General features: G+C 34.1%; 1 long non-coding RNA gene across 1 annotated transcript; it reads left to right on the top strand.

The window, feature by feature from the left end:
* The first annotated feature begins 25,015 nt into the window (after nucleotides 1-25,015).
* LOC123382771 lies at nucleotides 25,016-49,882 on the top strand. The gene is made up of 4 exons (XR_006591674.1): nucleotides 25,016-25,382; nucleotides 33,612-33,694; nucleotides 35,965-36,069; nucleotides 49,687-49,882. It is a non-coding gene; the product is annotated as an uncharacterized LOC123382771 (long non-coding RNA).
* The last annotated feature ends 22,207 nt before the right edge of the window (nucleotides 49,883-72,089 follow it).

Genomic DNA, 72,089 nt, shown 5'->3' with positions numbered 1-72,089 from the left:
ATTTATTATACTTTATGAGTTATGCCCTAAACTTTTGATACAAAGTTTTTAGAAATATTTGAAGGAAATTTTTCTTTGATAGAATCTAGATCACAAAGAATCTAATCTACCCGTAATGTGGCTTCATCTTTAGGTTTAGATAATTAGGAGTAATTTCAATATAATACAAATTAAATAAAGCCATTTATATCATATTTAAGTGTCAAAGTAGTAAATATTCCACTTTGATTAATTTTCTGACAAGTAATACAGTATTTCCCACAAATAGATATTATTCATGGATCTTACTTTATTAAACTTCATTCTGGGGAAGTAAGTTTTGAAATAGAGAATTGATTTTAAAAATTAGGCAGTGGAGGGGTGCCTGGGTGGCTCAGTCAGTTAAGCATCAGACTCCTGGCTTCAGCTCAGGTCTTGACCTCATCGTTGGTGAGATGGAGCCCCTCCCAATATGGGTCTCTGCGCTGACAGCACAGAGCCTGCTTGGGATTCTCTCTCTCCCTCTGTGTCTGCCCCTCCCTCTCTCTCTCTCAAAATAAATAAACATTTTTTAAAAAATCATGCAGTGGAAATAATTGTTATGAAAGTAATGTATTCCCAAATGTACTAGATAATTCTTTATAAAAAAATTCTGTTAGCTTTCATCAATTTTCCTTAATGTAGTGGATTAAAACTTAAGAAATTGATTTGATGTAATTATAGATATTATCTGGCATGTTATTAACACTCACATAAGACTTTATAATTTTTAGCTATGTCATGAGCAATTTTTTAGACCAGAGTCTAAACAAACCATAAATTGTCACATTTTGTTCTTTCAAAAAGAAAAAGGTATTTAAACTTGAAAAGCAAGAGCTCTGGAGGTCTCTCTATTCTTAAATTGTTCTTTGGGAGAAGAAACCCTGCTGCTCTAACCTTAGCTAGGTAAGCAGAGGGACAGGCCCTCCAAAGCAGTTGATTTATGGCTAGGAGGTGGTCTTATCATTCTCTTGTATAAATTATATTATAAAAGGACCCTATCATAGAGAGTGAGTATTTAAAAAAAAAATCAAAACATAAAGGTGTTTACATCTCAAGCAGACAGGAAATAAGCTGGATGACAGACACCGTGATGTAGAAGTGGAGAGGAGAAAGTTAGCTGAAGCATGCCTCATCAGAGCCCACAGAATAAACAGAAGTGTAAAATGAACTTTGAAGGGATTGAGGGCTGAATCAACTTAATTGTGGAATGCTTAGGCAGACAAATACATATTTGTGACTGGAGGTTTGTGAGAACTACATTTTTTTCGCCAATAACCTTCAAGTTCCTGAGAAACAGGAGAGCGCTTTATGTTCAGCTAGGTAGTGATTAAAACTATTTCAAGTGAGAACGTTTTCTGTCCTTTTAGTTTCGTACATATCCTTAGAGCAATCATAAAATTAAAGTCATCTGAGGATGTGTCTGTTCACCACAACCCCAAAACTTCCAAGTCATTTAGCCAGCCACTTAGTTAATTATCATTAGAGTGTTTACAGAAGTTCACTTATTTGGGACCCTTGCCATGTCCAATTTGGACCTAAAGCAGGCTACAAAAATGGCCATGATGTCAGGTCACTAATCATAATTTCTAAGATCAGTAGACTATATTCCTTATATTTACTACCTAAGGGAGGCTCTGAACTAGAAGATTGCTGCAAAATGTAGCAGATGAATGCCTGAGCACCGCCAGGAGTCAGCCAGTGTTAATACCCAATCTTTTCTGTGTTCTGTAGTTGTTTTAGAATTAAAGGAAAGTATACTCAAATTGTTTTTAATTCAGATGTTGAAGGATATGTCTTTTAGCTTGGAAAGAGGCACTTTAGAAAATTCTTAGAGAAAGGACTTGTATTTATGTTTCTGTAACAACAATAGCAACCACACTAACACAGCTGCTCCTTTGAGCTATTACCTTTTGCCAACCTCTCTGCACTCTGTGCCAAGGGCTTTATCAACATTGTCTTACTTAATCTACACAAACATCTTTGAAGTTAGGCATTATTGCCGATATTTTACAGATGATAAATCTGAAACTTAGAGCAGTTAAATAGTGTGTTCAGTGTAATACAATTATTAAATGGCAGGACTATCATTGAGCCCAGACTGGTTTGACCTCCAAGCTCATGCTCTTAGCCACCTCATTATCCTGGCTTCATGCTTTGTAAAGCATGATATGATATGATGTATGCGTTACTACAGTTGACTAATTCAAAATTATATGAAGTAGGTCTTCCTAGTGTTATCAGCATCTTCCAGATAATAAAATCAAGATATAGAGATTACACTAAAACCACAAGATTATTTATTGAACCATATCAAAGAGTTTAAGGAAAACTTTTAAGTTATCGGATCTTCTATTAGCTTTATATGATTTTTTAATGATTTTTTTTATCTACTAAGATATATTTTAAGTTAAAAAATGAATGACAGCTCAAAAGTTTGGAGAAGTAAAGTGGTAGGGCTTATGTTCTGACTTTGGTTAAAAAGAGTAATTGGGAAGCTTCAGTGAATTGTTTGATCTTGTAGATACCAACGATTTTAGCCTAGATGCATGTTGTCCAATATATACATGTCACCAGCCACATTGGTTTTTACACTTACATTTAAATTAATGATAATTAAATAATATTAAAATTATGTTTCTCTGTCACACTAGTCATATTTCAGGTTCTCGGAGTCATATGTAGGTAGTAGTTAGCATGTTTCGCAGTATACATGAACATTTCCAGCATTAGAAAAAGTTGTATCAGAAGGTGCTTGTCTAGACATTTAAGCATAGCTAGAAATGCCAAATTGGGTTAAGATGTTATCAAAAGCTAATCCTCACACTTGCTGTTAGACAAATACATGTAATCAATGCCATGGTGATATGAAAATTGAGAACAAAATGCATGCTCTTGATGTAGGGGGAAAAACAGTTGAATCAATGATTACCAACAAAGAATCAACATTTTTTTTTTAATTTATTGATCTGAATCTTAGTTTTGACTAAAAATAAAGAATCTGTTTATTAAAATATTTAAATGATCATGTTACATACATTATGCAAAATGTATGTTTGCAGGTAGAAAAATATAATAGCATTCACTTAAGAGTGTTTATGGTGTTCCAAAATCATAATATCAATTGATGTGTATACAATATATCATTTAATCTTTATATGTTTGTATGTTATATGTTAATAAATAAATAAATAGTAAGCCTTAGGAAAATCTCCAATGTTGCACTTAATAACTAGAATCAGGAAATTAGACTCGTAACCTAAATATCCTAAATGTACTCTGAGCTACCAGAGTATATTTAATCTAAAGGGAAACTGAAAGACAAAAGAAAAATAAAATATTGCTGGGTAAGTTTTGACATAGCTATATAACCCAGCTAACTCATATAAAATTATTTTCAAAATTAATAAATGTAAAGAATTAATGATTAACACCTGGAAAAAAACCAATGCCTGGTAAATGAATTAAAAATTTAGCCCTTTGGAATTTACTAAATCACTAGCTCAATTAATGGACAAACATTGACACAGCTTCACAACATCAAAAGCAAAAATGGAAGCATAAAGACAGACACAAAAGAAGTTAGAAAATCACAATGTTATAGTTTAATTCTAAATAAATCAGAAAATCTGGATGGACGATTTTCCAAAAAAACATATATATGACTATTGAAGCCATATAAAAAAAATGTTGCAAAGTCTCCACACTTCTGCACAAAAGTTAAGAGAGATTCAAAGTGAAATTTTTACTTCAATAAAAAAAAGAGATAATTTGAAGTCTATTTTTACTGTTCTAGGAAAGTTTCCAGAGTCTTTAATCAAGTCAGCATAAAACAAATACCAAAATCTGTCAGAAAACACCTAAGAAAATAAGAGCCTTGTTAAGAAAATAAAATGCTTCAAAATACAGTTTTGCCTCAATATATCAATATAATATCTTACATAAATATTAGCAAATATAATCTAATAAAATAAATAGTACAGAAAAATATTAAGCATGAGCTAATGAAGTTTCTTCCAAGAATGCAAATGGTTGAATATTTAGAAATACAATAATATAACTTACATATTAACTAAGACAAGATGCATTATGATGTCACTAGAATATAAATGGAGGTTTATCTTAATAAAAAAGAGCAGGCAGAGTATTCTTTCACATAATATGTATATATATATATATATATATATATATATACACACATCTATATTTATATAGTTATATTTTACTTTATATCAATATGTGTGTGTGTCAAACCAGTAACCATCGTTCTTTTTTTTTTTTTTAATTTTTTTTTCAACATTTATTTATTTTTGGGACAGAGAGAGACAGAGCATGAACGGGGGAGGGGCAGAGAGAGAGGGAGATACAGAATCGGAAACAGGCTCCAGGCTCTGAGCCATCAGCCCAGAGCCCGACGCGGGGCTCGAACTCACGGACCGCGAGATTGTGACCTGGCTGAAGTCGGACGCTTAACCGACTGCGCCACCCAGGCGCCCCTAGTAACCATCGTTCTTAATGTTGAAAGATACTCTACAATTTTATTAGGTGGAGAAGAAGGAATGATATGGCAGATTTGTATGGTTGGCAAATATTGTTCCCCCTTCTCGCCCAGCCCCTGCCTACCCACTTGATCAAATAATTTGCTGATCTGATACGATCATTTGGAATGATATGGGAGGGAAATGACTGTGCCATTTCCAAGTAGAATATAGTCTTAGAATTATCCAACAGCTCTTTTATTGTAACTTTCCTTTTACCATGAGAACTGTTTTACCAGAGAAGGGTTAATCCTCTAGCACTGGGCCTAGGATAAAGCAGATATAGAGAGGATTTTCAGCTAAGCTGGGATGAAATGAATATCAGAAGAAAGCATATAAGCCACTGAAGATTTCTCATTTGTTACCACAGCATAATTTAATCTAAATTGATTGATATGAGTGTCTAATACCACTGTTTTGACATGGTTCTCAAAGTTGTGGACACTGTGATTAGATAAAGGAAGAAATTAGAGAAATGAGATATAAATGTAAAAATAAAGGAGACAATGGTTTCATTTTTTGCAAAAAATATGTGTTGAAAAATTAACCAAAAAATAGTAAAAATGAAAATATTTTAGAAACAATTATGGAATTCAGAAATGTAGCTGCATAAAAACTTACGGCATTTAAAAATAAAACATAAGAAATTAAGCTTCACTTCTTTCACTAGGGCCCACTTAGACACATTTTTCAGGGAGTAGAGAAAGGGTAATCAAAGCACTATGACACCACAGGGATGTGACTTTTTTTCTCATTGGAATAAAACAGTTGGCAATTTCTATACTTCTCTGACAATCCCACAAGCTCTATGACCACGTTTTCCAAGATTTTACATTTGCTTCACGTATGACTTTAAAGTTTCGGTTAAAATAAAATCACTAACTATTCAATATTTTTTCTTATTGATATTTACTGCTGTCAATAAAGAATAGAGATTAACTTTGGAGGAGAACATGTCAAATAAAGGGATGTAAGACTGAGTCCCAATACTGCCAATCATCTCTGTTCCAGGCAGGATAAATCAGCTATTTTGTGACAGTAAAATCTTCTATGCCCTCCCTACCACAAGTGAGAAGCACAGAACTACTTAGAGACATAGAGAAATGTAAAGAAGAGAGAAAAAAAAATATATATCATCCTCAGGGGTTTGAGTCACATGAGCAGTGTGTCAAATACAATATGAAAAATAATCAAATGTTGCTTACATTGTTTGCAGAAAAAATTATACAGAGAAAACACAATAACTATTTTAGTATCATTTTTCAAATACCTGAAAACACTTCAGTTTTAAAAAGGTTGAAATATATAATTAAGATTTGGTAAATGAAAGGAAGTGTTGATTCATGTTGGCAAGCATTTAAAATATTATAATTGTAAGATGTCAAATTATTATAAAACTCTTCCAATGGAAGTATTTAGGATAAATCAGGGATAATCAGAGGTCTAATAAATGAATCAAATCCTACTTTAGACCACAAATACATGTGGAAATTTAGTGGACAAAGTTTACTAAAGTAAAATGAACTTTTTAAGTTGTAGAGAAATATTTAGGATATAATCTTAATTAACAGAAAAAAAATGCACACACTTCAAAGTTAATAGAAAATTCCTGGACAGGTACAAATGGAACCATAACAAAGGCATTAGCAGAGAATGGATGGTCATACGGAGGATATAAGACTTGTCTTTTTAATCTATCTGGAATATTTTACTTTTTTTTTTAAACGTTTATTTATTTATGAGACAGAGAGAGACAGAGCATGAACGGGGGAGGGTCAGAGAGAGAGAGAGGGAGACACAGAACCTGAAACAGGCTCCAGGCTCTGAGCTGTCAGCACAGAGCCTGATGCAGGGCTTGAACTCACGAACCGCGAGATCATGACCTGAGCCGAAGTCGGACGCTTAACCGACTGAGCCACCCAGACGCCCCTGGAATATTTTACTTTTCAAAGATTAATAATAATACGTAAAAGTAACATCCGTCCCTCAAAATAAAAATTAACATTTTAAAAACTTTGACAAATTGTAGAAATTTTGATATTACTCTCATTTATTTAGATTTTTGAGCATTTTTTCAAAGAATATTAGATTGTAAACATTGCATTTAATTTTCTAAATGTTTATTTTTTATTTTTATTAACTTTTATTTATTATTGAGAGACAGAGAGAGACAGAACATGAGCATGGGAGGGGCAGAGAGAGGGGGAGACACAGAATCTGAAGCAGGCTCCAGGTTCTGAGCCATCAGCACAGAGCCTGAAGCCAGCCTTGAACCCACCAACCGCAAGCTCATGACGTGAGCTGAAGTCTGAAGCTTAACCAACTGAGCCACCCAGGTGCCCCTCATTTTTTAAATGTATTTATGATCCATTTGATCTATTTAATAGTTGAGTGGTAAGACTATTCTCATAAAAAAAAGAAACTTTGAAAATATTTTTACATCAATAATTCTGAAATAAAATTTATTAACATAAGAAATATTGGAAACCTTTAAATTATTGCAAATATTAATAATACCAAGTAAGAGCAGACATATCATAGTCAATGATATTGATTTCTTAGTTGCTATTTTCTGTTGATTTATGACTCATTTATCTATATTTATATTTTCATCTTGTTTAAATATAGAGGAATAGTTTATATTCTTTAAAAGTGATTTTTACTTTTACTATTTCTTAAGAAAAAGATTTTTCTCTAGGGAGGTCATAAATCAGCAAAGAATTGCATCATAGAAATGCACAAATAAATGTTGATTTCTACAGAAGTTCATGAGAGGGTCCTGCACCTCTACCAAAATCATCTACAATATGAAGAGTTAATAATATGCAAAAAAAAGACCACCATGAATCTGAATGCAAAAAAGCAAATTAAATGAATGTATGTAATATAATTCTAATAAAAATATGAATGTATCTACCTTAAATGCTACTTAATCCTTAACATAAAATATATATGACTTCCTGGGACTCTCAAAGAGTTCCCGTGATTTCTCCAAATTTCTAGAAAAGGCCAGTGTATACATTGTGAATCCAATTAAAAGGCAGAATTTCCATTTCAGAAATGACTGATCTGTATATTTTGTCCTTGTTGACCACCAATTTGACCAAGATGTAAAATAGTCTTTTTTCTTAATTATCTAAATAAGGTAATTAATCTGTTAATTCGTAAGAGCACAAGACATTTTCCTATAGAACATTTTACTAAACAAAATGAAGGCAGTTACATAGAAAATGCAAGGTAAGAAAATACTTTCCTACGTTAGATTTTTCTGCTATATAAAGCCTAAACTATTAGTTCCACAACTCAAGTTTCAGCTTTCTGCAAAGTTGTGCTTTTTTTCTCCTCTCCATTCATATGTTGATTTTATCCTTTCTGTTTGCTCTTGGGGAAGGAGAAAAAAAAAAAAAGGCAAACAAAGTTGAAGAGTTTCACTTCTTAGTCCCTTATGCTGCTTAAAGACCACAGATGGTCAGTGTAACATGTCTCAGAAAGGGTTCTCTTTTCTGAAGCAGTCACTGGCTTTCCCATTTCTGAGAGGTGTGACCACATATTCTGGCTGACCACCAACCACTGGTACTACTCTGCATTCCTCTTATGGATGTACCTTGTTGTCCCCATGAATTTGCTATCCAGTCAAATCTGCAGCAATGAATATCATCTACTTTCCATGAGCTGCTTTGAGGCCTACTGGCACGTGTAGGAGTCAATTTCCACCTTCTAAGAAATTGGGAATCTTAGGAAGAGGAGTCCTTGATCTTCTTCACATGGCTGTCCAACAATGCAGACTCCTGCATTTCTTTTTTCCCCCGGCCCTGGTATGGAAGGTATAGCTTTGTAATTCTGCTTTTTGAACAGAAGGCTAAGAAAATGCCCAATAAAATGGCCTTCACAGTCACCGATCTCCCCCAAATTATTTTTTCTTTCCTAACCACCACTTTATGTAATATAGAGTGATTGCATTGTTAATAGACAACTCCCTGAATTGAATCCTCATAGTAAACTGGAAAAAGGATAACCCTTAACTTTTTCTTTATTTCTGAACTTATAATATGAAGCATTTAGCTTTCCCTCTTTCAAATTTGAGCCTTGGCTTTGATTTCTGGACTATTAAGAGAACCTCACATACATCCTATTCCACTTATATAAACTGTAACTTCATATTTGAAAATTTATTTATTAAAAAAATATACAATTTATTGGGGCACCTGGGTGGCTTAGTGGATTGAGCATCTGACTTTGGCCCAGGTCATGGTCTTGCAGTTTGTGAGTTCGAGCCCTGGCATCTGCCTCTGTGCTGACAGCTCAGAGCCTGGAGCCTTCTTCAGATCCTGTGTCTCTCTTTCTCTCTGCCTTTCTCCCACTCATGTGCTGTCTCTCTCCCTCTCTCTCTCTCTCTCTCTCTCTCTCTCTCTCTCTCAATAAATAAACACCAAAAAAATGAAAAAGTATATATAATTTATTGTCAAGTTAGCTAACATACAGTGTATACAGTGTGCTCTTGGCTTCGGGAATAGATTCCCATGATTTATGGTTTACCTATAACACCCAGTGCTCCCAACAAGTGCCCTCAGGAAAATGTTTTTTGATTTAGAACTGAACACAACACGGGAAGCAAAGTTTCCTTTCTCTAGTGTTTCCTGAATATATTGGACACCAGATCCTAGTATTAAAAATTTCAATTAAAGAAAACATTTCTGGGTATTTCCTTTGTTTTGTAGAACTGAATTCCTTTTCATAACCATACTCTTTAGGCAATGCATGTAAGTGTGGTTGTGACTGTTTTAATGCTTATTTCATGGGAAGAATTCATAACCATAGCTAGCTATAATGGCCTATAAACATATGGCCATTCAGGAGCTTTTTCTTAAATATAAATCACAGTCAAAAACATTATACTGCATAATTATCTGGTCGCATACATTTGAGAACACATAATTTTCAGTAGATGAATCCATACTCTCAGTATCCACGGAGCATAATTTATTTACATGCTTAGAAGGACTATTTATTGTATGAATTTTGGTTTAGAAAACCCCAAACACTGCTAGTTTCCACTTGCTTTATTTTTCATATGGCTTGGATAACTTATTTCTAGAATGGTCTTGGCAGCCATGGCTTTCAAGCCAAGCTGTAAATAAAGAACTTTTCAATAGTTCTGGTTAAAATGTAGCATGAAGGTAACCGTAGGAATAAGAAACAAGAGTTGCATGTATTAACTGAGATGAATATAAGATTTTTTGCTTAAAAATTGAGGTATCCTTATATTTTGTGTTTTGAGTATTTTTTAAATGTTTATTTACTTTTGAGAAAGAGAGAGAGAGAGACAGAGTGCAAGCAGGGGAGGGGCAGAGAGAGAGGGAGACACAGAATCTGAGCTGTCAGCACAGAGCCCAACATGGGGCTTGAACTCACACACTCTGAGATCATGACCTGAGCCAAAGTCAGACCCTTAACCGACTGAGCCACCCGGGCACCCCAGGGTATCCTTATATTTTGTAACCACTGGTGATCTTTTCATGTTTTCATGTATTTGAGGTTGTTTCTTAGTTGGGGGATATTCAAACTTAAAACACACACACACACACACACAAACACACACAACACACACACTAATATAAAGTAAAATACATTATTAGCAATAAAAATAGATATAAATTCTTCAGTTGATCAGATGTATAGAGTTATTAGAGAATAATGTATTCTAAGCAAAGGTTAGTTTTTAAAAAATTAAGTTTCATTGGGAATGCAAGCTGGTGCAGCCACTCTGGAAAACAGTATGGAGGTTCCTCAAAAAATTAAAAATAGAACTACCCTATGACCCAGCAATTGTGCTACTAGACATTTATACACGGGATACAGGTGTGCTGTTTCAAAGGGACACATGCACCCCCATGTTTACAGCAGCACTATCAACAATAGCCAAAGTATGGAGAGAGCCCAAATGTCCACTGATGGATGAATAGATAAAGAAGATGTGGTGTATATATACAATGGAGTATTACTCAGCAATCAAAAATAATGAAATCTTGCCATTTGCAATTATGTGGATGGAACTGGAGGGTATTATGCTAAGTGAAATTAGTCAGAGAAAGACAAAAATCATATGACTCCACTCATATGAGGACTTTAAGAGACAAAACAGATGAACATAAGGGAAGGGAAACATAAATCATATAAAAACAGGGAAGGGGACAAAACAGAAGAGACTCCTAAATATGGAGAACAAACTGAGGGTCACTGGAGGGGTTGTGGGAGGGGGGATGGGCTAAATGGGTAAGGGGCATTAAGGAATCTACTCCTGAAATCATTGTTTCACTATATGCTAACTAATTTGGATGTAAATCTTAAAAAATAAATAAATAAATAAAAATAAATAAAAATAAAATAAAAATTTAAGTTTCACTATATTAACTGCCTTACAAAACTTTACATCTTCCTGAGTTTAGATTGCTGATTAATCTAATAAAAACACAGTGCTGCCATTAGAGAAAAATGTAATTTGGGATTTGGAATGATGTTACATTTCAATAAATTTAATCTTTAAATTAATTTATAAAGTAACTAATGCAAAGTCCATGTATAGAAAGTGGCATAAAGGTCTTGGGAAAAGATGTTTAAGTTTCAACAATTTGGTAGTCAAGGCATTCATTTGAAGAAATCAAGCAAACACATTAATATATCATCAGTGTAAGCATACACACAATGTATATAACATGGAGATTTGCATGCATGGTCATATAAATGTATATATACACATATTCGTGTGTGTGTGTGTGTGTGTGTGTGTGTGTATTACCTATATATATATATATATATATGTATATATATATATATATATACATAACCATGCCATATATATGTACCTATATGGCACCAAATGGCCACAATTTCCTTCCATTTCTGCAAGTATACCATTTTTCTTTGTAACTTTGTAGCTTTTCCAACTGAAGTAAGGATTCTATTTATCCAAACCTTAATCTGGGATGTGGCTAGAGACAGAATAAAAAGTTTTAGTTGAATGACTTTTGACAAATATATAAAGCTAATACAGTTGAGAATGGATAGTTTCTTCAACCACTGTGCTAGAAGAATTGGATACGTATCTACCAAAGGAAAAAAAAAAAAACAGAAAACAAAACCAAATAATTTTGCACCATATGCAAAAATTTGCTCCATGATGGATCACAGAACTTAAATGTAAATATTTAAGAATATTATAGAAGAAATCAAAGCAGAAAATCTTATAAGCTTGAATTAGGCAAAAATTTCCTAGAAATGACACAAAATGACAATCCATACAAGTAAAATGTAATAACTCAGAATTTATTAAAATTACAACTTCTGCCCTTCAAAAGATACTTCAAGAAAATGAAGTACATGAACAAATAGAACAAAATATTTATACAATATATCTGGTAAAACTTGTATATAAAATATGAAAAAAAGTTTCAAATAGACATTTAATCAAAATGGAACCTACATAGCCAATATGCACATGTAAAAATGCTCAACATCAGAAGTAATTATGGGAATAGAAGTTAAAACCACAATGAGATGCCACTGAATACCTACTAGACAAGGTTACAGAACAAGCAAAAAAACAAATTGTGAAAACCCTGACAATACCGTGTGCTGACAAAGATTCAGACCATCTGGAACTTTCAAACAATGCTGATTAGAATTAAAAATAATACAGACTTTGGAAAACAGTTTGGCAATTTCTTGAAAAGTTAGAAAACACTTAGCACACAACTTAGGAACAATTAGAAAGGTAGGCATATGCCCAAGAGAACTGAAAAGTAAGTTCATAAAAAATAAAATAAAATAAGAACCTATGCAAATATCTACAAAGTTTTCAATAATAAGTGCAGAAAAAGTGGACATAATTCATAATTCCTTCAACTGGTGAATAGATAAACAACTTCCTGCATATCTACCCATGGGAATACTATATAGTAATAAGAAGGAAGAAAAAAAAGAAAAAATAACCTACCACTATACACAGCAACATAGATGAATCATTATTGCATTATGCTAAGTGAAAGATGTTAGTCTCAAATTGTTACACACTATATGCTTCCAATTAGAAATATCACTGAAAAAAAATAGTAACAGTAATGTAATAGTGTTTTCCAGAACCTGGGGGTTGGGACAGATATTAACTAAAATGTATGAAAGAACATTTCAGGTGATGTAATTGTACTCTTTTTGATTATAGTGGTGGTTAGAGGACTAAAACCATTCATCAAAAATAATAGAACTTCACACTGAGAGGGATACATTTACTGAACATAAATTATCTTTCAGGAAAAGCAACACAAAGAGAAGGAAAATATCAATGCAATTCAGCATGATAGAATAAAGAAGGAAGGAAGATAAGTATGCTCCTTTCAGAGGGAGTAGAAAACATGAGTGGCAAAATGCAATGTATTAAACCATGATGTTCTGCAACCTGACAATGGATACACGTGCATGCACACACACATACATTTAATATCATTTTTAATGTTAAAATATTTTAATGGAATGTTTTTCTCTATAATCAAGAATAAGGTAATTAAGTGAAATCCTGCAGTAAAAATCAGTATGCCATGCTAATTTCTATCTCAATGTAGTAGCTCAAATATTTGAAAAGGATATTTTAAGAATATACAACTTAAAATATAATAAATATGTTTAAACATAAAGATTAACAAACTCTAAGACATGCCATTGAGAGAAAATAACTAATATATGGAAAGACGTATTCTGTTCATGGATTTATTAGCTCAATGTTTAAATGTTGCATTTTTCTCAAAGTGATCTGTACATTCAACACAATCTTAATCAAAATTCCTGTGTAATGTTTTTATGGAAATGCATGTATTGAATCTAAAATACAAAGCATAGATGCAAAGCATCTATAATCATCTAATCAACTTTGAAAAATGAGAATAAGCTGGAGGACTTAAACCACTTAATTTTTAGAACTAAGACAAATCTATAATAATCAAAGTGTGCTGTTAGCATAAAGATAGACATTCAGAAAATACAATGGGTTAGAAACTCCAGAGATAGTGAGAAATATACGGTTGGATGATTTCCCCAAAACTGTCAAATTAATTCCATTAGGAAAGTATTTTTTTTTATTTTTTTAAATTTTAGAGAGAGAACACAAGCAGTGGAGAGGGGCAGACAGTGAGAGAGAGAGAGAGAGAGAGAGAGAGAGAGAGAGAGAGAGAGACAGAGAGAGTGAGAGAATCTTAAGCAGGTTCCACACCCAACATTGGGCACCACAGGGCCCCATGTGGAGATCCATCCCATGACCCGGGGATCATGACCTGAGCCGAAATCAAGAGTCAGATGCTCATCCGAGTCACCCAGGCACCCCAAATGAGGAAAACATTATTTTTTTAACAAATGTTACTAGTACATGCATTTGGAAAAAATAATCCCAATAATATAGATGATAGATATAGATTATAGATACAGATATAGATATAGATATATAGATATAGATAGATATAGATATAGATATAGATATAGATATAGATATAGATATAGATATAGATATATAGATATATAGATATAGATATCCTCAGCCCATACCTCTCACATCATTTACAAAATTAACCTAAAATAGATAATAGATCTGAAGTGTAAAACCTAATTACAACATTTAAAAAAACTTACAAGAATAAAACATATGGGGGGATCTGGAACTTGAATAGGCAAAGATTTCTTACAACATGGTGAGTACAAACCCTAAAAGAAAAAATATATATAAATGAGACTATCAAAAACAAACAAACAACTTCCTCCTTTGAAAGATAAGTTTGATAAATTTAGAAGGCAAACCACTGACTGGGAGGAATATTCAAAATAGAAATTTGACATTAAATTTTTATTCAGAGCTTATAAAGGAGGTTTATGACTCAGTAACTGAGAAGGAAAAGAACCTGGTAACGGGTAAAATATAGAAAAAGACTCTTAACTAAGAAGATGTGTGAATGGCAAGTAGACACATGAAAAGATGTTCAACCTCTTTATTCACCAGGGAAATGCAAATTAAAGTCAATGGAGGGGGGGCTTTCACAAACATTAGAATAACTAAAATAAAAAGGACACAATGTTAAGTGTTGGTAAATATTGGAGCAATTGCTGAAAGGAATGTAAAAGGCTATAACTATTTTGGAAAACAGTTTGGCTGTGTACACACATATACACATACCATATGGCCTAGCTATTCTACTCCTAGGCATTTACCCAATATATATGTAAACATATGTCCACATGAAAAATTTGACATAGATATTTTAGCAACTTCCTTCACAGTAGTTAAAAAAACTAGAAACAAAACAAATGCCCACCAACAGATGAATAGATAAACTTATTGTGGTATATCCATGCAAGAAAATATATCTTAGGAAAAAACTCAAAACATTCATAACATACAGCATTTGAAAATATTTTTATGGGAAAGGAGAGAAACTATAAAAGTATAATATGGTATCATTGCATTTATCGGATATTCAAAATATGGTATAATTAATATATAGTGATAGAAAGCAGATTGGAAGTTGCCTAGAAATGCCTTCAAAGGGCCATAAGAGAAAATTCTTACAAAATGTATGGTGAAAATATTATATAACTCACCAGGGCTTTCACAGAGAAAAGTGTGTCTATGTGTCAAAATTCAATAACTGTACACTGAAATTGCTGCACAGTTAAAAATAAACTATTTTGGAATAGTTTTAGACTAACAGAAATATTGTGGAGATATTCTAGGGAGTTCTTATACACCCAACATTTAATTTCTGCTATTAACATCTTACACCAATATGGTATATTTGTTTCAGTTAATGAACCTATATGAATTCATTCATTAGTATTAACTAAAGTCCTTACCTGATTCAAGGTTTCTTCCTTTTTACCTAATGCCCCCCCTTTTATTTTTTTAACTCCAGGATTCTACCAGGGGTGCAATATTACATTATTGTAACAGTTTCACAGCCTTTCCAGGTTTTTGATGCCCTTGAAAGTTTTGAGGAGCACTGATCAGTTATTTTGTAAAATGTTGCTGAATTGAAATATGTCTAATGTTTTTCACATGACTAGACTGGGAAATGAGGGAAATACTTGGTAAGAGGACCACAGAAGTAAAGTTGTGTTTTCATTACACCATTCAGAGGTACATAGCAGCAATATGACTCATTACTGTTGATGTTAACACTGATTATCTGGCTGAAGTAGTAGTTGTTAGATTTCCCCACTATAAATTCACTCTTTTATCCCTCTTGACATTCAGTATTTTTTGGCAGGAAGTCCCTAAGTGGATTCACACTCAAGCAGTATATAATTATGTCCCACCTCCTTGAAAGTGGATTATCTACAAAAATTATTTGGAATTTTCTGCATATAAGATTGGGTTGTTTTTCCTCCATTTACTCATTCATTAAATAATTTATATCAGTACAGAATCATGGATATTTATTTTACATGTGGGATTATCTAATACTGCTTTATTTACTTTGTTGCTAACATGTTTCTAGCTTTGGCTACAACTCATTGGGAAAACTCTTCTGAAAGAGCCTGTCATGTATCCCTTTAATGTGCCTCCATGATATTTTTTGAGCACTTCCTTACTTGATGCAACTATACGAGCTTTCAAATTCATCTTGTGTATTTCCTGCCTCATGCTATAAATCAACCATTTCTCCAAGAAGCCCTAGTTACTTTCATTGGAGAAAGGTATTAGAATCCATGTTATGGGCACAAGTTATGATTTTTGCTACCAGATTATAGTTGCTCCTACATTCTCTCGGTGGTCAGAGCAAGAGGGTATATGTGTGTATCATTTATGTATAAATACTGATCTATATTATGTCTATATGTAACTACCTGCAGTTATACACATCCGTTTAGTAAATAACTAGAACCAGGATTGCTGGATTGTATGGTAACACTCTGTTTAGCTTTGTAGGAAACTTGCAAACTGTCCTCAAGGTGGTTACACCATTTTGCATTCCCCCTAGCAATGTCCTTTTAATAGGTATGTAGTGGTACAGCATCACTGTATTAGGTTGCATTTCCATAGTGATGAATGATGTTGAGTTTCCTCTTCTTACTTTCCGCGTGTGCATCATCTTTGGTAAGGTGTCTGTTCATAGCCTTTGCCTGTTTTTCATTGGGTTGCTTGTTTCCTTCATGTTGCACTTAAAGGTTTTTGTGTATTTTAGATCCAAGTCCTTCATTAGGTGTTTGCAAATATTATTTCCCATTCTGTGCTCTTTTTCATTCTCTTAACACAGTCTTTTGCAAAGCAGAAGTTTTAAACTTTAATGAAGTCAAAATTACCTATTATTTCTTTCATGGATCTTATTATGTTACTGTATCTAAAAACTCATCTTCATGAATTGGTCATTCTTGAATCTTAATCATGAGAGCCTGTTAAGATTCCTAGAGGCAAATTCCATGCAACTATGGTAGATTCCATGAGACTGAAGCTGAGGAGTTTCTAACTTGCAAGCCAGTTCACACAGTGTCCAGGAATTTATCAAAATTATTATTATTGTTAATTTTATTTTAGAATGAGAGAGAGCACTCACGAGCAGTGGAGAGGGGCAGAAGGAGAGAGAATCTTAAGAAGGCTCCACACTCATCGTGGGGGCCTGACACGGAGCTCCATTCTGGGTTCCATCCCATGACTTTGGGATCATGACATGAGCAGATAACAAGAGTCAGACACTCAACCAATTGAGCCATCCAGGTGCCCATCAAAATTATTATTTAAGCGTTCCTACAAGCTATGACTCCAGGAGCTCCTGGTCCAGAAAAAGCAGAATTCAGCTGTGACTTTCTAGATTTCTGTCTCTCCAGATTTCATGGTGGTTATTTGCCTTGAAATCCCAGTCACCTAATGGGTTTAAGAGAAACCATTGATTTTCATTTTCTTGAGCTCTTTGTTGTGAGAATCTTGGTAACCCCTTCTAAGCTCTTTATATGTTGAGGCTTAACCCAGAAGTCAGTATCAATTTTTTTTGTATATAATTTAAATCTCAGTAAATTTGATTTAAAAAGAAAAGATATGTTAAAACATACTATTACTCATCTGTACAATATATACTGTTGCAGAAATACCTTGTGTGAACAGGCAAGGCATATGAAATCATTTATGAACACGAATTTGGTCTCTGACACGTCAAAATACCTTCATACTACACTTGGTCAGTTTAAGAATGCTTCATAATATGCATGAATGTCATATTTAATTTATTTCATTTGTCAGGGGATTCCTTTTTGATTGATCATCTTAAAAATTACCTCAAAAATACCAACTGTTGCATAAATACTTAATAGATAAACAAGCACACACCAAGTATAAATTTATTATGAACACAGTTAATCAAATTTTCAGAATTCATCTGTCAGTAGTATCAACATTGGTAAATAGAACAACAACAAAAAGCTATCTGTGTTGATAGCCCTGAAGCTTGATAGCAAATCTGGCTGAGTTATTAATGTGCAAAAACAAATTTTCCCCCCTCGGTGAAATCTTTAAGCAGTTATGAAGTTTTTACCTTTGCCATTCCTCACAAAATATTCAATCATTTATGTATGTGTTTGGAAGGAAATATTTTTAGTCATATATTACACAGGTTTTATATGTGTTGTGCAAAGGGATCATGAACACATATCACTACATTAAACAATGAAGATAAACATAGTCTTTTGGAGGAAAAACTTAAAATTTTTAAAGAAGTAGCATCACTACTGACTATTTCCTTCACTTTCATATTTAAATAGCATGGACTCTGCATAGCTCTCTGTATGCACAATGGCAGAGATTCCAGCAGGGACAGCCTTCCTGGGCCTGCAGGTTTGGTTTATCTTGACCCCAAGAGAAAGTAAACCTCACTGTCACTCCATTATGTGTGTATATATAGGTTAGCCTAAGACAGGCTAAGAAACATTTAGTATCTGTAGGTATTAAGAAATTTATCAATTTATCTCCAGGCCCAGGAACCACACCAGGGAGTGTGTATAAGAGGGCCAGTTCTGCATACCAAGTACATTGGGAACACTGTGGCTTCTCCAGAAAGGCTAGGTTAATATTATCAAGCCTTTCAATCACCAATATTTAACAGACTTTATGCATTACATAGAGCACACAGATAATTGAAGAAAAATAAAAACACACACATATGTAATATTTATATGTTACATACACACACACACATCTATGTATGTGTTTAAATTTAGAACCAATAAGAAAATATACAGTATTCAGTACACAGTCACTGTGGCTGCCATCTTGAGAACAGACAGATCAGGTACCTGGGTGGCTTAATAGGTTAAGTGTCTGACTTCGGCTCAGGTCATGATCTCGCAGTTCATGAGTTTGAGCCCCATGTCAGGGTCTGTGCTGACAACTCAGAACCTGGAGCTTGCTTTGGTTTCTGTGTCTCCCTCTCTTTCTGTCCCTCCCCTGCTCACACTCTGTCTGTCTCTCTCAAAAATAAATATTCAAAAAATTAAAAATAAAGAATAGGTCAAGACAAGAATAAAAGTAAGGATATCCATTAAAAGATGATAACAATGTAAGGGGGAGGTCTTGAGGCTGGGTCTAGGGAAGATATATTGAACACTGGTGGTAGTGGGATATGGTCAAAATATTCATTTATATCAATATCTACATCATCTACATCTATATATTTCCTATCTATCTATCTATCTATCTATCTATCTATCTACCTATCTATCTATCATCTATCTATCTGCCTTAGGCCCAAGAGACATAAACAGTAAACGTCATTTACTGAGAAAATAAGAAAATAAGAAAATAAACAGATATTGGGAGATCAGGGTAGAGATCAGGATGTTAGATTTTAAAAAATATTGTTTGAGATCCCTAATAGACACTGAGGTGGTTATCTACCAACCAGTTAGCTACTGAATATGTAGGGCTCCAATAACTTCATGTATCTACGTAAACAAAAAGTCTATGCCACTCATTTGGAAAGACATCGTGTGAAAGTACAGCTAGAAATAACACTGTCAAGTTTTGTTTTTGTAATTTTCACAGAAAAATCTCAAGTGTCTGTAAATCCATTCTTATCTGAGCTCTAACCCAAACTGCATACTATTTATTTTAGATATATTACTTTCAGTGATGCTATATGGGATACCTTTTCTGGCTTACGTAACTGAATATTTCTGTTCCAATGTATTATTATTTTTTTAATATTTATTTTAAGAGAGAGTGTGCATGTGCACATAGGAGGGGGAGAGAGTGAAGGAAAGAGAGATGGAGAAAGAAAGAAAGAGAGAAAGAGAGAATCCTAAGCAGGCTTCATGCTGACAGCACGGAGCCTGATGTGGGATTCGATCTAACGAACCGTGAGATCATGAATGACCTGAGCTAAAATCAAAAGTCCCACGCTTAACCGACTGAACCACCCAGGCGCCCCTCCAACGTATTATATATTAATAATGGGTATTTTCTCAGGGACCCCAGCTGTTTCCACCTTTCCCAGTTCTTTGACACCTTAATGCCCACGTGTCTAACATTAATACTGAAAGCATAGATTTTTTCCCCCTTTGGCAGTATCCTTCTATTATTGAAACACATAGCTATGTAGAAAATCTTTGATAAGAAAAAGTAAATTAGACTCTTTTTTCTAATATTTGTGATTGATTGAGTTTATAGTATAAACATACTTTAGCCCAGTATGTTTAATTATTTTGTCCAACAGATCAATTTCATGTCATACAAGAATCCTGGGTTTGTTACCTTACAAAGTAATGCAAGAAAGCAATTTTATAACATTGTAATAGGATGTTCATGTATTCAGAAAAGTGATTAGGAAACCTAATATTAATAATCTCACAACTGAACTACTCTTACCATGGTTATTTTTTTCTTTAATAAAGTTTTACAAACATATTACACGAGGAAACCCTACTTATCTTTACTCAGTCTTGTGGAAAACAGTGCTGTGTAGATTTTGGAAACTGTTGTTTTCAGTAAAATATAAACTTAGCATTCTCAGTCCTCTGTGAAGTCATTAAAATGAATGTTTATATTTCTTATGAAAAATTAAATTTATGTTATGTGAAATAATATTGGAAATGACATTAAACAAAAATACAGTAGCACATAGTTTAATTAAGGACATAAACATGTGCATAAAACTTTAAAAATTCTCTCTTAAACTTGTGTTATAATTAATTTAAAAAGAAAATTATATGTACTTTTTAAAATTATTTAATTCATTCACAAAATCCAGCAAACTTTATAAGAAAATGTTATGCTTAAAAAGTCATTTTATTATTTCTTAAATGTATTTATTAATTTCTAAGAGCGAGAGAGTAAGAGTGAGTGTGTGAGCAGAAGAGGGGCAGAGAACAAGGGAGAGAGACTCCCCAGCAAGCTCCATACTGTCAGCACAGAGCCCAATGCAGGGCCCTAACTCACAAACTGCAAGATCATGACCTGAGCTGAAGTCAAGAGTTAGACGCTTTACTGACTGAGCCACCCAGGCTCCCCAAAAATCATTTTAATTTTAAGTGTTTATAATGTGTGCTATTGACAGTGCTATTGACAGTAAACAAGTGCTTTATATGGGTTTGTGCCCTAATTAACCTTCACTGGTAATATCGTTTGTCAAGTGGCATATATAATGATTATGTAATTTCACTAAAATAAACATGCCTGATATTACTCAGATACATCTCTTTTGCCTTCAGAATCCTTTCTCTGAGCAATAATATTCCATATGCATGACATTTTAATGCTCTCTTTTCACGAAAATTGATGAAGTGTATATTCAAAAAGGATAAGTGTCTTAAAATCAAGCAGCTTAGAATTATTGTGTTTAGAAAGATAAATGAGCAATGATCCTTACTTTTTTTTCAAGATCAGTATGAAAAGCCCTAAAATTTCAGTTTCGTTTATATAAATATACTTCACAGCACATACAAGAGGAATCATTATTGTAAGGATGCATTTGAAGTGTGACTTTTCAAAAATAATGATAGAGAAAAGAAAGAGTGGCAGTTAGATAGCACAACTGTCTGGCACCATCGTGTTATTTTTATCAGCAACATAAATACAAAATTCAGTCAACATTTGCTTATTTTTTGACATCTTTCCAATAGGAGGTTATACTGAATTTCTTGCACTGAATACATGAAATGGAATAGTTTGTGTCATTGTGCTTGGGGAAAGCACAGGCAATCTGATACGACTCTAGCAGATTTAAAAAAGAAGGTAAAAGGCTGGTTTGAATGAACTTGATTGATGGACGATTGACTGGTTTTGAATATGATTGACTTTTATTTCTGCCTCTCAGATAACCTTTAGACTCAAAGCAACTGCAATAGCCATTTCTTCCCCTGTAGGAAGCAAGCAGTATAAACAAGGATGGGTTTGAGTGTATTGGATGCCCCAGCTGGTAGAAGAGGGCTTACTTGGTAGTTAGGCCTCCAGCTGTGCTCCTGAGTCAATGTCTAAATTCACCTAGAAAAGTACGTCTTTAGGGGAAGAATGGAGATATATGACTTGAAATTCGAATACTCCAAACAAATGTTTCTAAACCAATGGGGAAGAATAGCCTGTGATTCATTTATTAAATTTTGAAAATGTAAGCACAAGAACACCACCTGAGAGTTTTCCATGGAGGATAAAGCTAAATTTGATATGTATTTAGTGAGTTTGTACGTATTCTGTTCTTAGCAACATATATTCCACGAATTAAATGTCAGTCATCATTATTCCTCTTTTGAATAAATAGCATCATTCTTTCTACTATGATTATTTGTAAAGCCCTGTGGTTATGTATGTCTAGCATATCAGTCTCAATGATTTTGTGACTTTCTGATTTCAGACTGGTAACAGAAAAACTTAATTCACTCTTTTACTCTCTCTATGTGTGTGTCTGGGGCCCTGTGTGTCTATGTTGACCTGGGAGGGTAGAAATTTAGCAGGTTTTTTTTTTTTAATATTTACTTATTTCTGAGACAGAGAGACAGAGTGCAAGTGGGGTGGGGACCAGAGAGAGAGGGAAACACAGAATCTGAAACAGGCTCCAGGCTCTGTCTGAGCTGTCAGCACAGAGCCTGACGCAGGCTCTCTGAGATCAGGACCTGAACCAAAGTCAGACTCTAAACCGACTGAGGCACACCTAGCAGGGGATTTTCTGATGTCCCCATCACACTTGCAAAGAATTATCTAAGGCTGAGACTTTCAATGAACAGCAACAAGTTGGCCGCTCCTTGGGCTCATTAGAAATTCAACTTAGTTGATGTCCAACTAACTGGGTATGGTCTTTGAAAACAAGTTGTTTATAATAGATAAGAAAATGAGATAATCCTAAAAGCATTGTGTGTCACTCAAATAAGTGCATTTAGTTGCAATGGATCCTAAATAATTTACTGAACACCAGGTCACTGTATTCAGTTGGGCATCCCCTTCCCTTGTCTTTCTTCATCAAATAAATTAACTAACTAACTAAATAATCATCTAGACACAATTTGATATTTAAAACATTACAAAACAACAGCAATAAAAAGCATTACAGCTGTTTTCATTGGAAAAAATGTTTATTTCATAGAACGTAAGCTTAATAAGAACAAGAAACTTGTGTGCATTGTTTGATTCTGAATACCCAATTCTAATCCTTGTGTTTGGCATGTGAAATGGGCTTTTTGCTTGTGTTTTAACTTTCAGTTTTACTCTTAAAGTGTCAGTGAATGAAGGGGAAAAGAAGACATTTGTGTGTTACATTATACATAATACCACATGGAATTTTGGGGAACAGAATTTACTTTTTAAAAAAATTTATTGCCTCAAGTCTCTCACAGTTCAAGAGGCCAGACTCTGAAATCAAGGTGCCAGTAGGATTGTTTCCCTCTAGAGTCTCTCAGGGAAGATCTCTTACATGCCTCTCTCCTAGCTTCTGGAGATTTCCAGCAATCTTTGATGTTTTTTAGCCTCAGGCAGCATAACTCCAAACTCTGCCTCATGGAAAAGTATTTGAGTTACATAGTAAATTACACCTCAGAGATTTAAGATTTTGGCTGAAAACATTATTGTAAATATAGCATTTCTTTTGTAGGGGAGTGAGTGCTACTTGAACAAAGATATGATAGGGATGCCTGGGTGGCTCAGTCGGTCAAGCATCTGACTTCACCTCAGGTCACGATCTGGTGGTTCACAAGTTCCAGTCTCACATCAGGTTCTGTGCTGACAACTCAGAGCTGGAGGCTGCTTTGGATTCTATGTCTCCCTCTCTCTCTGCTTCTCCCCCATTCATGTTCTCTCTCTCACATAAATAAATGAATAAATAAATAAATAAATAACACAAAGATGTAAACTGATATGTCTATAATTTAATTAATTCAGTTCAATTAACTCATACCAATTTAATTTCCTTAATAAAAAAAACCCTTATGTTGCCTTTATTATTAATTTTTAGTATAATTTTATGTTTATAGTCAGAAAATTTTTAGAAAGTACAATCCTAAAAGTGTTGCATTTTACCTTTATGTAAAATACAGGTTAAAATTAAATATTGCTTCTTTATTTTGGTATCGTAGAACTTCATAAAGATTTACATGTAATAAAATGTATAGGTAATTCGTCAAAAATTCCCAATTTATAGATGGCAACTGTTACTGTATATGCTCTTAAAATAATAATTAATTAAAAATTGAGGATGTACATGTATTTCATACTATCTTATCAAATTCAGTTTTTCAATTTTTTTGTATCACACTTAATTTCAAATCTTTGAATATTTACTTATACCTTATTTATTTCATAATGACAAGAATACAGCCAATTATAGTGCATTTGAAAGCAAATGTTTGTACCAGAACATAAAATAAATATAGAAATTAAGCAAAAATTATATCTTACTCTACCAAATTGAAAAGTGTTTGCACTTGGGAAACGAAATGAGGATTTCATGCACTCATATAGAATATAATTTCCTTCATCCCTGAAAGAGGTTTGCTTATAGCATACATTCATTCATTCTGTCAGATAGCTGGTTAACAAACATGTTTGAACAGCTCCTGTGAGCCAGGCCCACAAATCAGTACACTTACTGCATATTGCCAAACCTTTTCACATCTGTTATAATTTCATACACATAATTTCATGCACTTCATCTTTTAAATTTGATGTTGAATACTATCATGCCCTTCTCAAATATAATTGTCAACACTGCTCTTAAATAAATATTATCAAATGTTTACTAGACTTAATCACCATGAAACTATCTCTAAATGTATTATCCATATTTAATACATATTATACTAATGTGGCACCCTAGTTTAATGGATTTTACATAATTTCTTAATGTTTTGTGTCACATGTTGGTTTTGGTTTTAAATAAAAAGCTCTTAGAGATCAGTGGTTTTGCTTTGGTTTTGTCTTGTTTTTACTATGAAGTGGATAAAGATTCTAGAAGGACAAGTGTACATCACCACTCTGGTGTAAAGGTAAATGAAACTCTAATTGCTAACTCCTCATTTACAAGCTATGATTATTTAACACATCATCAGGCATGGGTAACTTTTGGAACATTGAACAGGAAGTTGTGATTCAAGACTGATAGCCTGTATGTGCAATTTAACAGTATGTTCCTCCTATATAAGCAATGATGTTTGGACTGGCTTTTCGAAACAAATCATATCCTTTTACCTTCTGCAGCATAAAACAATAGAATATTTACAAGAGGAAGTGCTTTCTTACCAAAAGAAAATGAAGGAGGAAGTATCTGAAATAAATGTATGGAAACAAACTGAATTTGGCTTTTCGAAGACATCTATGTTGTGGAGGTACTGTCACAGAAAATGGTTAGAGAGAATCTGAATCAGCATGAAATGAGATATTTTGAGGGTTATTGAACACTATTCATTTTCATGGAAATAGGACAAGGTTGTTTAGCACAGGTGTTTCTGTAATTGTGATGCATTAGCAAAATTAGCTGTGTTCAATGGCCCTCACACTTGCTCTGCCACCTGTATGTGAAATGGCCTACTGTTACTACAAAGAGATTTGATGCAAATCATGTACTGTAGAATTAAGTTCAAAACCTATTTGTGATTATACTGCCTTATTTTGTTAAATAAAACTTTTCTCCTACCATTTTTCTTTTTCTTTTTTTTTTTTTTAAGATTTACTTTATTTTTAGAGAGAGAGCCCAAGCAGGGGAGAGAGAAAGAGGGAGAGAAAATCTTAAGCAGGCTCCACGTTCAGCACAGAGCCCAATGTGGGACTTGATCCCGTGACCCCGGGATCATGACCTGAGCTGAAGTCAAGAGTTGGACGCTCAACCAACTGAGCTACCCAGGCATCCCTCTTTTTTATTTTTATTCCTGAGAAAAAAGAAACTTAGAAAAATGAGCACAACGTAGGAAATTCTGAACCATGTCGGATAGAGAAAATATTCAGGAGTAAGAAAGCAATTGTTTAGGTAACAGTTAAAGATGAAAAGCTTCTAATACTGAAATTCTGACCAAAATTTAAAGCTGCTTTCATACTGAGAGATTGCTTGTACATTGATCTCTAAGGATTCTAGATAAAATTCAAAAGCTTTTGGCCCAGCCAATTAAATATGACTCTCTCAGAGTATCCTAGAGATACTTACTCACATTCAAGTTTTCTAACCATTGATCAGGGGATTAAGATGCATGGAAGAGATATGATTTCTTAAGATGAGATAACGCCATTTAAAATATCAGTGTACAGTACTTGCTTTTGCAAACTAACATAAATAGCATATGATATAAAGAACAGTCCTTAAGAATCGGCAGACGTAGAATGCTTTACTGCTTTCATCATTATGAAAAAAATAGAGAGGGTGCCATGGAATCATAAATATTTTACTTAAAAATGTTTCTAAACCATTGAATTCAAAACTGGGAGTGGGGGGCGCCTGGGTGGCTCAGTCGGTTGAGCGGCCGACTTCCGCTCAGGTCATGATCTGGCGGTCCGTGAGTTCGAGCCCCGCTTCAGGCTCTGTGCTGACAGCTCAGAGCCTGGAGCCTGTTTCAGATTCTGTGTCTCCCTCTATCTGGCCCTCCCCCGTTCATGCTCTGTCTCTCCCTGTCTCAAAAATAAATAAACGTTAAAAAAATAAAAAAAAACAACAAAAAAACAAAACAAAACTAGGATTGGCCAGTCACTGGAGTCTGATGCTTTAGGATTGACAGCTTTGACTGAATTTTTTAAAAAATCAAACAAAACTGTAACTACATGATGTAAACTATTATATTTATTAATTTCATTAGAAATTACATATGTATTCGCACAATATTCTTTGGGCAAATAGTTGATTGCATGACTACCACAATACTTCCCAAGTAACTGCTTTGTCATTATGAAGACAAATCTTCAGTTTTACTCTTTTTTCAATTAGAATATAACTTCTAATATGTATAAGTAATGAAATTATTGTTATAATTTGATTTGTCATAGATAAAACCTGAATTATTACAGGAAACTATTTTCAAAGTTCCATCAAATTAGTTCAGTGATAACAACAGGTACATAAATGTTATATAACAACAGGTATATAAATGTGAGTGTGTGTGTGTGTGTGTGTGTGTGTGTGTGTGTGTGTGTGTTGTTCTTGTTGCTGTGTTTTGCAGGCATAGGTGTGTGTGGTCTTTTTAAAGAAATTGTCAAGCCCAGAACTGATCACTGACAAATAGTTAATTCTGAATCCTTTCATTGGGAGCCCATGAAATTTCATCCTTATCTCCATTTCTGGACAAATCCACAGAAACCTCTTAGAGTGTGATGCTTCTTTTCACAGCTAATAATATTTCAGAAAATCTACTGCTCTAATAGGTATTTCTTGTTTGGAGTTATAAAATCACGTATTACTACCTCAGCTACTCCATAAGTCAGCAGTATAATGGAAGCGTGATTTCAAAATTTGCTTTCTATTTTATTCAACTAAAAAAAATGAAAAACTATGCTGTTGACGTAAGAATTTGAAATTTTTGACATCTTTGACGGAGCAAAAACTGTGCAAATCTTTCATAAAAAAGGTGATGCTATGCTATTCTCTCAGACTCAAAACGGTATGTGTCTTTGACCAAATAACAAGTCTGTTTCATGACAGAGGCAGGACAACCTGCCTACTCAGAGTATTGAACATCATATGCCCATGGTATTTTTTTTATTTTGAAAAAGAGAGAGTGCATGTGCATGTGAGCAGCGGAGGGGCAGAGACAGATAAAGAGAGAATCTTAAGTAGACTCTATGCCTAGCATGGAGCCCCAGTGTGGGGCTCTACCTCATGACCGTGAGATCATGACCATGAGATCATGACTTGAGCTGAAATCAAGAGCTGGATGCTTACACAACCGAGCCATCCAATCATCCCTGCCCATGACTTAAAATTTTTTTTAATGTTTATTTATTTTTGAGAGAGAGACAGACAGACAGAATGTGAGTGGGGAGGGACAGAGAGAGAGGGAGACACAGAATCCGAATCAGGCTCCAGGCTCAGAGCTATCAGCACAGAGCCCAATACAGGGTTCAAACTCATGAAGCTGGAGATCATGACCTGAGTCAAAGTCGCTTAACTGACTGAGCCACCCAGGTGCCCCATGACTTTTTAAAATTGTATTTACCAGTTCTTCTTGATTCTTCTACCTCACCATGGATTCCTGATGCCAAATATCATAGGATCATAAGAGATACTTTTGAGCTATTTTGGTCCTTCTTACTATCTGAAAAATCTCTTCATTGTCTTTTTTCTTTTATCTAAGTTTTACAATTGGTCACATGCTATTCTCTCTAGTTCAGTCACCATAGTTCAAATCTTCATATGACCTTTAAAGCATGTCTTGACTTCTTAAGGTCAACAGAGAACTTTGTTACTGAAGTTGCCATCATAATCATTATCTTTTTATCTTAATGAAATATCATGTGTATCATCAGTTCCATGCCTGGGCTCATGTACCTGAGTACATGGTAGGGACTCAACATGTGTATAATAAATAATTCAATTAAGTGAATGTCTATGTCAGTCTCTGCACCAAGATCACTTTTTCAAGTATTCTTCTGATAAAGTGAGAGTACCATGCTAGATCTAGACTAGTTACTCTTTCTTCCTGGGTTTGAATTGGAAAGAAAATAACAACACATCCTGAGCTATGTTTTTAAGACATATGAAATGCCTACAAACCACATTTAATAATTCCTAAAGATAGAAGCAGTTATAACTATCAGAGCCCTTTACCTTATATTTTTAACATAATGCCATTCTTTGAAGGAAAAAAAAATCCAAAACTTCATGTTTATAAATGCAAACATATTTTCCTTGTAGTACATATTGTCCCTGACTCACGATGGTTTGACTTAAGAGTTTTTGATATTAAAATAGTGTGACAGTTAAACACATTCAGTAGAAACTGCACTTGAAATATTGAAGTTTGAACTTTGCCTGGTCTAGATTTATGCGGTAAAGTCCTTTCTCGTGATACTGGGCAGTGCCAGCTTCAGCTACCAGCCGGCCATAGGATCACAAGGGTCAACAATCATTCTGTACCCATACAAGCATCCTGGTTCTCACTTTCATTGCTATATTTGACAAACTACACTTTTTTATGTAAGTGTTTATATAAGTGGTTTATTATAAACCACTTGTTTGATGATTTTGTCTAACTGTAGGCTAATGTAAGTGTTCTCAGCATGTTTCAGGTAGGCTAGGCTAAGCTATGATGTTCGGTAGGTTAGGTATATTAAATGTATTTGCAGCTTACAATGGGTTTATCAGGATGTAACCTTATGGTAGGTCGAGAAATATCTGCATACAATGCATTCAAATTACATGCTGCAAATATTATATTAACAAATATCACCATTTCTTTTTTACCACATAGCTACTTATTATACACTACTTTGTATTGGCAGTTTCAAATACTTTTACTTCCTTTCACCTAGCAGATAAAAGTTTGAAAAATGACACAAAAAAACAAACACAATGTTTATTTGTTCAGGTTCACTATTGTCAGACATAATCAAGTACATTTTTAAAAGATGGTTTTTCGAGGCTGTCAAGAATTTAGTTAAGCTACTCCATGATGTTGCTGTGTCAACTTTCATTCTGTTTGGCCAAGCAATCTGCAATGACCTTCAGCTACACCAGCCCTTCATACAAATTTCTTCCCCAGATAGCAGCCCACAGAGTCACAAGGAAATGCAAGTTCCTGATAGATTTCTCTAACAACTCTTGGCATCAACAGTATCCCTTGCCTCCTAGCTTCTTCCCCTTATGTGCTCCTTTGATAAGATTCCTGCGGGGCTCACCAAAATCCAACTCCTTTGATCTGAATTGACCAATCCAGCTTTAGCCCAGGATCCCCATAGCACTCCACTCACAGATCCTTATAGAGGCATAGATATGTCCATAACCGTGCCTCTGTCTGCACTCTGCCTTAGCCTCCCAGTATGGCCCTTTGAAACATGCTGGGCACTTCTTGCAGGATCTATGAGTAATAAATATCTCAGTTCCCATTTTTTTTGTGGTCTGTTGTTGAATGCGGCTCACCAGCTGACACTCTGTGCTCTACTTCACAAGTGTCAGTCTTCCAAATTCATAACAGAGGTCAATGTCCAAAGAGTTTACAGATGAGAAGAAATTTCAATTTTTTTTGTGTGGTGAATAAATGTCAGACTTACGCTTCTGATCACTACAGACCAGATATTTTAGAATAACCCAAACTGCACTTCACATGTAAGTAAATAAACAGTCAAGAATTGGCAGGCTAGAGTCTAGGAGAGAAAAGGAAACTAAGGAGATGAGGGCTGCTTCTGCCCTGGAACCATGTTATTCTAATGGTGCCACTATTTCCTTCCTATCTGTTACTCTTACAGGGTTAATGAGCAAAAGTTGGAGGCGAGGGTCCACAGGGTTTGAGGAGCCAGTTTGGATCAGGACACTAAAGGTTGTTAGTACACTAAAGGAGTCTAAAGAAACCTAAATTAAACCAATTGACTGCATACGGCCTGGTTGCTATTCACTCAAGTGGCTTAGAGAATCCGAAACTCTGTGTTTATAGTAAAGTAATTCAAAATTTTGAGTGCCCTTATCCTCCTTGCATAAGCAAATGATAATCATTTGAGGAAGAAAACATCATTTTCAAGCCTGTGGACAGTCAGAAACAGGGGCACTTTGGGTGGCTCAGTCCGTTGAGCCTCTGACTTCAGCTCAGGTTATGATCTCGATGTTTGTGAGTTCGAGTCCCACATCCAGCTGCTGTCAGTGCAGAGCCCACTTCACTTCAGATCCTCTGTCCCCCTCACTCTGCCTCTGTCTCACTTGCGTGCTCTCTCTCAAAAATAAATAACAGTCAAAAACAGTGTTCACATACCATATTTTGCAAATGCACACAAAGAAATATGGATGGATGAAGCCAAAATACACAGTGAGGGAAAAAAAAAAAACAAACAACAGACACAAAATAAAAAAAAATTCAAAAAGATGCCAAAGAAACTATAAATACTATGTTGAAGGAGAAGAAATTAGCCTGGAAACTTCAACAAAAAATAACTGTAGTAAAATCACACAGAAATTTAAAGACGAAAAATGTGAAGAAGGAAAAATAGGTCAGTAGATTGGTTTAAGAGCAAATTATACATAGCTTAAGAAGCAATGAATTGCAAGTAACGTCATTAAAAAACCTAGAAAAAGTATGCACACAAATATTACACACAGATTTAGATACAAATTTATAAAGATACATGTATAGAGAAAGATGTAGTACATATACGTGTTTGAGTCTTTGAGGATATTTATGAACATCATATGTATTGAAGAAAAGAGATGAAAATAAGAATGGTATAGAAAAATATTTAAAAGCTAATTGCTAACGATTTTCCAAAATTAATGAAATACATTAACCAAAAGTATCAGGAAGGCAGACGATTTCTCAGCAATGAAACTAAAGAAAAACAAAACAAATAAAACAAAAAACAAAAAACAAAAAGAAAAAAGAAAAAACAAAGAAAGCCAGAACAATGAAAGCAGAAGTTTAAATAGAACTTCACTGCAACACACACACAAAAAAAATACTCTACACAACAAAACTAGCTTTAAAAATAAAGATAAAATTAAAACATTTTCAGATTCAAACTACTGACATATTTTCCATGATTTTTTTAAGTAAACTCTGAGATCAAAAGTCACATGTACCAACTGAGCCATCCAGGAACCCCTCCATCACCCTTTAAATGAGGGCAACAAAACCCAGATTTTTCTTTAGTTTTTTTAAACGTTTATTTATTTTTGAGAGACAGAGAGACCAAATCTGAACAGGAGAAGGGCAGACAAAGAGGGAGACACACAATCTGAAGCAGGCTCCAGGCTCTGAGCTGTCAGCACAGAGACCGATGTGGGGCTCAAACTCATGATCCACGAGATTATGACCTGAGCCGAGATTGGATGCTTAACTGACTGAGCCACCCTGGTGCCCCCAAACCCAGATTTTTTACAATGGTGTCAATCAGCTCCACACCTAGCCCTCTTTACCCTGCTGGTGATCATGGAAGGTTTTTGTTTTGTCTATGGCATCTTGATAAAAGTCATCTGTAAAGCCTGTGGTGGGATGTTGGAAAAGGGTGAGACTCTTCTCCCTAGTTCTCTGTGCTCCTCTTGGCTCACATCTTTGGAGCACAGGACCAGCACTGTACATCAGATCTCCGGGAACAGCTTCCTGCAGCCCCCCAGGCAGCAGCTTTCCAAAGAGCCTTACCAGCATAGTGCATCAGCAAAACTCTCTGGTATCTAGTAGGCCACAATCACATCCTCTCTAAGGAGTCCCTGTCTCAGCTCTGGTGGGTAGAGGTTCTTCCAGATTTATTCTTTCCTTGAGTCCTTGCCTGAAGCCTTAGAAGGAGCAGTAGATATGCCCTATATTTGCTATTCTTACATTTTTAGTGTTCTCTTTACCCTTCAGTAGATAATTTCCTGCAATAGGTGACAAGTCTTTAAACTTCTCATACTCAATTTACTGTGGAGTTTCAGTCTCCTGGACATTAATTGATAATGATGTCTTTCATGGCTGTACATTATTTAGTCTCTGGCATTGCTCTGGAATAGTCTTCTACCGTTTCCCCCCTTGCTCACTTTTCTTTGGCCACAGTGATGAACATCTTGTTCCTAGAACATCTTCCTAAATCAATTTGTCTTTCTTTGCTACTAGAGCAGACTTACTGTTAAATATCTTCTTAGCAAAGTGTTTTTTCCTCATGTTATATGAACTAGTACTCCCACTGCAATATCTTCTCTCTTCCTTATCCTGATTTAATTCCCATCAAAGCCCTTATCACCACATGACATGATCTGGTAACTTATTTCTATGTTCATTCTATGACTCTTCTTACAGAAAGTCACACCCTTACAGGCACACACATAGTCTGTTTGATTTCTGTGTAATTGTTGTGCCCATGTCCAAGTGTAGTCTAGCAAAAACGGATGCTAATCAAATAACTAACTGAATAAAGGAATACATGCCTTACTTTCCAGATGAGAAAACTGAGACTCAAATATGTTAAGCAACTTGAAGTGTAATTTAAAAGGTAGAAATTCAAGGTCTTCATAGAGAAAATATAGGTTTAAATCAAGGTTTTGCTGCTTCCATCTATGCATTTTAGGCATATTTCTTAAATCATCAGTACTTCATTTTCCTTGTCTGTAAAAGGATTATAACAGTAACTGTGCATGTTCAGATTAAATAGAATTATTTACATAATATACTTAGTGTAGTGCTCAAGACATATTAGCAACTCAATATATTTAGCATCTTATAATTTACTACACTTACAAAACTGTAAATGTAGAACATGATTTTTCTGGACAGACAGAGAAAGTGGTTAAATTGCTAAAACACACAAAACAATGATTGGTTTTCATATGAGTTTATTAATAACTTCTTGCTAAAATCATATTGACAAAAGAATGGGTGACGAGGCTGACCAAATAAAGTGCTATAATGTGACTGGAATAACCATGTAAAAGTAATGATGTTGTCTTAATTTTCTTTGATTAGATCCTGACATCATAGGAGAGAACATGGGAACTAGACAGATGAGAGAGATGGACAAAGAGACAGACAGATACAGACATGCATAGGTAGATATTTATATTTCTAAAAATCCATACATGAATAATTAAATTTTTAAATACCGTTAAACACAGATTCCTTTGTTATTGAAACACTGTCAGTTTTTGCTTTTTGTTCCTTTTCTTAGTTTATTTATGTATTTTGAGAGTAAGCTTGTGAGTTGAGGGACAGAGAGAGGGAGAGAGAGAGAATCCCAAGGCTCCACACTGCCATTGTGGAGCCTGAGATGGGGTTGAACCCATGAACCCTGAGATCATGACCTGAGCTGAAACCAAGGGCTGAATGCTTAACCGACTAAGCCACCCAAGTGTCCCTACAGGTTTTTTTATTTTTATTTTTATTAAATTTTTTTTTCAACGATTATTAATTTTTGGGGGGGACAGAGAGAGACAGAGCATGAATGGGGGAGGGGCAGAGAGAGAGGGAGACACAGAATCAGAAACAGGCTCCAGGCTCCGAGCCATCAGCCCAGAGCCTGACGCAGGGCTCGAACTCACGGACCGCGAGATCGTGACCTGGCTGAAGTCGGACGCTTAACCGACTACGCCACCCAGGCGCCCCGAGGTTTGTTGTTTTTTTTTTTTTTTTTAAGACAAATCAGTGATTGACTAAAACCTTTATGCTTAAGATTCAACATTTAAATATTGTATCTAGTTTTAAGAAGTTGAGGAAAATATTTTAAAATGTGATATATCACACTTTCTTAAGCAATTTGTTTTTGAAAATAATTTTGTAACCTCTTTGAATATAATTGGTATTTTATTTTGGTTACATGTTTATTAGTAGACCCTTGAATCAGATGGCTTTAGTTCTATATTTTAGAAGCAAAAAGCAATAGGTTGATCAATAGTCCTAAAGGCATGTTATTGATGTGATAACTGTTTGAGACAGAAAAACATTACTAGTGTCCACCATTACACAGAGAAAATGAAGTAAAGATCTTGTATAATTATCTCATTAATTCAGATTACCCCTGTGTCAACTGAAAACATTTTTAAGCACTAAATCGTAGAATTATAACCACATTAATTAAAAGGAAGTTATATTCAATGTGAAATAATCCCTCCAAAATAAAAAAAAATTGATTCATTTAATTAAAGTCCTTCTTTTGTTTTAAATTGGTTATTTAGATATATAAGATTATATATATATAAGATTATTATATATTTATATTATATATATAAGATTATTATATATTTATATTATATATATGAGTATTATATATTTATATTATATATATAAGATTTTATGTGTGTGTGTGTATATATATATAATATATATATATATATATATATTATATATATATATAAAGTGTATAAGGTAAAAATATAAGATTAAGGTAAAAATAGCGAAATATAATCAGGTCTCACTTATAAGAATAAATACCACTAAATTATACTCTAAGTCAGTGATAAAAATGTACTGAAGTTTACAAAAATCAGTATTAACTTGGGGAATCTCCAAACATGGAGGCATAACTATTGACCTGTTTTATTTTTCTAATGCGGATCTCCTTATTGTGCTATATAAGAATCTTTTTTTATTCTGCCATTTGATGACAAATGAGCCTTGTTTCATCAGTTGGCAGTTAATCTTAATAAAACAGACTTATTCCATAATTTAAAAAATGCAGTTTTTTTGTATGAAAATCTCACTGTCCACCTCTATTCAAAGTTTAGTTCATTTGCTTGTATTTCAGTGGTCTTAAGTAGAGGAGAATACTTAAGTAGAGGAGAATACTTCACTGACTTTCCTCCGTCTCTTTCCATGTCTTCCCACTCTGGTTTGGGGGCAAGAAAGAGTTAGAAGAGGAGTATCTCCTGTAGTGACCTCCAATTGCCAGTTATATTGCCTGTCTACATCTGATTGATGAGCCTTCTGGTGGCTTTCATGATAGGGTACTGAATGGATTCTTCTGAAGTCTATGGAGGCCCCCTCCTACCTTCACTGATAGGGAAAATGGAGCTCTATCTAAACTGTTTGTTTCTCTTCTCTTTCCTCTCCAGCTCTCGTTATGTGAGGTACACCTCACACACAATGGTATTTAAGATACCTTAACCTGTGAGTGCCTCTTTGAGAACGTCACCAAGGTGGCCCAGGCCCAGCTACTTTCCATGCTGAGCTTTCATATCATGAGTAACTCAAAATGTGCAAATGGAATGTGTATAACTGCCGCAGTCTCTACAGCTTTTTCTGTGCACAGGGTTGTGTACATGCTGGAGAGCAAGGTTACTGTACACACACTGTATTCACAGGATCAACCTTTGCTGTTTTACAGTAAATCGCTTGGGATTTCTATCATTTGGCTGTGGGAAGGAGAAGAGCCCCTCCTTCACAAAGAGAAGAAAATTACATCTTTACAAGTCTTCTAACTACTCCAAAGGTCAATACACTTTCTTCCCTCTTATTCTTTATTTTTTCTGAAACTTGATGAGAACAAAGTCATGGTAATTTGGGCAAATGTACTGATCATACATAGTAAACACTGCAGGGAGTTGGCAAGGGTTGACTGCTAAAAACAAGTCTTACAACATAAAATATGGAAAATATGATGCATTTCCCATTAATTTGGGCTCTAGTTTGTCTCTCTTTTGTATATATTTGTCTATGAAAAATTTTATTTATATTATTCCATGAGATCAATCTATACCTGTATCTGAAACATCTATCTTTATCTTCCTAGCTATCTAAACATATGTATATGAAAATAAACATAGCTTTATTTGAAGTCCACAGGATACTGTGCAATCTATATGCCTACTAGGAATTTTAATGGAAAAAAAAAACACATTCTAATCTCCCTCTACAGGAATTTAAAAATTGATATTTTTAGCATTCTTACAGTAATGGGAGAAGATGAGAGTAGAATGGTCTCTTAGCTCAATATTTTATCTCATGCTTTTGGTAATGGTCCCTTTGTTGATGGTTCCCAATGACAAATCTGTTCCAGCAATTTCTTTCTTTCCTCTTTCTTCCTTTCTTTCTTTCTTTCTTTCTTTCTTTCTTTCTTTCTTTCTTTCTTTCTTTCTTTCTTTCTTTCTTTCTTTCTTTCTTCCTTCCTTCCTTCCTTCCTTCCTTCCTTCCTTCCTTCCTTCCTTCCTTCCTTTTCTTTCTTTCATTCTTCTTTCAGTTTCAAAGAGAGAGTGCCAGGGAGAAGGGAAGAGGGGGAGAGAGTGAATCTTAAGTGGGCTCCATGCTCAGCACAGAGTGCAACACAGGGCTTGATCACATGACCTGAGCCAAAATCAAGAGTCGGACACTCAACTGACTGAGCCACCCAGGTGGACCAGAAATTTCTTAATAGTTGCTATTTGTGAAAGTATTTCTTTACAGATGCACAATTTCAATGGTGATCATTTCCATATGATTTCACAACAAATTTCAGGAGCAGCATCATATTTATTAGGAATCTCTTACTATTCTGAACAGTAAATGCAACTTTCACATAACATCTGTGAAACTACTTTCCCCTAGTTTTCCTTATCATTATGTCCATCCTATCATCTATCTCTATCTCTCTCTGTCTCTATCCCTATCTATATATTTATATCATTTCTCTATCTCTATCACTATCTATCTTTCCATCTGTCTATCATTTTTGCATCTTCTCTGTTCAAATTACAACTGTTGCTCTCTCAGGACTTTTACATTTGTTCTTAAGATGGTCTTATCTTCATGATAAACTTTCTTATGACTTCAACTGCCACATATGTTGTAATGAATTTTGAAATCAAATGTTTGGCTCAGACACTTTTGTGCTCCAGATCCATAAAGATATCAACTAAATCAAGAAAAGTGATATGTCATCTCTCACCATCTATGGGGTTATTTTGTGATTTCTTTTTCAGTGTGACAATCCAGTCTGGATACTTCCTCTTAATTTACCTCTACATCCACACAACCACCAGTTTCCTCTGATTCTAATATTACACTAATCTAAGCAATTATTTCCTTTCCATTCTATCTTTGTTTAATTCAGCTTTTATTATTCCGAACATGAACTATTATTACGGTCTTTATTTATAAGGTGTGCTTCATACTGCCCCCTCAACACACATCGAAAGAAGCAAATACCCACAATGCTGCAAGAACGATTTTGCCAAACATACCTGATAGTTTAAATCATCCGTTAAAATTATCATTCTCTAAAAAGATTTAGGTTAAAGTTCATTCTCCTCAACTTACCAGTAAGCCTGGACTAAGCTTTTATAATATTAATAAAGAGAGTTTGACAATCAACAAAATTGTTTTCAGGAAATAAATTTGGTAAGATTACTTATTAATTTATTTCAATCACCATTAATTTCATATATCTTCCTCATTTATTTCAAAGATTGAATATTTCTAAAATAAGACAATATACAGAGTGTGAATTTAAAATGTGTTTATATATCACATAAAAATATGAACTAGGAACATTTAGCTTAGATAAAGCACATAATTGTCTTAAATTTAAAAATTTTTATATGATCCATGGAAATTTGCTATAAATTCTTTCATTTTTCAAGTATTTGTGTATTATTACATGCAAGTAGGTAACTGTTTCCATATATACTAATAAAGCTCAGTTATTTTCTGGAATGGATGAACACATATCAGAAATAATTGCTGAGGCATCTGGGTGGCTCAGTCGGTTAAGCATCTGACTTCAACTCAGGTCATGATCTCACAGCTTGTGAGTTCAAGCCCTGAGTCAGGCTCTGTGCTGACAGCACAGGTCCTGGAGCCTGCTTTGGGTTCGACGTCCGATGTCTCCTTCTCTCTCTCTCTCTCTCTCTCTCTCTCTCTCCCTCTCTCTCTCTCTCTCTCGCTCTGTGCCCCTCCACTGCTCACACTCTGTCTCTCTCAAAAATAAATAAACATTTAAAAAATTAATAAAAAATAATTGCTAATGGTTAAAATTAAAATAGATACTGCTGTTATTAATATGTATCTACTTGCATGAAACTAAAAAAATGGAAAATCTGTTGAGATGCAGACACATGTGGTATGTAATCCACTTCTTGAACTGCTCACTTTAAAATTCAAAATGAAAAGAGCAACAAGTCCATTCACTTCTTATTTTGTCTGTATCCATTAACTATTAGTAATTATATTAATTTTTCATGAATATTACAAAAATAATAAATAAGTACCAGGGACTAATCTGTGGCTCAAAGAACAAAACAGCTATATTTGATACATAGAAAATCTATGACTGGAAAAGTCATAATTCTCTGTAAGAAAAATAATCTAAAGATCTTTCTGTTCATAAAAATGCTGGGGTAAAAAGGCAAAAAGCAAAAAGCAAAAAGCAAAAACAAAACAAAAAATTGAGGAAAACCCAGATAATCACTTTGATCACTTGAATAGATTTTGATTGATTTAATTGAATACATTTAATGGATATTTGACTGCTTGAATGAATATGGAATACAAATCTGTAGAAATGGAAAAAAGTACAGATTTGCAGTAAAAAGTTTTATTACATAATTTATGATCTCATACTTAACTTTGAAACAGCTATAGTCTCAAGGCACTCAATATTGCCATGTAATTTGCCATACTGTCTTATTTACTGACACTAGATTTCTGTACAGCAAGGATGGAATGAGAGTTTAAGGGATATTGTACGTGGTGGCTTTTTCCAATGAATGACAATTGAAGAAACACCTGTGGTCAGGCATTTTGGGCAAACCCCCAGAGAAAATGGGAGATAAATCACTCCAATTCAAGACAGGCTTTTATTTTGCTATTGCACATAGCATATGAGTCATATAATTTCAAAGGAGTTTTATATACATTCAATATAACCTCAGCATTTTAATGCACTGGTTTTATGTATCTGCCTTTTCTAAAATTTTTGTTGTATTTTTAATATAAAACATTAAACACTAAACTTTATAAAAGAATTCATCACATGCAGACCTGCACTACAAAAAACAAAAAACAAACAAGAAAAACCACATATTGAAGGGAGCTCTGCAGACTACAGGGACATTTTCACCAGATTTAACTTGGATTCACAGGAAGGAATACAAATTAATGTGTGAGTAAATGTGAAAAATAACATTATGTAAGAGCATCGGACTGTGGGATTGTATTATGGGGAAATTCTACATATAAATAAAAAATACGTAATAATAGGCAAAGAATAAGGATTACAGGAACCATACTGTGGCTATATATATATTTAATTCTCTCAGCTTTCACTTATCTGAAAATGAATTCATTTCATCCTCATTATTTCAAGAATGATTTCACTGGTTATAGGATTTGAAATGATGGTATGTCTGTGAGTATGCGTTTGTGTGTATATATATTTTCTTCCAGCACTTTATACATGTCATTCAACTATGTTCTCCCCATCCATTGCTTTCCTGGGAAGTCAGTAAATTTTCATAAAATACCAGCATAGCAAAATTTTACAAAGTAAATTTTTAATAACCATAATACCTGTAATTATTAATCACAACTCATTCATTCATAAAAGGCTATTTCATTTTTGTAACATTTTTGAAAACATCAGTATGCTTTGAAGATACCTGTTCAAAATGAGTTTAAACAAATAGCTCTAATTATGAGCAATGCTTATAATTTTTAAGCAACATGGTACATTAGCTTGCTGTAGCAGAAAATACTGTACCAAAAAAAGAAATTACTTGAATTTAAGTAATAAAAAGCAGGAACAAAGACTCTCATATAGATATTTTATGGCAATGAAGTGGATGTTCATAAGGTAAATTTGAAGAAAGAGTTCTAGAAAATTAAAGGTCATAAGATTATAATCATATGTATTTTCCCTCAATGCTTTTTCCCTTGGAAACAATAAATACTGTTAACAAAAAAACAATGAAACAGAAGAAGAAGAGGAAGAAGAGGAAGAGGAAGAGGAAGAAAGAAGGAGAGAAAAATAAGAATTGTGTTTAAATAAGCCTTGGTTTTGTATATTTTATTTTAAGAGCAGAACTTTTCTACCCCTGTGGAGGGAACAGATCATTGATTTATAAAGACACACTAAGCAATAACTGTCAAACCTGCCATCCAAAATTAATTTAATTCAATACTTGACTCATTGATTTCATAACTTGTGGTTTTGAGTTGACATGAAACTCATCCAATACTTCTAATTGAAGAGTCATATCCAGCCACTCCAAGGAAAATTTGGATTGAACAAATCTACTATATTTTACCTAGAATTAAATATAATCCAATTAGGCAGAAATCTCTCACTTTTAGGTATACTTTATCTTGCACAATATTCTAAATTAATACTATGATACTATATCTAAAAGTGATGTTTTAGGTTCTATATCTATATAAGGGAGATGAAAATGAGCACTGAGCTATTCATAGATATTAAATTATAATTAGAATTGAATGTTGCAAATTTATCAGTAAGCCCAGACCCATATTGATAATTAAGATTGCCAAATTTAATATTTCTGATGTTATCTTTTCAAAAATGCATATGGAATACTTCTCTTATTCCAGGCATCTTCTCCCCAGACAATTTTGATATCTGGCAATTAATGCTGGCTATCAGCTGTTGTATACAGTCTCTACAGCCTGATGGTTCCCTGTGGCTGGATTTCCTATGTAGAGTTTGCATTTCCAAGTGTCAAAAATAATCCAAGCATCCAAAGATGGTCAAAAGAATGTCCAGTTGTCTAAAAGATATAGCAAAAACAGTTTGACCTTTGCTGACTTTGTATTGGAAGTCATTTAGACCACTTCTGCCATGTTCAACGGATTGAAGTAGTTGCAAGCGAACCCAGATTCAGTAAGAGGGGCCTAGACACCACTTTTGCTTTGGGAATGGTAAATTCAGAATGTAAATCATACAGGGTAAGGGGTATTGTTGAAGTCATTTTTGGAAAATACAACTTGCCACATGAATATGAACATTTGAAACCTGTACATAAGAAGAAATGTTTGTGAGCGATTGCAGCATACTTCTTATCAATTAACTATACAGCATGAGAAGGATGGGGATGGACAAGATATCAAGGTAACTGTCCATAAAAACATGAGACACAAAGACTCAAATGATCAGCATCAGTTTCATAAATTAATTCCTATGTTTGGTCATGGTGATGGTATGGCTTTATATGAACTTGATATGTTCACAAAGAATGAGTGCACTGTAACTATCATTTCCAGTTCTTACGATATAAGTCACTGGGGAATTTTGATGGACATGCAACATTTTTAAAGTCTTAAAATCACACTAGAGAAGCATAAAAAAGAAAACTAGAAAGTATGCAGGAACTCTTCAATTATATGTTTTGTTTTGTAGAAAGATGATGGTATATCCATCACTTCTGTGAAGCATTTGTCTTTGAAACTATAGAGATAGTGTTAGTGACATTCTAGTTTTAAGGAGTGAGACTGATACAATGCAACCTCTTCCCCCAACGACAAGAACAACAAAATGTTCTTGGGAAATTTGGCAGCAGAAGCAAATTCTAGTAAATATTAAATGAGAATTCAACTCAAATATAAAAATATTAACTATTTTTCAGAAAGTCCTATTCTAATTTTAACCTATTAATTGCATACATTATTAATGTTTTATCATATAGTCAACTTACATGCTAGATTCAAGAGATTTAAACTAAAATCTTTACCTAAAACAAAGCAATATTATAGATAATATAAATACTTGGAGTGTGGGAATATAAATTAAAGATTATATATCTATATATCTATATCCATATATCTATATATCTATATATAAAGATATATATAAAGAAGGGATACAAACAGGACAGAGTGATAGTTGCTCTGAGTCTCTTGCAGACCCATATACATCCATTAAGTATTGGACCCCTGAAGGCTGGATATAGCATTGGATGCTTTTCTTATAGGGGACATGTTTGTTTTTTTCTTTTTTCGTTTTTTGTTTTTGTTTTTGTTTTTTTTTCCCCTAGCTTAGGAGGGATTTGCCAAGAAATGGGCTCTTAGATGAAAATTTGTTGCAGCAGATTAACAGGAAGTATTCTCATGGACAGCACTGGTAAGGGAATGCAGGAAAGACTGAGCAGAGGAGGAATTTAAAGTATGATTTAGTTGCTGCAGAAGACCAGACATTCCAGTTTGCTTGTGACATTCTCAGTTTTAGCACGGAAAGACTTGAGTCTCAGAAATACTTGGTCTCAGACAAATTGGAGCAGTATCGGCCAATTCCATATGGAACTTTGGAACTGGTATGGCTCTTCAGAAATGTGTTCAGGTGAGACAACGGGTCCCTGGTCCACATTTACTAGACTTTGGATGTGAGCTATTTCTCAGGAAAAGTTACAGCTTTGGGTGATGGACTCCATTATGCTGAGAGCCATTCCTTAATGTCTCAAACAGTTCAATTCAACATGATTATCACTGAATTCACAAAACCTCCCTCCAAACCTGATTTTCTCTTTACCTTAAATAACAGCTACAACCCCCACTCCATTCTCTCACCCTCCCCATTTAAAAACCTTCACAACAATCTGTAAATTTTATCCCCTAATCAATTTTCTAATATGTCACTGTACCTTTCTTTTCTTTCCTCTACAAAAAGCATATACTGGGGATGTGAGGGCGATCTGGCTGCGACATCTGTCACCCCATTGATCGCCAGGGTTGATTCGGCTGATCTGGCTGGGTAGGCGGGTGTCCCCTTCCTCCCTCACCGCTCCATGTGCGTCCCTCCCGAAGCTGCGCGCTCGGTCGAAGAGGACGACCTTCCCCGATAGAGGAGGACCGTTCTTCGGTCAAGGGTATACGAGTAGCTGCGCTCCCCTGCTAGAACCTCCAAACAAGCTCTCAAGGTCCATTTGTAGGAGAACGTAGGGTAGTCAAGCTTCCAAGACTCCAAAAAAAAGAAAAAAAAGAAAAAAGCATATACTGGGGATATAAAGGAAGTATATCACTTTGAAATTTAAATTGTAAGATTGTGCATTTTACAATGATTTTTATCAGATTTTCTTAGGAGTTTCATGATAGATGAGAATATAAAAGTAGTAAGTAATATTTCTTGTGGTAAATTTGCATGTTATATTAGCCACTACGTTCACTGAATTATTTTCATAGAATTTGAAGGGCATTTTCTCTTCTCCAGTAATTCTGAGTCAGTGGAAATAAAAACAAGGATTAAATCCCAACTGGGACATAAAGATTATAATAATCATATGGGGAAGAGGAAGGAGAGAAAAAAAGAGGTACTTTGTAGTGGGAAACACCAAAGACCTGACTTCGTGCCAATATAACACTGAGGAATGGGTTCTGTTGTTGGTAGGGAGAATCACTGGCCAAGAAATTACCCTACATTGTTTCACGATCTGGAAATAAGCAACATGTCTTTATTTCGAAGATTTTGCCTTCTTTTCTCTTTGTGTCTAAACAACCCATTTTGCATGGTTATTCTACCATTGAACAAAACCTCAGCACCCCTGAATCCTCAAAATTGAAGGTGAGAGAATTGATAGCTTTTTGGTATCACTAGGAAAAAGCTTTAATTGTGATAATGGAGAAACTTATTAAACTACTTTCAAATTGCTCACTTAGCTGAAACAGTGGTGAGTACATCACATCTGTCACAATGAGGCTAATCCGGAGGTCATAAAACTGTAATATTTAGCAAAGTATCTTTCATTTTGGAATCAGAGAGAAAATATTACAAATCCTGTGTAATGTGCAAGATGCAACCAAGATTTGTGTTAAGTGGGAAAAGACTACTGAGAAAAAAATTCTACCTGTTTTGGAAAGAAAAAGATATTTACAAATGGGTTTTTCTACTTTAATTTTTTAGTTATAAGTTTCTCAAATGACAATTTTAGTTAACAATTTCCCAAGTGGACCAGTTAATAATTATTCATAAGAGTTTGTACTTCCTTGCCTAAATATATATATTACATATAATATATATGTTTATATTTATATATATAAATATAAATTATATATAAATATATATTTGCATAAATATAAATATATATTATATATATTTGCCTAAATATATATATTTGTCTCCATCATCTCATATAGTCACCATTTTCATATGTACATAACATGAAATATTAGTCTTAATAAAGAAGTTAATCTGTAATTACAACAACATGAATAAAGCTGAGGTACATTATACAAAGTGAAATAGGCCAGACACAGAAAGACAAATACTGTATGATCTGACTTATATGTGGAGTCCAAAATAGTTGAACTCAGAAGCAAATAGGAGATTGGTAGTTGGCAGAAGGTGGGGGGATAGGCAAATGAGGAGATGGTCATAGGGTACGAAGTTTCAGTTATGAAAGAAGACTAGTTGTGAAGATGGTGACTATAGTTTACAATATAGTAGTTTTATACTTGAAAATTGCTAAGAGGGTAGATCTCAAGTGTTTTCACCATGAAAGAAAGAAAGAAAGAAAGAAAGAAAGAAAGAAAGAAAGAAAGAAAGAAAGAAAGAGGAAGGAAGGAATGAAGGAAGGAAGAGAGGGAGGGAGGGGGAAGGGGAGGAGGAGGGGGAAGGGGAAGGGGAGGAGGAGGGGGAAGGGGAAGGGGAAGGGGAAGAGAAACGGAAAGGGAGAGGGAGAGGGAGAGGGAGAGGGAGAGGGAGAGGGAGAGGGAGAGGGAAGGGAAGGGAAGGGAAGGGAAGGGAAGGGAAGGGAAGGAAAGGAAAGGAAAGGAAAGGAAAGGAAAGGAAAGGAAAGGAAAGGAAAGGAAAGGAAAGGAAAGGAAAGGAAAGGAAAGGAAAGGAAAGGAAAGGAAAAAAAATGGAGGGGAGGAAAGGGAAGGGGAGGGGAGGAAAAGGAAATGGTAATTTTGTGCAGTGATGAATATGTTAATTATCTTTATTTCCATTATCATTTCATAATGTATACCTATATCAAAATTTCAAGTTGTATACCTTAAATATCTCTTAAGTTGTCAATTATATCTCAATAAGTTTGAAAATAAAAAAGACCGTAACATGATAAATGAACTTTAAATTCCAAGAATAGTGATTCCCATTAAAGCACATACAAGAACAGGAGATGTTATAGGAGGGCAGATATTATTAAACTTAACTGCTTGAAGGCAGAGTATAAAAAATAGATATAAGTAGGCAAACATCTATAATTGTTTCAAAACTTATAAGTAAGGTTATTAACTGTTATACACTATGGTACATTAACTTGAGTGTATACTCATTGGTAAACCATAGAAAATACCCTAATTTTGGCCTACCTGATTCTTTAAAAATTTTTTTTAATGTTTATTTATTTTGGAGAGAGAGAGACAAAGAGTGCAAGCAGGGAGGGACAGAAAGGGAGATACTGAATCTGAAGGAGACTCCAGGCTGAGCACAGAGTCAGCACAGAGCCCCATGTGGGGCTTGAACTCACAAACCACGATATCATGACCTGATTGGAAGTTGGGAGCTTAACCAACTGAGCCACCTAGGCACCTCTGGTCTACCTGATTATTAGCTGATTTTGTAGACCTTGTTAATTCTGACATACAATATAATGTATAGCACCATTAGAGGCTATTATCCATGTGGTTTTAAACATTTTATTATATTTTAATAGATGCAACCATTTCAGTAAACAACGATTGAGTGCCTACTATCCTAATATGGGATATTAGCAGCTGCAGCATTCTGCACCTGTTTACCAACCTCAAAGATGTGAAATTGATATGCAAAGTTTAGTAGGTGTTCCCTTCCATCCATCAACCTGATCCCAGTGACCATATAAGATTGTAGTTGTATAATGCAAATATTCTTTGTAATTTTCCACATATTTAAAAAATTGTATGATAAAATTCTGTGTTACAGGGACACTAAGAGCTTTAACTGGAATCAAGGTGCCACCTTTTAACACTGTGTGACACTCACCTAATTATTAACCTGTTATTTAAATTTCATATCTGTAAAATGGGAACCTCTCTCAAGAGGCTGTATTGAAAATTCAGTGTTCATCTCTGTAAAGTACTTAAGCAGCAGAAGGCAAAAGGGGACAATTATGACGATTTTAATGAGGATGCTCATGGGGCAGCAAAGATAGAAGAAGAAATTTAGTAAAAGGGAGAGCGGAGTATCAAGATGAACCTTTAGCTACACAGGTGCTGAATTATTCATAAAGGAGAGGTTATGTTTTACTTCTCAAGAAGGAATACTCTCCCTGATCTTCCATATTGAAAACAGCCTTAGAAGTCATTAGATAAGGAGTTCTAAATCTCCCTTACTCATCACCCTTGTCAATATTTTATTAAGTATCATTACATATTTATTTTTCTAGATGAGCATGTTTCTCTGCATTTACTAAACAGAATTATTCATTTAGTTTTTAATTTTCAAAAATAATAAAAATAGATTATAGTTTCACAGGGTAACATGTATACACAGGTGTACTTGTGTGTGTGTGTGTAAAAATATGTGTATATTGAATATACTGTGAAAAATCCATCTCTTACCCTATTTCTTCACCTTCCTATTTCTTGTTCCCTCCCACATAGGTAACCACTGTTATTACTTTTTTTTTTTTGATTACCTTTCTCTCTAGAGTTTCTTCATAAATATAAAAGTAAATGCGATGCAATATAATATAATAAATATGTATACCTGGTTACCAACCCCCACAAATATTACCATTAAAAAGTAGCATATGATGTGAATTATTTTTTACTTTTATTGGCTAGCTATATACCATGGAAATCTTTCCATTTCAGTGCCTAAAGTACTGCTCCATTCTTTTTTGGAGCTGTCTAATATATACCAAGATTTATCTAACCTGTTTTCAACTGATGGCATTTAGAGGGATTCAAATATTTACAATCCAAGCAATGTTTAATGAATTATATCCATATAGTATAACTTCCCATAAGTGAATATGAGTATATAATAATCTATCCCTGTGGAATAAATTCCCAGAAGTGGAATTAACAGCTCAAAGTATGTATGCTTACTCTTGGTAGACATTGCAAAACCAAATTGCACCACCAACGTATTAAATGTTTGTTTCCCCATAGCCTTGATACAGGGTATGCAATCTCATTTTCTGCTTTTTAATTCTGATTAAAAATATATACATTTGTATAGTTAACTTTGCATTTTAAAATATTACAGAAATTGGGGTGCCTGAGTGGCTCAGTCAGTTGGGCATTCGACTTTGGCTCAGGTCATGATCTTACAGTTTGTGGTTTTGAGCCCCATGTCAAGCTCTGTGCTGACAGCCCAGAACCTGGAATCTGCTTGGGATTCTGTGTCCCTCCCTTTCTGCCCCTCCCCTGCTCTCACTCTGTCTCTCTGTCTCTCATAAATAAACATTAAAAATTTTTTAAATTTATTAAAAATTAAAGAAATGAAGAAACTTTGCACATATTTAAGAAACATGTTTATATTATTTGCTGCAAACTATCTTTTGTATCACTTGCAAATAATTTCATTGGTATTTTTATTTTATTTGTATCTAATTTTGGCAATCTTTCCACAAGAGGATTATCACTTTATGAGGTGCAAATACTTTTCCTGGTTTGTCATTTGTCCGATATTTGTTTTTTTAAAGTTTATTTATTTAGAGGCACCTGGGTGGCTCAGTCGGTTGAGCGCCCGACTTCGACTCAGGAATGAAAGCAGACATTTACTGAAGAACAGAACTTCTTTTGATTATTTTGCTTAATTGTATATGCTTTTTTAAAATATACATTTTAGGGGATAGTTCGAAAAGTATCCTCTGGTTTGCTGACATTGAGAGCTAAAAAGTTGTTTTCATGGTGTGTGCTTGGTATATACACATGTTTTTGGTATAGACAAGTGTAGCTGTGTAAACAAAAGTACTCTGACTTATTGAATATTCTGGAGAATTACCTTTAAAATCTTTCAGAAACATGTATGTTTATACATTTTACTTGGTTAACTCTTATTACTTTTTCAAAGTTTACCTATTAGATACTCGATTCTTAGCATAACATTAAGCAAGTATTGGCAAGTATATTCAACATCCAATTGGCAGATGAATAAACTAAGGCAAAAATAATTGATATGACATGCTTAAACTAACTCAGATTTTGTTGAAGATTACTCAAGTGTTTCTCTAAGTTCCAAAGGCTATTTACCAGAGCACAGCATTAAGTGTACTGCATATAAACAAGTTGCATCTTTCTTATTCTCTACTAAAAATCATAGTTACTTTCTTCTAAGTTTATATCAAGCCAAAGAAATGGTATCTTACTAAATATGTATTCATACATATGGCTTTTAGAATTTTCTTCTTTCAGTACACAGTCAATAGCACTGACATTTTACTTGGTTTTCATACTAAATGAATATCTGTGTTGTTCTGGGGAAAAGTCCACATTTTCATGTTCTTTTAACATAGTGAATATTTGCTTTTTATTCTAATTTCTACTAAATATAATTGGACTTTCTGTATTTATATAACATGGCTTTGGTTGTGTGTGTGTGTGTGTGTGTGTATATATATAAATATATATATATGTATATATATATATATATGGCTTTATACTGGATCTTATAAGTGTTTGTAATTTCAATGGATAGTTTAAAACACAATTTTAACTGTTTTTAATAAAGAATAAGATACAAAACACATAAGTAGTTTATAGTGTATATACTATATATACTGTAGGGTGTGTGTTATAGTGTGCATACATTTCTTATGCAGCATGAACTCCTTTTGCAAGGATACAAGGATAGTCACCTCAGAAGTATTGATGCTGATACATGAAATCTATAGAATCTGATTGTTTATTTTATATAATCTGATTATTAAAGGAATTCGAACTAAATCTTGATGTTACAAGTGAATGGGATTGTATTTTGAAGTTGAAAGAGTTTACTTTTGTTCTGGTTCAGGTCTTGAATAAAGTAATAAAATGACCAATTGTATTATCCTACATATCTGCAAATAATGTACAAAGTCACTTTTATTGACTTCTTTTGATAATGGTAAGCTTTTCCTAGATGCTTTACATATTCAAATATATATATGCTTTACACTGACCCCTTAAATTAAATCCTATAATTATCTTTTTTCTACAGATAAGAAAACTGAAGCACTTACAAATTAAGTAGTTGTCCAAAGCCAACAGATTAAGAGAGCTGAGATACAAGCCATCGCACTCTGTCCCACTGGAATTGGTAGATAGGATGCATTCTATGATCCTTTAAGTTACAGTTGTTTACAATTGATTGTGATTAATATCATGGGTGTAATAAACTCACCTTGAAGTGTGTTTTTCTCTGTTTCATAATTTATACCTTTAGTTTGCTGTTCTATGTACCTGACACTATTGTTTTTGACTAAAAACATGTACTTCATTGTACTTTCCTAGGATTAGGAATTAATTTTTATCTATCTTACTTTTTAGGTGATTGATTTTTGGTGACCAGTATTTTAACTTTGGAATGGGACTTAATGTCATGTTTAGCATACCAATATTTGCCCTATGTACAAACTAACCAAAAAAAATTTTAAACCTGATACTTAAATATTGAATTGAAGGAAATGTATTAGAGTTGTTAAAAACAAGTTTTATTTAAAATATGTTATTTATTTATTTGAGAGAGAGAGAGAGAGAGAGAGAGAGAGAGAGAGAAGAAGAAGAAGAAGAAGAAGAAGAAGAAGAAGAAGAAGAAGAAGAGAGAGAATCCAAGCAGGCTCTGTGTTGTCGATGGAGTCCAATGTAGGACTCGATCCCACAAACCATGAGATCATGGCCTGAACCAAACCAAGAATTGGATGCTCAGCTGAATGAGCCACCTGGGTGCCCCCCAAACAAGTGTTAATGATAGTCCTGATCTTTACAGGTAAGGTGATGTAGGCTCCAAAGTGCAGTTTTGCTGAAACGGCTTCTGTCTCTCTTGATACAAAGTACTTAACATAATACGTTTTCCTCTGCTACGTGGAAAATGATAGGATGTAAATTTTACAGTTATTTTTTATTTGATGCTTACAGAACATTTTAGCATTGACAAGTTGAAGTTTATTTCAAATAAATTTGGAATTAGGGCTGATTTACTGGAGCCGTATATTGTGAATTACATAGGCTATATATTTCAAGATATAGATATATATTGCAATTGCAGTATAGAAGCAGATTGCTTATTTTACCATGGCAGGGTTATTTTGCTTTAGGGAAAGAATATTAAATCCCACAAATATTTGTTGAGCCTGTTTCTCTGCATTGAAGAAAGTGCTTCCCCCAAGTGTTTCACACTGAAATGATACAAAATTTGGTGCTTCTTGAGTGAGGTACTTCTGCTACATCAGAATCTATTCTGAGCCCTAGCTCCACATGCTGCACTGTAGAATAATCTATCCCAACTCTATCACATGGCTGTATTCTTGATTTGTATGTCTGTCCAAAGATATATAGAGAGGGGCCATGGGCTGTGGCACAAAAACAGATCATTCCTCAATATAACACAGTGGTTCTTTCAAGTTTGTCCCTGGATCATACCAGGCATTGCTTGTTTTCTTGAGTCCTATAATCTCACTATAAGTACTTGACTGCATTAATTCACTTAAATCTGTCAACAACCCATGAGATGAACACTAATTCCCTTCATGTTACAAATGAAGAAACGGGACAATTTGAGGGTAAGCAGAGTTAGTGTCTATAACCTCTACCTTCTTCATATTTTCATGAAAGTTTGCCTGAGAATAATTGTAGCAAACATTTATTTTTAATCATTTTGTTGAAATAAATAATGTAACAATAAAAAATGCAGCTGGAGGAGTGCCTGGGTGGCTCAGTCCATCAGGTGTCAGACTTGATTTTGGCTCAGGTCATGATCTTACGGTTGGTGACATGAAGACCTGAGACAGGCTCTGAGCTGACAGCACGTAGGCTACCTGGGAATCTCTCTTTCTGCCTCTTCTCCCCTCAAAGTAAATAAACATTTTTAAAGAAGTAACATTAAAATAAATTTTTAAAGACATGAAACTGGAAATTCTTACTCTTCGCAAAATTACTGGCTATAATTCGCTACTTCTTTTGGTAGAAAACGTTATGAGCAGGGAGCCTGGGTGGCTTAGTCCGTTAAGTGTCCAACTTTGGCTCAGGTCATGATCTTGTGGTCCGTGGTTCGAGCCTCACGTGGGGCTCTGTGCTGACAGCTCAGAGACTGGAGCCTGTTTCAGATTCTGTGTCTACCTCTCTCTGACCCTTCCCCATTCATCCTCTGTTTCTCTCTGTCTCAAAAATAAATATTAAATTTTTTTTTTTTTAAAGAAAATGTTATGAGCAAAAATCAAAGCAGTCTTTTCAGAGCTCAGTCTTTACTGGCTCATTTAAGTACACTGTTAAATTTTCAGAGATTTTACAAGTCTGTTTTAAAATGCAACAATTATTTAAAATTAAATTATATGAACACACGATACATGACTAAAGGCAAAATGATAAATACTCAAAACTCATTCATCAGTTTTTTGTAATTTCCTACATTAAACATAATCTATGTTATTGAAGTTATTTATGTTTATTATATCTCTATGATGAAATACTAGGCAATAGTATTGTGCAATATTGCTGCACATGCCTTTCCAACTTTATATTAAGGAACATCATGTTGACAGACTTATGACAGCCATGATGGTAATATTTACATCATGGAATTTGACAAATACTGGAAATCAGGCCTTGATTCACTGTTTTGTTGATTGCCTAGACTTAAGTACATCAAGACAAAATGTTAATAATGCATATTAAGCTTCAAATGACGCTTTGTCTGGAGTCATTACATTGTGACTAGCACACACACACATGAGCACACAGAGTAACAAGTGAGAAAATATTCTTCTAGAAATCAAACACTATCATCTTATACAGCAAAGAAATCACTCATATCTTTGACTAGTGAGGGAATTTCCAAAATACATTTTTATTATTTTATTTTCATCTTACTTGCTAAGTAAGCAAAATTATTAAGTAATATTTACATCAAAAAATACAGTCATTTATCAGTGATATGACCAAACTTCTATGCATTATTTGTAGTCTGTTTTTGTCAAATCATGGTTAAATTGCAAACATAAGTTTGCTACAGATACAAGAGGTCAACAAAAATCAATAAAAAGCATTCTGTGAAAATCAATTGGCTACATGGGATTGCAATAGGGTATAGTATTTTTATTATTATTTGTAAATTGTGTCTATATATCTTTTATATCAGTACAAAAATATAATAAACTCATACATTATTTTCACAGAGTTTATTTTTAAGCGTTTACTAGCACTCTACTGCACATAACTCACTCTGTAAAGCTTCAATGTTGCAAAGAAATATAAAGTGTAGAAAATCTTTTAAAAATTTTTTAATATTTATTTATTTTGAGGGAGAGAGATATGCAGAATGCAAACAGAGGAGGGACAGAGAGAGTGGGAGACACAGAATCCAAAGCAGTCTCCAGACTCTGTGCTGTCAGCACAGAGTCCAATGTGGGGCTCAAACCCACGAAGAGTGAGATCACAACCTGGGCCGAAGTCGGACACTCAACTGACTGAGCTCCCCAGGTGCACCTAAAGTGTAGAAAGTCTTAATAAAAATATTGTCAGGTATAAATATAGAACCATTTCTTCTGCCCATTTCTTCACTGCATTATTTGTTTTTTGGGTGTGGAGTTTGGTGAGTTCTTTACAGAGTTTGGATACTAGCCCTTTGTCTGATATGTCACTTGCAAATATCTTTTCCCATTCCATCCGTTGTCTTTTAGTTTTGTTGATTGTTTCCTTTGCAGTGCAGAAGCTTTTTATCTTCATGAGGTCCCAATAGTTCAGTTTTGCTTTTAATCCTCTTGCCTTTGGAGATATGTCAAGTAAGAAATTGCTGTGACTGAGGACAGAGAGGTTTTTCCTGCTTTCTCTTTTAGGGTTTTGATGGTTTCCTGTCTCACATTCAGGTCCTTCATCTATTTTGAGTTCATTTTTGTGAGTGGTGTAAGAAAGTGGTCTAGTTTCAACCTTCTGCATGTGGCTGTCCAGTTCTCCCAGCACCATTTGTTAAAGAGACTGTCTTTTTTCCATTGGATATTCTTTCCTGCTTTGTCAAAGATTAGTTGGCCATACTTTTGTGGGTCCAGTTCTGGAGTCTCTATTCTATTCCATTGGTCTATGTGTCTGTTTTTGTGCCAATACCACGCTGTCTTGATGATTATAGCTTTTTAGTAGAGGCTAAAGTCTGGATTGTGATGCCTCCTGCTTCGTCTTCTTCTTCAAAATTACTTTGGCTATTCGGGGCCTTTTGTGGTTCCATACAAATGTTAGGATTGCTTGTTCTAGCTTCGAGAAGAATGCTGGTGCAATTTTGATTGGGATTGCATTGAATGTGTAGATGGCTTTGGGTAGTTTTGACACTTTAACAATATTTAGTTTTCCAATCCATGAGCACAGAATGTTTTTCCATTTCTTTATATCTTCTTCAATTTCCTTCATAAACTTTCTATAGTTTTCAGCATACAGATCTTTTACATCTTTGGTTAAGTTTATTCCTAGGTATTTTATTATTCTTGGTACATTTGTGAATGCAATCAGTTTCTTTATTTGTCTTTCTGTTGCTTCATTATTAGTGTATAAGAATGTAACTGATTTCTGTACATTAATTTTATATTACTGAATTCATGTATCAGTTCTAGCAGATTTTTGATGGAGTCTATCAGGTTTTCCATATATAATATCATGTCATTTGCAAAAAGTGAAGCTTGACTTCATCTTTGCCAATTTTGATGCCTTTGATTTCCTTGTGTTGTCTCATTACTGATGTTAGAACTTCCAACACTATGTTAAACAACAGTGGTGAGAGTGGACATCCTGAGATGTCCTGTTCCTGAGATCGTGTTCCTGATCTCAATAGACAGTTCTCTAAAGAAGACATCCAGATGGCCAACAAGCACATGAAAAGATGCTCAACGTAACTCCTCATTAGGGAAATACAAATCAAAACCACACGGAGATATCACCTCATGCCAGTCAGGGTGGCTAAAATGAACAAATTGGGAGACAATAGATGCTGAAGAGGATGTGGAGAAATGGGAACCCTCTTGCACTGTTGTTGGGAATGCAAACTCGTGAAGCCACTCTGGAAAACAGTGTGGAGGTTCCTCAAAAAATTAAAAATAGATCTAGCCTATGACCCAGAAATAGCACTGCTAGGAATCTACCCAAAGGATACAGGAGTGCTGATACATAAGGGTGCTTGTACCCCAATGTTTACAGCAGCACTTTCAACAATAGCCAAGTTATGGAAAGAGCCTAAATGTTCAGCAACTGATGGATGGATAAAGAAGTTGTGGTTTATATATACAATAGAATACTACTTGGCAATGAGAAAGAATGAAATCTGGCCTTTTGAAGCAATGTGGATGGAACTGGAGAGTGTTATGCTAAGTTAAATAAGTCATACAGAGAAAGACAGATACCATATGTTTTCACTCTTGTGTGGATCCTGAGAAACTTAACAGAAGACCATGGGGGAGGGGAAGGGGGAAAAAAAGTTACAGAGAGGGAAGGAGGCGAACCATAAGAGACTCTTAAAAACTGAGAATAAACTGAGGGTTGATGGGAGGTGGGAGGAAGGGGAAAGTGGGCGATGGACATTGAAAAGGGCACCTGTTGGGATGAGCACCAATTGGGTATGGAAACCAATTTGACAATAAATTTCATATTAAAAAAAAATAAATATAGAAACACTGAAAGTTTTAATCATGAACCAGTAATAAGTTAATGAAAAAAAGAAAAGACTGACAAAATAAAGATGTTTAAATTTTCCAGAACAGATTTTTTTTTCTTTTTTTGAGTCAGTTTTATGATGGGCTTTCTAAATTGACTTCCAGAGATCCCTGCTTCCTGACAGTGGAGCCCTAGTGCAATTCCCTGTTATTGAGTGTGGCCTGGACCTACAGTCTTACTTCTAATGAGTAGACTATTGCCAACATGAGGGGATGCCACCCATGAAATTAGATTATGAAAGCCTGACTTCCATCTTGCTTGGTCCTGTCTCTCTGGCTCCTCTGTTGTACTTGATCTGATAAAGCAAGTTGCCATGTACTTAGTTGGGCTACTAAGAGGCGATCTCGGCAAGGAACTGACAACAGTAATATTAATTCAAATTCCATATCACTTTAAGGAAAAACATCCAAAATCATATATACCTCACTAGTTTGTGGATACACCCACAAGTCACCCATGTTTTGTTACTTATATATATCTTGGATAATCACATTAATCATTATTATAAATATATTAATGGTATGCTTTCTAAAAGAATATTTTTCTCAGAAATTTGATATTATAAAATAACCAGAAACTGCAGTCATCATTTTAAATACACATATTTTTTCATATCTTCCATTTTTTTTAAACCTACATGTTTACATGATTTTCATTTGAATAGTTGTTCCTAGGGATTAGAGTGGCACATGTCAAAATTTACTCTATCTCAAAGATGCAGTCTCAAATATTATTTCTAACTTAAAAATAATTTCACTAGAAATTTTTTTTAGGAAAGCAAGGAACATATATGGTCCATATACATTTGACAGCTCTGAAAGTCAATAAGAAATTTAAGAAAAATGTTGAAGATTATAATCTGAGATGTGTTTCTTTTTAAAAAAAATTTTTTTTCAACGTTTATTTATTTTTGGGACAGAGAGAGACAGAGCATGAACGGGGGAGGGGCAGAGAGAGAGGGAGACACAGAATTGGAAACAGGCTCCAGGCTCTGAGCCATCAGCCCAGAGCCCGACGCGGGGCTCGAACTCACAGACCGCGAGATCGTGACCTGGCTGAAGTCGGACGCTTAACCGACTGCGCCACCCAGGCGCCCCTGAGATGTGTTTCTTAAAACAATTCTTACACATAAATGGACATATACTACATATATTTATTTAAAGCTATTTGTCTATTTTTTTTATTTTCTAGTGATATTTGTAATTTATCTTCTAGGTTTTACCCTTAATCTTTTCTATTGCCTTATTCTGGCATTGAATTTCTGCTTTCTCCTATTTAATGATTATGTTACGTGTTATGGTTTCCCACTTCCATTTTGGAAAGAATAATTTTTACTTTTTTAATTTTTTTAATGCTTATTTATTTTTGGGAGAGAGAGAAAGGAAGAGAAAGAGAGTGAGACACAGAGACAGAGACAGAGAGAGAGAGAGAGAGAGAGAGACAGCACGAGCGGGGGAAGGGCAGAGAGACAGAGAGAGAGACAGAATCTGAAGAAGGCTCCAGGTTCTCAGCTGTCAGCACAGAGCCTGACACAAGGCTCCAACTCACAAACTGTGAGATCATGATCTGAGCCAAAGTTGGACAGTTAACCGACTGAGCCACCTAGGCGTCACAGAAAGAATGATTTTTTTTTTTTTAAATCAAATGTAACTCTGTTGTGCTCATAGTCTTACTTGTAATGATATAATATCTTATTATGTTAATAAATTTAATTGGCAAGCAAAAGAGGTGACTTGTAATATAGTTATTTATGAAGGATAGACATGCTACCATAAACATACAGTGTTTAATAAAATTGATGATCTAACCAACTCAATCAGCTTGATTAAGTAGGAAGTAAGAAAACTTCTAATACAATTAGTTACTTTTTGTATGTCAAATATATATGTTTTCTTAAGATAGATCTTCTAATAAAACTTTATGTCTTATTAGATGTCCACAGTAATAGCTAAATGCTTTTATAGCAATATTTAAATATCTGTAAATGATGTTTTCTAACCTATAAAATTCACTACTCTGAAAACAATGTGCTTATTATAGTCATAAATATTTCTAGAAAGCCTTGTATTTGAAGAATAATGACTTTGTCTAAATTGATTTCTAACACTCTGCATTATATCTCCAGTGCAGTGTTAATGAAACCTAAAATGAGCTGATCTTTAACAAGCTCTCTATTGTAGCCACTTTTATTATTTGCAGCTTTTCATGTGACAGAGGCTATTTTCAAAAAAATTATTGATATATTTTGTAATTCATATTTTTAAAGAATATTTCAATCCACCAAAGACCACCAGGAGAATATAATAAAAATAGATACTTTTAAGTGCTCCATTGAAAAATAAAATTAGGATAATTTAAATAGCATTTCAATGTATGAAATTAAGAAAGTATGTATTCATTAGAGGAAATGTAATTACTAGAATTTTCTGACCAATAATAATAAACCATTGTGAAAGCAGATGTGCATCCATAAAGAATAATTTCTTTTAAGAATTGGGTTATAACCTGCATATAATGACATGTCCATTCAAGGGCTCTTTACCATAAGTTTTAAGGTCAAATATCAAGTTACAATTGTGTTGGTATTGTTCTTTTAAATAACAACAGTGAAAATAAACTGTCTTAAGAGGAACAATGTTTTCTGTTGAAATATTTTCATTATGTAATGAGGACAAATAACAGCTTTGCTAATTTTAGAAATTGCTCTGCTTGAGGTTCAATGTATGTCCAGTGCTTCCATATGAATTACCGTCACTAATGCTGGTTTTGCTCCATTTATCAGTAAGACTGAATTCAATTAATGTTAATCAAAATCAATGGTCAATGACAGTTATGTCAAGGCCAGTGATTATTTTTTCTTAATCAACATTTGTTGACACTTGTGAGTTTTGCATATAAAATCAAAATACAAGTAATGACATAAAGTACATTAAATATTTAAAGGTTTATTATAAATAAGGGCGCTTGGGTGGCTCAGTCAGTTAAGCGTCAGACTTCAGCTCAGGTCACGATCTCATGATTCACAAGTTCGAGCCCCACGTCAGGCTCTATGCTGACAGCTCAGAGCCTGGAGCCTGCTTCGGATTCTATATCTCCCTCTCTCTCTGCCCCTCCCCTGCTCATGCTCTGTCTCTCTCTCTCTCAAAAATAAATAAAAACATTAAAAAAATTTTTTTAAATAAATAAAACTTAAAAAAATAAATATTTATTATAAATAAATACGTGGAGCATCTTTTATTTTTTTTTTTTACAGCTTATTTATGTGTTTTGATATAAAGAGACAGAGAGAGCGTGAGTGGGGGAGGAGCAAAAAGTGAGCAAGGGAGAAAGAGAGAATCGCAAGCAGGCTCTGCACTGCTAGCACAGAGCCCGTTAGGGGCTCAAATTCAAAGGGTGAAATCATGACCAGAGCCAAAATCAAAGAGTTGGACGCTTAACCAACTGAGCCACCTGGGTGATTCTGAGCATCTTTACTTTATGACTCACAAAAAAAGCCAAAATGCTAAGTTGTTAACAACCATCCTTCTCTTTGGAAATGTGTATGTCCTGGTGGTTGTTCTTTATTCTCACATCTAAATTTTTTGCGGAGCTTTGTGGCTTTAGTATGAAAATCTATAGCATAAAGCAAGCTAGATTGTATCTTTTGAATCATTTAGTTCAATGTTTTCATGTTTATTTATTTCTCCAAGTGCAATTTTTCTAACTAACTACAAGTCATTGAAACTCATAATTGAAGTTTGGTTTCTTTAAACCACTTTTTATGCATATCAAAACACTATTCTAATAACTACTATAGTAATTAAACCATATGTAATTTTATGATAACAGCACACTGGTAGTAGGTTATAGATATAATAAAATATTTGGATATTTTTCTTTAAGCTTGCAAAACATGGGTATCCAGGTATCTCCATCAGTTAGGCAACCAACTCTTGATTTCGACTCAGGTCATGATCTCACTGGGAGTTCCAGCCCTGCATGGGGCTCCGCTGACAATGCTGATAAAGAGGAGACTGCTTGGAATTCTTTCTCTCCCCTCTCTCTACTCCTGCCCCACTCAAGCTTGTTTTTCTCTCTCTCAAAATAAATAAATAAACTTAAAAAATTATAAATTTGTAGAACAAGATAAACTATAAAACCTAATAATAATAGTTAGGACTTTTGAATGCTTATTTTTCCATGAGTGTTTTTAAGTGCTTTACAAATATTTAACTCATTTAAATCAAAATGGTACTATGAAGTATTAAGAAGAAAGCATAGAGAAGCTATATAATTTGCCACAAAAGTAACACATATTAACCATTAAAAATAGGAATTGGAGGGGCTTATGGGTGGCCCAGTCAAGCATCGAACTTCGACTCAGGTCATGATCCTGCAATTTGTAAGTTCGAGCCCTGCGTGGTGCTCTGTGCTGACAGCTCAGAACCTGGAGCCTGCTTCCTATCTGTGTCTGCCTCTCTTTCTGCCCCTCCCCCACTCCCTCTCTGTCTCTGTCTCTCAAAAATAAATACACATTAAAAAACAAAACAACAACAAGTAAAACAGATGAACATAGGGGAAGGAAAGGAAAAATAAGATAAAAACAGAGAGGGAGACAAACCATAAAAGACTTTAAATACAGAGAACAAACTGAGGGTTGTTGGAGGGGAGGTGGGTTGGGGGATGGGCTAAATGGGTGATGGGCATTAAGGAGGGCATTTGCTGGGATGAGCACTGGGTGTTATGGAAGTAATGAATCACTGGGTTCTCCCCGTGAAACCAATACTACACTGTATATTAATTAACTTGAATTTAAATAAATAAATGTAAATAATAAAAAGAAAATTATAGTAATTTAAAACACTTATCTGTATACAATATCTTGGCACTTTGGTTTATTAAGAGCATATTTAAGGGGATGTACTTTGAATTCATACAGATCTGGCCCCCAGTCCTGGTTCTGTAACTTTGGGCGAAGAATTTTCTTCTTTTCTCTGATCCTGTATGTCTTCATCTGTAAAATGGGGATAACAGTGCTTACCAATAGGTGTGTCACTTGTAAAAAGCTGAGTAGACTCTGTATCAGTTAGGAAGTACTCATGGTTGTTAGTTGTCATAATTATTTTTGTTTTAACTTTAAGTAATTACTTTCTAATAATAAAAACCAACCTGGCATTTCTTATTGTTCTGGCAATAGCTTTTTAATATAAAGGCTAATGCTATAAAAAATACAATGTTCTATTATCTCCTTATTACTCAATTCAGCCATTTATAATGTTAGAAATTTAAGGGTCTGCATGGGAAAGATAAATTTGGTCCTAAAGCAGGAAATAAATTGACAATGCATTGTGATTAAAGAAGCTTGCAGAGTTTCAATTCTCCATATAAACCCTGATTATAATTTGACATTTTAAAGGCCCATTCATGCTGCACAGAATTTCACTGCATTAGTAAATCATACAATATTAATAAAAATTAGAATTGTGCTCTAAATTCAAGTTTCAAGTTCACTAAAGGAAAAAAAAATGTGGTGGTTTTAGTGACACTCCGTAAAATTGTAGTGTTATATATTAAGAAGAGAACCTTGGGGCGCCTGGGTGGCGCAGTCAGTTAAGCGTCCGACTTCAGCCAGGTCACGATCTCGCGGTCCGTGAGTTCGAGCCCTGCGTTGGGCTCTGGGCTGATGGCTCAGGGCCTGGAGCCTGTTTCCGATTCTGTGTCTCCCTCTCTCTCTCTGCCCCTCCCCCGTTCATGCTCTGTCTCTCTCTGTCCCAAAAATAAATAAACGTTGAAAAAAAAAATTAAAGAAGAGAACCTTATTTCAAATGTAATATTATTAAATATGAGGAAAAAATAGGAAGACTTTATTAATGAGATGAGTCATTTTATTTACATACCAATTCTTCTAGTCTTTTGTTTAATACTTCTGTGACAATGACTTGTGTCCATTTAAGACCATGAGCTAGAAAGTTAAAGTTAATTTTATATTAGTTTAGCAATATATTTTCATCTCTATAACTGCTTCCTTTTCCTCAAAACATTCCTTCTAAATAAATAGAGTATCATGTTCTTAACTTATGAACATTTTTTTGAAAATCATGAAGATTGTAATTAAAATTTTACTAAGTTCTTGATACCTGTTTTATTCCCCCAGGGTCAGAGCTGTCTATGTGTGTGTTTTATCTTTGTCTTTTACATAACATTTTTTCCCTATGCTTTTCATTCTTGTTCATCAAAGCATTTCATGTAAGAAATACTACATATTGGTTGCTTTTATGAGCAAGTCTGTTTCTAAGCTAGGACTTTTCTTGGGTGGGAATTCTGTGAAATGATATAGGCGAGACTTTGCTTTAGTTTGAATGAACGATCAGGTTGTTTCTCTCATGTAACCAAAATAAATAAATAAACAAATAAAAGGGCATGAGCTGAGTTCTAGCTTATACACTGTACTCTTTCCCTCAGCAAAGAAATTTTGTTTATAATTAGAAAAAAGTTCATGAAAACAAGGCTATTAATGTCCATGGACCATGGCTGTTCTACATAAAGGACTGAAAAATCACCAAAGAGAAAATGAAATCTCTGAATAGATAACACTATGGGTTTGACAGCAGAGTCCTTATTTGTAGAACACAAACTAGAGCACAACAAAACGATAGTCAACATTTTAAGAAAAAATACAATAACTGTAAAACTAAAATTCAGGACTCAGTAAATAGGCCTGTATAAAACAATACAATAAGCCCAAAATAGAGTTGCTTATGCTAAGCCCATATCAATAATGTGAGACTTAATTAGTTTTGACATTCCCAGAAATGGAATCTTAAACCAGCCAATTAGGAATTGCCTGATCAGCACTAGTTAGGTAATCTGTCTGATAAACCTCTTTTATCCCCTAAAGAAAGATAACCTTGCAATAACCAATCCACTTTTTTGCCTAGTATAACTTCCTTGCTCCTGCTCCCTTTTGCCTATGAAGTCTTTCATTTTGTACAGGTCCTGGGAACTCCTTTCTATTTGCTAGATTGGATGTTCCTCAAAGCAAATTGACTTTTGCTCAAATAAATTTTTAAAATATTTATTATGTCTCAGTTTAGCTTGTAATGCTATTAAGAATGAGCTTCAGATAATAAAAATTTTTAGATTTAAAATTGAAGAAGCTTTTAGAGAGATTAACTAATGAAATTCTAAAATATGTAGTTCAAATATATAGTTTGAGATTGGAAAAGAGATCATTAAAAATACAAACATGGTAAACCTTCTTCATATCCTGGTCTCCCTCTCTCTCTGCCCCACCCTTGCTCACTCTCTGACTCTCTCTGTCTCTCAAAAATGAATTAATGTAAAATTATTTTTAATTTTGTTTTAAAAAGAAACAAAAATCTTAAAGATAAAGTCATTATGTAATGATAAATATTTCTATTTGCCAAAATACTATAATTTTAAACTTCAATGTTCTCAAAACTACACCTTCACATACACCATACAAAAATAGAGCAGAATTAAAATCCAACACCATTGTGGTATGTTCCAGTATATCTTCCTCAAGGTTTGATATAACAGAAACAGTTGGTTTATACATATGACACTTCAGAATACAAAAATACACTGAATTTAACTGATATCTATCTATCCTTCTATCTTTCCCTCTATCCATCTAAGTCCAAAAATTAGAGAATATAAATTCTTCATTAGTGTCCATAGAGTGTGATGAATAATGAGCACTCCAAAGATTATAAATCAAATTCCCCTAAAATCAGAAATAGTTATCTTAAAGGGTATATTCCATGTTAACAAGGCAACAGCATAATGATAATAATATAAAACCTATTTGTGAAATTTTACAAAAAATATTGCTAAATAATATTAGTCAAATAAAAATTTTTAAAAATAAAGTTGAAAATAAATTATAATAGGAATAAAGAAAAGCTTATAACATTCAGTCAAAATTGTACTTCAAGAGAAATTTAGAGTTTTTATATTTATAATAGAAAAGATTATTGTATAACAAGTAAATTCAACAAAAGAAGTTAAAGCACAATGTAACAAAGAAAAATTGAGGTATTAATTATTAAATGCAGATATTGCTTCAATATAAAAGTAACTTTTTCAAGTTGAGAAGATCCAAAAAACAAAACAAAACAAAACAAAATAAAATATGACCCATTCTTTAAAAAAGTTTCTAAAATTAGAATTTAAAGAAAAATAAATAAATGAAGGCAAAGTGAACAATCAAATCAAAAAGAGATTGTACCTACAGAATTCCCCGAGTTTAAAGATAATAGTGCTGTTGTGATCAACTTAAACAATGGATTTTAAATAATTATTTTACATGAATGAATTTCTTTAAAATCACAACTTATTGAAAGTAATTCAAGAAAAAAAATTCAAATCAGTATATCCTATTAACTGATATCAGTAAATAAAAATATCCCTACAGAACTTCTGGTTTTAACCCAATCTAGAAAGAGTTTAGAAATCATCACATCTATCTTAACAACAAGAAAAAAGCTAAACTGAGTCAGAGTGGAGAAGAGTGTCCTAGTCAAGGCACCACCATGAGGAGAACTTGGCAGAACAAGGCACCACCATGAGGAGAACTTGGCAGTAGAGGATCCAATAAACAAGCTTTCAAAAGGAGGCTTCTGGGCTGAGAGAAACACAGATATTCAATATTCATGTGAAAAGGTTTGGTCAGAGTAGGGAAAGGGTTGAAATTGAGGCTAGGAGGTGGGCAGCTGAGTGACTACAACTCCCTCTAGAAAACTGTATCTCACTGGCTGTGAACAAGTTTGGTGTGGGGAAGGCAGGTCCCTTTAAGACTTGTCATAGTAACCTTTATAATTGCTTATGGTCAATCATAAAAAAAGCACATAAGATTTTAGCACTGTGACCCAAAGGTCCTGTGACCTTTAAGGATAATAAAGGAGTATTATGAACAACTCTATGCCTACAAATTTGCTGACAGAGATGAAATTGAGAACCAATTCCTTAAAACACACAAACTATCAAAATCACATAATTAAAAATAGACAATCTGAATAGCCTCATTTGCCTTAAAGAAATTCAATTAATATTCATAACCTTCCCCAAAAGGAAACATCAAGTCCAGATAGTATTTCTACTGGTGAATTCTATGAAACATGTAGGAAATAATACCTATTCTCCAGAAGCTCTTCTAAAAATTTGAAACAGACAGAACATTTCTCAATTAATTTTTAAGGCCAGAATTAACCCTGAGGCCAAAATCAGATAAGGACATTGGAAAAGAAGAAAACTACAGACCAGTAATTCTCATGAACATGGGAACACAAATCCACAACAAAATACTAATACATTGAATCCAATAATGAACTATATAAAAACAAACAAACAAACAAAAAACAAACAAACAAACAACAACAAAAAAATCCAACTAGTGCAATTCATTAAAGCATACAAGGTTGGATCCATACTAAAAATTTAGCCAGTGTTAGGTTGGTACCTCAACAGCAAATTAGAAATGAAGGAAACATTCTCAACTTGATAAAGAGCATCTAAAAAAACCCACAGCACATATTCAACATAATGGTGAAAAACATTGTTTTCTTCCTAAGATCATGAATAAGACAATAATATCTTCTCTCCCCATTCCCATTCAACATTGTACTGCAAATCATAGTTATTACTTTAGATGAATAGAGGAATATACAGGTTGGGAAGGAGGAAATAAAACTGTCTTTGGTCACATATAACATGATTGTCTATGTAGAAAATCCCAAAGAATCATCAACGATGAGAAAAAAAGTCCTAGAATTAATAAGAAAGTATAGCAAGGGTACAGCATAGGAGATTTATATTCAGAAGTCAATTGCCTACCTTTATATGGACAATATATAACTCGAACTTGAAAGCAAAAGTTGTTATAAAATAGTATTCAAAAAATGAAATACATAGGTATAAATCAAACAAAATATGTATAAAGTCCATTATGTAGAGAACTACAAAACTCTGATGAAAGGTATCAAACAAGATCTAAATAAATGGTGTGATATTTCATGTTCGTGGATTGGAAAATTCAACATTGTTAAGATGTGGATTCTTCCTAACTGTTCTATAGATTCAACTCAATTTCAATCAAAATATTGATGAATTGATTCTAAAGTTTATATGGAAAGGCAATAGGTCTAGAATACCAACATATTTGAAGAAAAAGAGTAATCAAAATTAATCAGTATGTTGTTAAGGAATGTAAATTTGGGTAGATAGGGAGACAGATAGTATTAAACACAAGACAACAGGCCCCAGATAGAGTTGCTTATGCTAAGCCATTATTATCAAACTGAGATTTAGCTTGATTAGTTCTGGATCTCCCAAAAATGGAATCTTAAGCTAGCCAATCAGGAATCACCTGATTAGCATTAGCTGATCTGCCTGATAAATCCCTGCCATGCCCTATAGGGAAAGTAACCCTGCAATAACCAATCTGATTTTTGGCCTTAGTACAACTTTCTTGTTCCCACTTCTTTCTGTCTACAAGTCGTTCATTTTGTACAGTTTTTTGGAGCTGGTTTTTAACTGCTATGTTGGATGCTGCCTGATTCATGCATGAATCATTGAATAGAGCTAACAAGATCTTCACATTTTACTCAGTTGAGCTTTATATTTCAAAATAAATAAAAATCTTGAACTGGGCAGCGTTTTGTTAATTTTATTATCATTATGTATTTTAATGCACTATCTATGTGATATATATGTACATATTTTTTATATGCATCAAATAAATTTTAATGATGCCTTTTTAAAAAATCCATATATATTACCTAGAAAAACTAGAAAATACATAGATGAATATGCATCTAATATCTTTATTATATATGACATTCTAAACATAAATGTAAAAATTAAAGAAACTATAATGGAAAATAAAATTCGTGAATGGCAAAAATTAAGTTGTGAACCCAAATTTTAAACTGTAGTAATATTTGTACCAATAGACACAGAATTAATACTCCAAAATATAAATTATTGTATAAAACATATACTTGTGAAAAATCAAAATGGTACTGATAAAAACATTTTACAAATTCTAATGAAATATTTTATGAAATGGATTTTTTAAATATTTTAGTTAAATTGAAATTGAGATTTCTAAATTTTTTTTTTCAATGTTTTATTTTATTTTTGGGACAGAGAGAGAGCATGAACAGGGGAGGGGCAGAGAGAGAGGGAGACACAGAATTGGAAACAGGCTCCAGGCTCCGAGCCATCAGGCGAGAGCCTGAGGCGGGGCTCGAACTCACAGACCGCGAGATCGTGACCTGGCTGAAGTCGGACGCTTAACGACTGCGCCACCCAGGTGCCCCAAGATTTCTAATTATAATACCTACAATTATATAAATAGTAGGAAACGGGTATTAACATATACATTATCAGCAGTTAGACACATACAGATACATAACATTTCTAGAAGCTCATACCAAGTAAAGTTTAAAAATTATAAAAACTCTTGGACACAGTAGTTCCCTGTCTGTAAAGTTTCCTAAATTTTTATATTTGACCAGAGAGTTATATTAATAGATACATTTTAGTCTCTGGCTGGTTGTTCCACATATTTCTAATATTACTTAAAAACTGAAACCAACACAAATGCCTGAAAATTGAGTTACTGAAGTATATTAGAACCTTTCTATATATTAGAATAAAACTCCATCAAATAAAAATAGTTTTAAATAAAATATGTATTTTGTGAAAGTTAAAAATAGTTTACAATAAAAAATTCTTTAAATATATTTAAATTTAAAAACTAGAAAAAAGACAAGAATGAAGCTTATCTAGAGAACAGAAAAATGAGATTTCAGATGATTTAAAAATATTCGTTTATACTTTTCTGTTCCTCCAGGCTTCCATGGTTGATATATTACTGTTTTCATTTGTAAAATAATATCTCCTTTTGTTGCTAACTTGAGCTAACCACAATTTCTCCTCCATGATTCATGCACATACACAATCAACACATGAATGGTTCAATCACATATGGCAGCATTCCAGGGTTCTGGACCTCCTAAATGAGATGCATAGTACGAGGAAATAAAATTTCTGAATACCTCAAAGTTTGGAGAAGAGTACTGATGTCAAAAGAGGAAAGTCATTTTCAAGGGACATGAGAAGAAGTCTAAGTTTAAGAATGCAGGAGCTACGCAGAGGCTGGAAGGCAAAAGACATCACCTCAGTAAGACTAACACCATGCAGTCCAGGTATTTAATGACACTGCTAAAAAGGGCAAGGAAAGGGATACAGGTCTTTCTCATGTTAACATGATACATAAGACCTGTGGGAAATGATATATCATTCTCAAAACAAAGGAGAGGTAAAAAGAGAAAGGTGGGTATCTTGTATGTATTAAACTGACCAAGTATAAAAGCCAGTATTACGGAGCTATCTAGATCTGACCATTTAAAATTTCAAAATAAAAAGATGAATCTAATGTGCCAAGATCATTTAAAATGAAACATATGGGATGCCTGTGTGGCTTAGCTGCTTAAGGGCCAGACTCTTGTTTTTTGGCTCAAGTCATGATCTTGAGGTTCATGTGATGGAGCTCTGCCTCAGCTCCCCGTGCTGACTGCTCAGAGAATGCTTGGGATTCTCTCTCTCCCTCTTTCTCTGCCCCTCCCCCATTCAAGTTTGCTCTCTAAATAAACAAATGAAATGAAACAAACACACTCATATATTTATTCACCTAAGCATTTTATTCTTCCCACACTCTTTGTTTCTCAAATGCATATTTATTCATTTCTACTCTTTGGTTTCTGTGCACCTAAAGTGCTTTCTCTGAATTGCGATCTGTTCTTTCTTGTGTTAGGAACTATATTGCTATTTGAGATAAAGTTGTTTTCTTAGCTTATCCAATTCTTCAGTACCCATCATAGGTATGAAGTGTTTGTTCCTTTCTGAAGGTGAAAAGGACTGTTTATCTCCAATAGAATTTGAAAAATTATGGATGACTGCATTACTTGTTTTCCAAAGTTGGCTCTGCCTTGTTCAGGGTGCATGCCTGCTTTGTATTCTGGGGATTTTGGGGTCTACGTAACAAAAGTTATGCTGTTTTACTTTCTTTTAATGTGATAAGGAGAGAACCATTTAAAAATAATTTTGATGAGAAAAATAATTTCTTAGTTGGAGTCCTCACCAAAAACAAAATTTTCCCTTGCATAGACAGAAGATTGCAATGTCACATCCTTAAAAAGATACCACTTTTTAGAGGCTTATAAAGTCATATTCAATTATAGACTAGAAAAAATTAGTAATCCATTTATTTATTCTTTATTCACAACTTTATTGATTGCTGACTCAATGCTGTCTCTATAATTATCATCTAATCAATGCTCTATGTGGATTAAAGAATGATTTTATGTGCATTTAGAGATTGATGTATTACAGGATAACGGATATTATAATTTTGTTATCCAAATATATATTGGTTCTTATTTGTGCTAACGCAACAACAAAGATTAATAAAGGGTATACATTATGGGAGTTTTTCTCTTTTTAAAGTAGCAGGGTTTCATGATTGAGTCTAATTTGAAATTGGATATATATTCTTGGTCACCATTCTCTGTATTTTCACTACCATTTTGCATCTTCTCATTTGCATGTCGTCAGAGAAAACTCAGAGAAGTAACTGAAGTTGTATCAGTGCAGTAGAGGCAATTATTGCAAGACCAAAAGGACTCTAGTCTCGCGTAAAAGGCAACCACCCTGGAACATTCTGGCATGATGACCTGGTCTCTCCCACAACATATGGGACCAACAGAGGGTTGTTGTGCTCTAAAATACATCATGGGTATTGTTGCTTAAATTTGTTCCCATGCCGTGGCTCAGTTTACCTTAGGAATGGCAAGTGTAGCTGGCAGTGAGGGAAAGAGAGAGCCGTGTACAAAGAAATCTCAAACACCTATACTCCTGTTATGTCATTTTCAACATTCCCCACCAAAAGAGGAGGATACATTTCTCTTACAGTCTGATGTGTGGGGTGAGAAACAGAAACAGAGTGGGACAATAGTAGCAGAGATGTGAACATGATGCAGGCAGACACAGAGAAGCCCTAAGATTCGCCAGGCCATGTGCTATGTTAGGAACAGCAATGCCATAGATCATTTTAGTGGAAGAATATGAGGTTTCTAGGTGAATGAGGTAAAGTCTTTTCAGAATACAAAAACCACATCTAGCGGAGGAGCCAGAAGCTGCATGGTAATAACATACCCAGGGCCAGGTGAGAAGAGATAAGAGAGAGGAGAGACAGAGTCATTCTTATCTGTGCAGGCAGGAAAGATTGTTTTGTCAGTGCTGTGTGATACCCTTGAGAAACTCCACATTGCAGAGGAATGGCAAATTTGAAAATTGTGGGGTTAAAGAATTGCAATTCTGCACAAAAGTTTTATAAGGAAAAGAGTATCAGACATACATACTGATTTTCTGTATGTGGTATGTAGTGTTTCCTGAAGCTCAGCATTTGTTTAAGTGGAAGCATTAAATTGTGGGTAAAATAACGTTATAAACGGTGAGCAAAGCACAATGGGCAGTTCCTATGAAGCAAGAGCAAGAAAGTTGGAAGATAAGTAGCAAAAAAGAAACAAGAGTATTAGACCAGTGAAGATTAAGGAGATTTTAGGAGGAAGCAATCTGTATAGGGGCAGGTTAGGGATCAGGTTTACTTTTCTTGAGTGCAGAGGTGAAAATTAAACCTAATAAAAAAGGCAATAATTTAAAATTGAGATTGACTCATGAAAACAGTTTGTTTAGCAGTAATCTTGATTTATTGAGAATTACTAATGTACATATTCACTCCTATACAATATACATATTCATATTTACAAATGTACATATTTAACTTATAATAATGCAAAAACTAACCAAGACTTACCCTAGGAAAATCATGTACTTAAAGTAGCCATGCATTGTGTTGGGGGACTTTAATGCTACTCATCACATCTATTTTCGTATTTTGAGAAAAATGTATGCCATTTTGAAAAAAAAATGACACAATTCTTTGCTTGTAGTAAAGACTTAATAATTTAAATTAAACTATTTTTATTTAAATTAATTTAATTCCATTTATTTGTATTTAAATTAAATTAATTTAAATTAATTTTTAGAAAATCAAAATTCCATTACCTAAAATTGAATCACAACGTTTGTCTAATTGCATTAATCATCACGTAATGGGTAGAAATGAGAAGAAATTATATTTTCTTGTAATAAGTATTTACAAAATAAAAATACTTAAAACATATTAAGCTAAACAAAGTTGGATAAAAACATAATTAAAATTGTATATAGTATGTACCTTAAAAGTGCTTACATTTCAAGGTAAAATATTTGAATTATGTAGCAGGGCTTTAAAATAATAGCTGATCATTATTAATTTCCTCTGGTATTTATTGTCACAATATTAATCATGATGAACTCATTTGGTATTAATGTGCATGTCATAACTAGTTCTTTGGGATTTCAACAGTGATTTCAGCAGTGATTAATTGCACAATTATTTTAAAGGGTTACCAATTTTCTTAATGCCTCCTACCTGACAGAAAAGTTTGAGCTGCATTTTTGCAGGTATCGAGTATAACAGGTACATTTGTCTTCTATCCATGGAGCCAAAATTAATACTCATGTTTAAATCTCATGTGGCTACTTGAGCTCATTTCTTCCTACTTTCATTCATAATCTCAATATGCCAACCTGATTAAAATACCATCTTTTAAAGATTAATCATCTAATACAGGTGACTATATTTTAACTATGAATAGGAGTTCAGACATGAGGAAATAGATCATTAAAAAAAAAGGCAACCCCCCAAAATTAGGTTCTCCACTAAAAAGTGAGAGCAAGCTGGGAAACTTGGTGGTTGAGGATGGTGGCTGAACAAAAAACACAAGGAAAAAAGGTTACCAGTTGGAAACAGATCACCTCAGAATTAACAAAGCCTTAACAAGGTCTTTTGACTCTCGACATGAGATGGATGCTATGAGACAATCTTCTCTAGATTACTAGGACATAAGAGAATATGAACTGACAGGCTTACCTCGGGAACGCCAGGCCACAGAAATGTAAAACATTTAAATTGTATGGAAAACTTAAATACATCCAAATTATTAGAGTAAAGTAACATAAACTTTTTTTTTTTTTTACCAATTATGTTGTTATGTTTTTCTGTTTATTTGTTTTTCTGCTAGTATTTTTTTTTCTCTACAAAATGTAAACCTGTTTCAGCAAGTTCTAATTCCAGAGGAAAAAAAATGAAAATAGGGTGTATGTAAATCACTCCATATCTCTTCCTTATGCTTTTATCTTTCTTTTCCCACCAACCCTAACCCAAGCAATTACACACATGAAGAAACAACCTATTACACACACGAGGATACTGTTTCTCCATATTTAAGTATCATTCTTCAACTCTTGGTTATCTAACTTCCAAAATAAACTTTACAATATATTCCAATTCTTCAAGGATGACGGCTCCTGCATTTAAAAATTATGAATTTTATTTCCTTTACATTCCATTAAATGAAATTTTAATCTACCATCATAGAAGGTAGTGAATGTTAGATGATTTGGGGTCAATGGATAACCTCTATTATATCAGTAGATCATTTCAGCAGAACATATAGTGGCAGGGTACTAATACCCTTTTTGGTTAATATTTCCATGTTTTATTTATTTTAAAACTAGCTTTCAAAAATGTAATTGAAATTTGCA

This window comes from Felis catus, chromosome F1, assembly GCF_018350175.1.
Source record: "Felis catus isolate Fca126 chromosome F1, F.catus_Fca126_mat1.0, whole genome shotgun sequence".
Lineage (NCBI taxonomy): Eukaryota > Metazoa > Chordata > Mammalia > Carnivora > Felidae > Felis > Felis catus.
The sequence above is the reverse complement of the archived record's forward strand: the minus strand, read 5'-3'. Positions and strand labels throughout refer to the sequence as shown.